The 59127-nt window shown below is 31.8% G+C and overlaps 4 protein-coding genes and 1 pseudogene across 4 annotated transcripts; 3 read left to right on the plus strand and 2 right to left on the minus strand.

Annotated features, from left to right (window-relative positions):
- Window positions 1-9057: 9057 nt before the first annotated feature.
- Window positions 9058-9893, minus strand: LOC132253543 (protein ALP1-like). Its single transcript, XM_059735741.1, has 2 exons — window positions 9771-9893; window positions 9058-9688 (listed from the first exon to the last, which is right to left on the minus strand). Exons 1-2 carry the CDS (start codon window positions 9877-9879, stop codon window positions 9234-9236), a joined length of 564 nt encoding a protein of 187 aa, XP_059591724.1. The 5' UTR covers window positions 9880-9893; the 3' UTR covers window positions 9058-9233.
- A 1236-nt stretch (window positions 9894-11129) lies between these two features.
- LOC109122326 (L10-interacting MYB domain-containing protein-like) lies at window positions 11130-11796 on the minus strand. The gene is made up of 2 exons (XM_019218876.2): window positions 11484-11796; window positions 11130-11402 (listed from the first exon to the last, which is right to left on the minus strand). The coding sequence occupies exons 1-2, from the start codon at window positions 11757-11759 to the stop codon at window positions 11130-11132; spliced, it is 549 nt and encodes a 182-aa protein (XP_019074421.1). The 5' UTR covers window positions 11760-11796.
- A 1647-nt stretch (window positions 11797-13443) lies between these two features.
- On the plus strand, window positions 13444-14769 carry LOC100255382 (putative UDP-glucose flavonoid 3-O-glucosyltransferase 3; annotated as a pseudogene).
- Window positions 14770-34491: 19722 nt separating this feature from the next.
- LOC100246756 (putative UDP-glucose flavonoid 3-O-glucosyltransferase 3) lies at window positions 34492-54436 on the plus strand. Its single transcript, XM_002266008.5, has 3 exons — window positions 34492-34646; window positions 43416-44555; window positions 54277-54436. Exons 1-3 carry the CDS (start codon window positions 34492-34494, stop codon window positions 54434-54436), a joined length of 1455 nt encoding a protein of 484 aa, XP_002266044.2.
- Window positions 54437-57297: 2861 nt separating this feature from the next.
- Window positions 57298-58746, plus strand: LOC100251889 (anthocyanidin 3-O-glucosyltransferase 6). The gene has a single exon (XM_010649909.3). It carries the CDS (start codon window positions 57298-57300, stop codon window positions 58744-58746), a length of 1449 nt encoding a protein of 482 aa, XP_010648211.1.
- Window positions 58747-59127: the final 381 nt, after the last annotated feature.

The following is a 59127-nucleotide window of genomic DNA, read 5'->3' on the forward strand; positions in this document are numbered from 1 at the left end:
AATATTTTTTAATACTTTTTCTTTCCTTGATATCTTTTGAGAACCAAACATAATTTAAAAAATTATTTAATTTACTGGAATGAGTTTTTGTTAGATGCAACTAAAACAAATATTTTACAAGCAAAATCCTATGTTAAAAAATAGATAGAAAAATAAGAATGCTATTTTTTTACGCTATGAATGCCATTTTTTATTTTTTATTTTATAAAATAAGAATGCTAAGAATATTTAGAATTCCCTTAAACTTATTTACATTAAAACTAATTTGAAACCAAGAAGTTTTACAAAAGCAATTATAGTGAGTTGATAATCAGTAATAAAAAGTGAGTGACTAATGATTTATGAAAAAGTTGAAAGAAAGCTGAATAGAAAAGAATTGAAAACAGAGTGAAACAGAAAAGTTTCTTGAACTTCTTGAAACTTTATTCTCAGAGATATCTTCCTCTATGAGAGGTGATTCTACATTTTTACATGTCTTTGAAGTTGGTTACACCTTATAACTAATTAGCTAACAATACCAGAACTAATCATCTAGATACAAGTTACTAACTAATTTGGTTTAGTTACAATTGTACATGGATTAACATCCCCTCTCAAACTCATAGGTCTAGCTAGAATGGTGAGTTTGCTTCGTAGATTGAGAAATTGTTGAACAGGTAAGGCTTTGGTAAGAACATCAACAATCTGGTCACAAGAAGGAATGCGTTGAACCACCAAAGTCTTGTTGAGAACCTTTTCTTGAACAAAATGACAATCTAGTTCCACATGCTTAACTTGAGAATAAAAATAAGGATTGGTAGTAAGAAAGGTAGCTGAAAGATTGTCACAGAGCAGAATAGGAGGAGAAAAAATGAGATAAAGAGCTCCTGAAGAAGGTGTTGAATCCACTAAAGTTTAGAAACAACATTTGCCAAGGCCTTATACTCAGCTTCTATGCTAGAATGACACATAACCTTCTACTTATCGGAGCTCTAGGAGACTAGATTAGAGCAAAAAAATAAAAAATACAATGACCACTTGTACTTCGATGATCATTAGGGCAACCAACCCAATCAACATCAGCATAAACAGTAAGTTGAAGATCGAAAGAAGAATGAAAGGAAAGACCAAAGGAAGTAGCGCCTTGAGATATCGCTACAACCGTTTAACAGCTTGCCAATGAAAATTTGTCGGTGATTACATGAATTGGCAAAGTTTGTTGACAAAAAAAGAGATATCGGGTCTTGTAATGGTACAATATTGTAGGGCTCTAACAATGCTGCGATATTGAGAAGGGTCACCCAAGAGAGAACCATAAGAGATAGATAAAGTGTGAGAGGTAGTCATTGGTGTGGTAATAGGTTTACAATTTGCAAGACTAGCATGAGTTAACAAGTTTTGCATATATTTGGTTTGGGAAAGATGAAGAGAAGATCCTTGCCAACATACTTCAACACCTAATAAGTAATTCAAAATACCAAGGTCCTTGAGAGCAAACTGAGAGTGTAAAGAAGAAACCACTTGGTGTATCAACATGGAATATTAGAACCAGTAACAATAATGTCATCAACATAGATGAGAAGAATGATCATGTCAGTCCCTTTTTGAAAAAGAAACATAAAGGAATCAGATAAAAAAAACAAGAAAAACCCTAAGCAAGTAATGAGTTTTTCAATTTTGTGAATCACATATGAAGAGCTTGCTTAAGACCATACAATGCTTTGTGAAGTTTACAGAAAAAATCAGGTTTGGAATGATTAATGAAACTTGGAAGTTGAACCATGTTAACCTCTTTTTCTAACTCACAATTGAGAAAAAACATTATTAACATTTAATTATTTCACTAACCAACCATGAAAAATAGCAAGAGAAAAAACAAGTCGTATAATAGTTGGTTTAACAAGGCAAAAAGTTTCAATATAATCAATACCATATGTTTGATTAAAGCCCTTTGCAACTAAGTGGGCTTTAAAATGATCAACTGAGCCATTAACTTTGAGTTTCAATTTGTATATCCACTTACAACCAATAATGTGTTTATTAACAGGTTTAGGAACCAATGACCATGTGGAATTGGTGAGAAGAGCAACATACTCAAATCTTCATGGTAGCTTACCATTCATGACGCAACATGGATTTTTTGAAGGAGGAGGGTTCATGAGTAGTAGTTTAGACAACAAGGTTGAATATTTTTTTGGGTTTGAAAATACCATTTTGGCTACGAGTAACAATAGTTAGGGTTGGAAGTAAAAGAGGATTAACATTGGAGGTTAGAGAAGAGGACTGTGGTAAAGTAGGATAAGAAGGTAGATTAGATGGGACAAATGGGAAATCAAAAGGAGTGGAAATAGGAACATAATCAATAAGGATAGTAACTGGAGAACAAAAATCAGGTTGAAGATGATTAAGATTCATTGAAGATTGTGTAGGAATAAAGAGAATACTAGAATCAAGAAGTGTTGAAGAAGAATTGGATGATGATACTAGTTGAGAGGATAAAGAGTTTGTTCAAAATGGAAATTGAGTTTCATCAAACACAACATGGCGGGAAGCATATATCCGAGAGGAAGCCACATCCAAAGAGAGAAATCCCTTGAGCTTAGCACTATAGCCTAGAAAACAACAAACATCATATTTATTTGCCATATTGTGAGAAGCATAAGGACGAAGATAAGGGAAACATAAGCACCCAAAACTTCGAAGATATGTATAGTATGGTAAACGATTATAAAGAACGTCATAAGGAGAATTTTATGAAAGAACAATAGAGGGAAGTCGATTTATGAGAAAAATGGTAGTTTGAAAGGTAAAAAACCAAATATTTGAGAGGCATACCAACTTGTATTAACAAAGAAAGACCAACTTTCACAACATGAAGATTCTTCCTTTCAACTCTTTCATTCTATTGAGGATTATAAGGATAAAAGACTTGATGAAGAAGAGAATTTGTAGCTAAATAATTTTGAAAAGCCTGAAAATCAGATTAAACACATTGAACTTTAGTATCAAATTGTCTTTCAACCATGGCTTGAAAATGTTAAAACATAAGTAAAAACTCCATCTTTAGTTTCCAGAAGATACAACCATGAGAATCTACTAAAATCATCAACTAGGAAGAGGAAATATCGAGCACCATCAACAGAGACTATAGGACCTACACCTTAAAGATGGATCTACACCCCAAAGATCAGCATGGATGAGACCAAATGGTTTTATTGCTCTAGAAGTGGACTTTACAAATGGAAAATAATGGCTTTTAGCCAACTGGAAAGACTCACAAATAGAGTTATTATTATCATGTTTCAAAGGTATTTTACAAAGTGATAAGATTTTGGAAACAACATAAAAAAAGGGATGACCAAGTCTATTATGCTAGAGCCTCAAAGAACCAGCATCTGAAGTGCTACTAGTAGTATAAAAGGCCGATGGGATGACCAACATCTCTTGTTGCAGTAGGAAGTTTATAGAGACCCTTCTCAATTTTTCCTTGAAGAAGAGCAAGTCTCATTTTTTGATTTTTCACCACAAAATGAGAAATATGAAATTCAATAAAGGTGCCATTATCTGAGCAAAATCGCTACACACTAGCCATAATTGAAAACCAAAGAATCGCTTGAAGAGACAAGAAAAAATTTATCAATATTTGCAATAGATAAACCCCTTATCATCTCTAACAATTAGTTTGTGACCACCAGTAAATGAATTATGGATCGTTAAATTGTTAAGATTGGATGTGAGATGATGTGTAGCTCATGTATCAAGAAACCAAGAAGTATCTCCCATTGTTGCAGAAGTTACAGTCATAGCCTGAGGATCATTGGAAGTGGAAGGTTTGGAATCTTTGGCTGATAATCAAAGTTGAAACGGTACCAGCATTGTAAAGCAGTGTGCCCGAACTTAGAACAAATATGACACTAAGGCTTGAAAGTTCCAGGTAAGTTACATTTTTGTTTATAGTCTGTACAATAATTGAATTCTTTGCTTTAAAATTCTAATTGTTAGAATTATGGAAGGTGCGATTAGAAAATTGATCATTTCCTCGACTATTTCTTGAGATCTATCCATTATTTGGATGAAAATTAGAATTGTAGGTTTTCTTCCTATTATTTTATTGCTGAAATAGAGCAACATTTTCTTAGATTAGAGCATGTTCTTCTATAGATCTTTGTCATTCAAAATGATGTTAAAAAACCATTAGGTGACTTTGCAATTCTTCAATAGAGATTGGTTCAGGTCGTGAAATAATGGTCACTACAAAAGGATTGTGTTCATGGCCTAATCCACCTAGAATTTCCATAATATGATCTTGCTCTAACACTATTTCTCGAACAGCAGTTAGATTGTCACAGTTATTACGTATTCGTAGCATATAGTCAAGCATGCTCAAGCCACCTTTGCGTATAGTATGAAGATGAAGACAAAGCTCCATTATACGAGCTCGAGAACCAAAAGTGAAACTACATCGTAAAGATTCCCAGATTTCATGAGTTGTATTAAAACTCATGATCTGAGTCATCATCGGTTCGATAAGTGAGGAATAAATCCAGCTCATGACCAATCGATTTTGATGGTGCCAAGGGATGTATTCTAGACTTACAACCAGAGATTTGATTGTTGTGGTAGAGGTAGAATTTGGATCAAGTAGAAATAGTGGAGGACATGGTCAAGTTCCATCAAGAACATCATCAAACCTGCTTGCAATGACCACATTAAGCATTTGATTACGCCAGATAAGGAAGTTATTACAATCGAGTTTGATTGTAAGAGTTGACCTAGTGATAGAAATGATTGATTCATCATTTGAGAAGTATTTTGTCCAATACTTAGACTAGATCCAGTAGTTGAAATTTCTCCAGAATCTTGTAATGGAGTCACATTGGTTGAGTGATCTTCCATTATTAGAAGCTCCGATACCATGAAAAAGTTGAATAGAAAAGAACTGAAAACAAAGTGAAACAGAGAAGTTTCTTGAACTTCTTGAAACTTTATTCTTCGAGATTTGTTTTCCTGTGAGATGTGATTCATTTTTATATGTATTTAAAGTTGGTTACACCTTATAACTAATTAGCTAACAATACCATAACTAACCATCTAGATACAAATTTCTAACTAATTTGGTTTAGTTACAACTGTACATGGCTTAACAATTTGTTTGGGAAAATCTTTTGTGAAATTAAAACTAAAACTAATATTATAATTATGAAAGGACAAAATGCATATGGAGCAAAAAAATGAAGTTTTCAAATTGTGTGAGGAACTATAAAGTTGAGGCAATTTTTTTTTTTCATACTTAGCACCAAGATCAAAACTCATCAGTTGATTAAATCATGCGTGGGAATATATTGATATACTACAATTCTCAGGTAATTAAATTTTATGAGAATTTTGAAATTCATCATTCAACTCTTACAAATATGGTCAACTCTATGATGGTTATTTCAGATGCCTTCCTAGTCTCTAATTAAAGAAAAAGCATTGTTTGTAGGATGTCCAATCTTGGATTTTCACAAAGAAAGATGATTTACAATATATGGAATTTGCAGAGGAAAGGGAAAACTTGTTTACTTAAAAGGTACCAAGTTACTTGGCACATGAAATTGCCTAATTTTCATTGCTCAAAGGTAGGGGTGACAAAATTTGATATGATTTACCAATACGATACAAAATTAACATGCTTTTGGTAAGTTTGGGTTGAATATAAATGGGTTTGAGTCAAATTCATATTGATTTGCATAACTCGTTTAATAGGTAGATAATTTTTAGGTCAATCTATATAATATGAATTTGACCCAAATTGATCTATTTAGTAATCCCATTATTAACCTAATTTTATTTTTAAACCATTGAATTCATATCTGACTCATTTTAAATTTATTTTTAAATAAATAGGTGAATTGAATCATAAATATATTTTATTTGGTTGAGACATTAATCATACAGACATATAGAAGACCTAACTCAACTTGATTATTAAATAGGATGATTTCATTATTAAATAAGTTAAATAAGTTACATGACATGTTACCTGTTTAATAATTAAGCAATATTTGAGTTAATGTTTTTAATAAGGTTATTATTCGTGGAGTTTAGGTTTAGTTATATAGTAAAATACCTCAACTTCGACATAAGTCGAGCATGACCCACTAATATGAATTGTCACCCCTATGAATAATGGAAAATGGACTATTTTTTTTAAAATTGAAATTAGATCATTTAATTGAAAGGTAGTTTTGTTAATGAGGTTATTTTTCATGTTTAGGCATGCATCGTATGCTACTTTTTTAAGAGGTAGTTCAACTACATAATGGAGTAATCTTAATCACATTAGGAAGTAAATCACATTCGGGAAGTAGCTTTTTTCATGTCATGGAAGTAACTTGATTCATTTATTTAATCTTATTAAATTAGAATGTAACCTCGTCAAAATTGACAAGTAATTTGGTTATATCTAAAAGGTAATATGATCCTATTACTTTTCAATAACAATAATAAACAATATGAATCCCATGATTTTTAGTTTTGGTTTGATTTAATAACTCAAAAATGTTGGAGGTATTATTTCTTCTCAATATGACCAACATGAATTCATGATGACTAGATGAGATTTAACTTTACTTTGATTGAAAAATTGAAAAATGAAGGTACAATATCTATGGAGTACATTTTAGTAGGATTGTTCTATTATATCAATTAGGATGTGAAAAAGCTAAAATTCTTTATGAATAACTGAAATTTTATTCCATCATTTTCTAGATACAAAGAGGGATTTTTGTAATTTGGTAGATGCAGAGTGTAATAGGGATGAGAAGAAGGACCATATTTCTCTCCGCTACCTATGATTTTTAATAGGCATTCTCCTTCCTTTTTCAACTATGTTAAGCCCTTTTTTGTCATTCTTTTAGCCCATTTTGCATATAATGCCAAAGATGATTGACTTTTTTTTTTTCCTTTAATATGAGGACAACGTTTTGTAGTCATTACAATTTTTGCCACAAGTTATCAAAAGTGGTTGAAGATTTCCATTCAACATTAGGGTGGGAAAGGTGGTTGGTTCTGAAGGTCATCTATTGTGAAGGACCTTACTCACAAATGAGGTGATTTTTTGTATCTTGGGCACTTATGAGTAAGGTCCTTCATTAGAGATGACCTCTAGAACCGATCACCTTTTCCACTTGATATTGAAAGGAAATCTTGAAGAAGAAATCTTCAACCATTTTTGACAGCTTGTGATAGAAAGCTGTAATGGCTACAAAAGGCTATCTTGAAGAAGAAAAGTCAATCGTCTTTGATATTATGTGCAAAAGGTGTTGAAATAATGATATATAGAAAAAGGTTGAACATAGTTGAAAAAGGAGGGAGAATGTCTATAAAAAACCCTAGGCAACAAAGGGAAAGGGAAATGGAGTCCTCCTCAATTGTATTACTTTCTCAATCTACCAAACTACAAAAATCCCTCTTTGTATCTAGAAAATGATGAAGTAAAATTTCAATTATTCATAAAGAATTTTAGGTTCTTCAAGATTCTTCTTGCATTTTATAGTTTAATTAATTTTAGTTTTCTAACAAATCATCAATTTCAAACTCATTGTTGTTCTTGGTATATAATATTTTTATTCATTTGATAGAGGCAAAAGTAATACATTTCCTTTTTTTTTTCATGGTATTTTTATTTCAAATATCTTCATTAATTGTAGAATTACTTTCTTGCACATTTGCAAATTTAGCTCCATTTGATTTAGGGGTGGGCAACTTTTAATGCATATATGGGCCTTAGCTCAATGGTCAAGATTTGTTATTGTTAAAAAGGGCATTATCAGTCTTGTGTTTGAATCCTCTTGTTGCAAGAACAAGTGACCACATTTATTGTTTGGGGTGGTAGCCTTTTCGATGTCATTAGTAAACTTTTCATGCAAACACAAGGGTCATATGTTTAATTCCCAAAAATATTTAAGGAAAAAATATTTTAAAAAAGGTACAAAAAATTTATAAATTATTTTATTATATTATCTAACAAAAATTAAGCGAAAAAAATATTGATAAATACACTTGTTCTAAATTTTCCTTTAACTTAAAGAAAATGGTGGAGAAAATCTTTTCATGTGATCTATTTTTTTTACTAGCCTTTTTCACTTTTTCCATAGAAAAAAAAAATCTTTTTGTTTTTTCTTTTCCTTAATATTTTCTACTAACCAAACATGACAAAGAGATTCGATCAACTGATCACATTCCATTGACTAATAGTGTGTACACTATTATATATGTTACAACATGAATGCAACCACCTTGAACCATTCCATATATATTAATAAACACAACCACCATTGCAGTCCATATCATTCATCTAAATTAAAGATATGATGAAATGATAGGTAGAAAAATAGATTTTTCAAACTATAGTGTCTTTGCTTTTCTTAATAGGTTTGCAAAATTAATTTACTTAGCACATGTATGACTTTCCTTGGTAATGACGGTAGTTTCAAAATTTCCATTAGATCTAACAACTTAGAGCCCGTTTGGTAGTGATTCTAGTGGAAGTGTTTTTATTTGAAGTGTTTTCTGCTATAGTGTTTCTGTGAAAAACACTTTTATGATAATCAGAAAAAATGATTCTAAAGTGTTTTTGATAATATATTGTATAAATATAAAAACACTTTTAATATTAATAAATTACCAAAAAGGACATACAATTTTAATTAAAAAAAATGGTATGATAAACAAAAAAACTTTTTATTAATGAAAAAACATCTAAATCACTAAAAAAATAACATTGAATAAAAGATAATTTTAAAATTAAAACAATATATGATTACCTATTAATTTCTAAAAAAAAAAAGACTTTTCTAATTAAAAATAATAATTTTTTTTATCACTATACTAAAATTTTAAAAAATATTTACAAAAAACATCTAAATCAATATAAAAAAAAAAGAACATTGAATAAAAGATAATTTTAAAAGTAAAACAATATATGACCACCTATTAATTTCTAAAAAAAAAAAGATTTTTCTAATTAAAAATAATAATTTTTTATTATCAATATACTAAAATTTTTAAAAATATTTACAAAAAATATCTAAATCAATAAAAAAGAACATTGAATAAAAGATAAATTTCAAAGTAAAACAATATATGATTACATATTAGTTTCCAAAAAAAAAAAAATTATAATTAAAAGTAAATAAGAAGACAAGTGTTTTCATAGCAAAAAAATTGGGGGAAATTATATTCTTACATATTAGAGTCATAATCAAACATCAATGAGATATGAGAAGATTTGCAATTCGATCACGTTGTTCTTCCATCTCTCTTGTATGATGTGAACCATCTTCCTCAACAAGTGAATCCACTCTACTCTCTTCTTCATTAAGTGGAAGCAACCCTTGATCATCATCATAAGGTTTAAATTCCATATCCATTTTAGCATTAATCCTTATGAAGTTGTGAAGAGCCATTGAAGCAATAACGATCTTTACTTGTTTCTCAAGAGGAAAACTATGCATTTCTCGTAGCATTCTCCATCTATTCTTCAAAACGGCAAACGTTCTCTCAATTGTGCACCTCAAGGATGAATGCCTATGATTAAATATTTCCTTTTTACCTTTAGGTGAACTACCTCGTCGAAAATCTGGAAGATGGTAACGCTCGCCTTTATAAGGGCCTAAATATCCACTCATTTGAGGATAACCAGCATCGACCAAATAATATTTACCTATAAAACAAAAACAAAAAAATATATATTAGGTAATAAAAATTTGATCACAAAAACAAGTTTGATATTATCATTCACAAACCTCTAGGTGGATGAGGAAAACCCAATTCTGGCCTTCTTAATGCCTCTAAAAAGACTCGTGCATCATGAGCAGCACCTTCCCATCTGGCCCATGCAAATGTGAAACACATATTGAAATCACATACTGCCATAACATTTTAGGTAGTCACACCTTTTCTACCAATATATGGTATTTTTCTATCTCTAGGAACCACAACAGGTATATGAGTTCCATCAATTACCCCAATACAATTCTTAAAATATGGCCAATACCGATCATCATTTCTTATTTTATCAAGGACTTCCTTAAACTGTGGATCACTTGGTTTTATAATATCTACAACCATAAGACAAACAACATCTAATACAATCTCAAACCATCTAGATACAGATTCACCAGAGTGTTGAAATCTTTCTTGAATCATCCTATTACTTAGTCCATGACCTATTGTAGTGAGAAACATTGCTAAAACCTCTATTAAGGGCATATCAAAACCTTCTTTTAGGCCATACCTTTTAGTAAGTATTTCTAATAAATTCATAAACACATGTTTTTCCATTCTAAATTGCTCAAAACACCTAATTTCATGGCCATTTAAGACATCCATTACAAACTTGTATCCTGTGTGGGAAGAAGTTCTACAAGGTTTTTTTTCTTTGAAACTAGTAAATGTTGCAGCTGCAGCACAACCCGCAAGCACTAACTGATAAAAATCATGTTCATCTTCGCTTTCATCATCAAAATTTTGATCATTATTATTAGAAGGCATCTACACAAATAAAAAAGGAAATATGTTAATAAACAACAATAATGTATATTTTCAATTACTATAGTTATTTTAAAAAACTAGAAAGTACACAATTGAAGTTTAGAATTCCTACCATTACTAGACATTTTGTATTAAAAAAAAATATCTTATAGAAATAATAAACCTAAAAAAAGAAGTTAAATGACTAAGATGAAATATAAAATAACAACTAACATAAAGCAAACCAACATCTCTTTCCTCCCCTCAACCTAACAACTAAACAATATTAGGTAACAAAAATATGTTTCCATATAAAAAACAAGAAACAACTCTAAAACTCAAACATGTTTATGTTTAAGCCATGCAATCTGATCAATTGGGTCTTCTAATGCAACAAACATATCTCTATTTTCCTTGACAACCATGATATCTGTGGCTTTCATATATAACTCAAAGTTATTCTTCACTTCAGGCATCCCACGTATGATTTTCATCACTTCAGCAATGCTACAACCTGGCTTATCTCCTTTAGATGAGATAGAAGACCTACTCTCCACAGCACTACAAATGCGCTCTAACTGGATAGCCACAAGCTCAGATTTGGTTTCATTTCTTTTCCTCTTTCTTCTTCCTTAATTCTTTTTTGCCATAGAAGGTTGAGTAGTAGCTTCAAAACCATTGAAGATAGTATCAAGTGGCGGATTGAAACTAGAGTCATCTTGGTCTTCTATTATATTATCTTCGTGTTCCCCCACCTTAGATGAATCATCAACCTCTTGTCCTACAAAGCCTTGTGATGGTGCCCAGGCTCCTTCACCAGTAGCAATAATATCTTTGAAAAGTATGTCTAATTGCTCAACATTTTTCAAGCCTTTTGTTTTAAACTTTATTGCTTCAGGATTCTCCTACAAGAGTATTTAATTTATCATATTTCATAACCAATATATAAATTAATCAAATAAATTTAATGAATAAACAAAACATACCTTCAATTTCTTATCCCACCATTCATTGCTTGCATTGATGGTTTGTCTCATAGGATCCCACCCAAGGCCAGTCTCTTTCCCAATCAAGGTATTCCAAAGTTGCCAATCCTTTTTAAGATAACTCCATTTATTCTTAAGTTGCCTATATTGATAGTTTCTTCCAGTCAAATTGTTGAAGGCTTTTATCACATTTTTCCATCCCAACTTGTTAAAGTGACTATTTGGTCTATTTCCAGCCAAAGTCTCAGTCACACAAACTTTGATAAAAGCATCCATTGTAATATCATCCCAATAAGCCTTGCTTTGTTTTTCACTTTCTCCACCACTTGGTTGTTGAAATGGTTGAACAATATTGCTAGACATTCTCTATTTAAAAAAATATATATTTTAGAGAAATAATAATTTTCAAACAAAGAATCACACAATTAAAATGAAGAATAAAGAAAGAATTAAGGAACAAAACATCAAGAATATATGTGGTCCATTAATTGATAAACAATCAGTGCAAAGTTTAGAATTTCCATAATTTGCTAGTGTGGACCATGCTTTAATCTAGAATAGGTAATGCAGAATGGATTAATGTTCTGAACATAACCCACTCTTCATATCGAACCAAACATCAATTACTTCATTGGCTAACCCTGCACGATTACTATGCAGATGATGAAGGGACGATTAACTTACATATGGAACACTAGTCTGTACATAAAAAAAATATATTTTAATTATATTACTATAAAATAAAATTTTGAGAAAAGACTGAAAGTGATGTCATAGAATCTCTAATGACATGGTGCCATTCTATGGCTCCGCCAGATCAGTGTAACCACAGTTTCTACCTTTATGTTTATTTGTTAAAGAGTGTCAACCTAAGAAACAGGAACTGTAGACAATCCACAGTCTCCCTATCAGCTATAACAAAGATCTACACGAAAATTGATTTGAAATCAATATTTGAATCTCAATCATGAGACCTCTTCATCCTCCAAGCAGGCCCTTTTCCAACAAGATGAGATTAACTCTTTTTCATCTGATCTACGCTGTTGTCTTCTTTTCTCTTTTCGTTTTTGGAATTGAATCTTCTCTCTTCGCCGATAAGTTTCTCCGTTTCGTTAGTTAAGATCCTGATTTCTATTTTTCATTCTTTTTTTTTAATCATACCTGAGATACGGTGATCGCAGGCAGCATCAAGATTTCGTGTAAAAACATTTGAGGATTTACAGATTTCATTTTTTCATACTTTCCTCCTAACCAAACAATCCTAAATCCCAAAACCCTAACTAACATTTCAAGGCAATCAGACATTAAAAAAAAAATGGAAAAGGAAAACAAAAAAAGAATAGAGGGTTACCTTCGATCCACGATCTCGAATGAAAATAGAGGTTTACTGTGTTGTCTCAGATGAAGAGCGATGGAGGAGGAGAATAAAGGAGAGAGGTATGAATGAAAGAGAATAAAGATATCAGGAATCACTGGGGGGCATTTTTGGAATATTTCAAAAAAATTGAAGTGTTTTTTTTAAAAAAACACCTGTCAAGTGATTCTCTAAAAATCACTTCAAGTGTTTTTCCAGATTTTCAAAAGTGTTTTTTAAAATTTTCCAAACACTTTATTTTCATCCCAAAAACACTTAAAAGTGTTTTTAAGGGTAGAAACACTTTTAAAAATCACTGCCAAACGGGCTTAGTGTCTACATATCCAACCAAGAACACCAATCTATATCAAATATACACCCATGCATATATTATTGAACTGTTCAATACCTGCTCTATGCCAGAGAAATAATTGAAATTGGTTTCCTTCCCACGAAAGAAAAAGGACAAGTGGAATGCTTCTTCCCCAAATGAGATTTATTAAAAGAAAAATTGACATCCAAGGTAATAGACCATGGTGATCAAGAGCTATAAGAACCTTTTAATGGCTTGCTTCAACTGATCAAAATTAATAGCATCTGTTGATAATGAAGAAGGCAGAGCTGGTCTTCATCCCTGCCCCGGCCATAGGCCACCTTGTGTCGGCTGTGGAGTTTGCCAAGCTCCTAGTTGATCGAGATGACCGCTTCTCAGTCACTCTGCTCATCATGAAGCTACCAGCTGAGCTTCCTATGCTCACAGACTACGTACAGTCTCTTTCTGCTTCCATTTCTAGACGTATTTGTATTGTCCACCTCTCTTAACTTGATTTTTCAAAATTAGTATCTAGTTCCAACCCATCATCATCATCATCAGCTGCCTACTTCTTCTATACCTGCATGGAAAACCAGAAACCGCTTGTGAGAGATGCAGTGAAGCAACTCCCTCGGACCGAGTCCATTCAACTTGCAGGGTTTGTGGTTGATATGCTTTGCTTGTCCATGATTGATGTGGGAAATGAATTTGGTTTTCCTTCGTATATCTTCTTCCCCTCTGGTGCAGCCTTTCTTCGTCTCATGCTCCATTTTCAAGCCCTCCATGACCATCAGGCTATGGATATTACTGAGTTCGGTGACTCGGATGCTGACTTGTTGGTACCAAGTTTCGCCAACTCAGTTCCTGCTCGAGTTTTGCCTTTTATGGTGGTTGACAAGGAGGGTGCATCCACTGTATTCCTCAACCGCACGCGAAGGTTTAGAGAAATGAAGGGTATTTTGGCCAATACGTTTATGGAGTTGGAATCACATGCTATTAACACCATTGCTAATGGTACAACTCCTCTTGTATACCCAGTGGGACCTATGTTGAACCTAAAGCTTGGAGACAATCATAATCATATTAGCTTTGATTTGGATCATATGATGAAGTGGCTTCATGATCAACCCCCGTCATCTGTCGTATTCCTATGCTTCGGCAGCATTGGAAGCTTTTGTGTAGAGCAAGTTAAAGAGATAGCACATGGGCTTGAGCACAGTGGGTTTCGCTTTTTGTGGAGCCTTCGTCAGCCTCCGCCAAAAGGTAAGATAGCATTACCTAGCGACTATGCTAATCCCGAGGAAGTTCTTCCTAAAGGGTTCCTAGATTGAACGAATAAGATTGGAAAGGTAATTGGATGGGCTCCACAAGTGGCTATTCTCGCCCATTTAGCCATAGGAGGGTTTGTATCTCACTGCGGGTGGAATTCAATATTAGAGAGTTTATGGCATGGAGTACCTATAGCGACATGGCCAATGTACTCGGAACAACAGCTCAATATACTACAAGGAAAATGGGAAACAATGACACTTTATTTTATGACGCTTTCTAAAAGCGTCATTATTGAAGGGTATATAATGACACTTATAAGAAGTGTCATAGTTGTATATTTACCTTGACACTTATTATAAGTGTCATTATTTGATGTGATCTTTTTCCTTATAATTGTATATATAATGATGCTTATAAGAAGTGTCATAGTTTTATTATTTACCTTGATACTTATTATAAGCATAATTATTTGATGGGCATGTAATGACGCTTCTGAGATGTGTCATAGTTGTATTGACTTTTAAAATTTTTGTTTTTAAGTTAACTTATACAAATTTTGATATTAGAATTTTATTCTCTAAATTAATTATGGTAAGTTGACACTAATATTAATGACATAAAGTTGCTACATTAAGGTTTTTTTTTTTTTTAAAATTGGATATAAATAAAATAAATCCTAATAAATTATTATTTTTATTATTTGATATTAATTTTTTTATAGTTTGTATCAATACGATCTATTTTCATAAACTATTTTTCATTTTTATTAAATTAGAAATTATCTTATATTTCATTTAAAAATAATTTGTTAATTTATGTGTGGGCAACAAAAAAGTGACCTATTTTGAGCACTTGTTCGGGCCTTGGGTCACATTTATTGGGTCTAACCCATTATTTGAGAAGGTTTTATAGTTAATGAATATAAATTTGAAATTATTTAACTAATATGAAATAAATTAATTTAATGATGATTAGACTCACAATAAAACTAAATGCAATAAGAATATTTATAAAAATTTTCTAATATTTATGGGAAATAAGCTCATTCTATTAAATTAGTTTTTTTTTAAATATCAATATTCAAATTAAACCAACATCAACCTAAAATATCAAATAATTAAACAATATAAATTCATTATGAGTTTAATATATAAAAATTATTATTGGAAGATGAAATAAAGAATACTATTTTTAATTTATTGAAAAATGACATGCCTGGTATTTTGGAATTTGTTATAAAGTCCTATAAAAAGAGAAAGAAATGGACGAAAAGACATATTTCATACTTCAACAAGCCTTTACCATTTTCTTTATTGAAAACCCTAAATTTTCACTCTCCATTGAAAACCCTAACTTTTGGAAGACAAGAAAGAAAGGAGAAAGAAGGGAGAGAGCCACCATTTTTAGAGAGAAAGAAGAGAAGAGAAAAATGCAGGTTTTTTTCATCATGCCCAGATTTCATCAAAGGTCTGATCTCACTTCGTTCGTGGTCCGATCGAGCTAAAATTTGGAGGAAAGTTTCATGACTCATTCATCTTCAATCTGAACGGTGAAGATCGGATTTGGAGTTTTGGAAAGTCATTAGAAAGAAAGAGGAGAAGAGAGAAAAACGCAGGTTTTTCTCATCATGCCCAGATTTCATCCAATGCCCGATCCCGCTTCGTCCGTGGTCGGATCGAGTTGAAATTTGGAGGAGAGGTTCGTGGCTCATGTATCTTCAATATGAATGGTGGAGATTGGATTTGGAGTTTCGGACAGGCATTAGAGAGAAAGAGGAGAAGAGAGAAAAACGCAGGTTTTTTACATCATGCCTAGATTTCATCAAAGGTACGATGCTGCTTTGTCCATGGTCTGATCGAGCTGAAATTTGGAGGAGAGGTTCACAACTCATTAATCTTCAATTTGAACGTTGAAGATCGGATTTAGAGTTTTGGAAAGTCATCTTTCGGCCAAAAATAGAACCTTTAGTTTGGTGGGCTTTTCTCTCTGAACTATTTTGATCATTAGCTTTGATCGAGGTCAATTCGTGGTCCGATTGAGTTGCAATTTTAAGAGCACGTTTAGGACGCATTGATCTTCATTCTAACAGTGGAGATTGGATTTGGAGTTTGAAAAAAATGGTATTTCAGTCCGAGAACGGTGGTTATGTTTGGTGAGATCTCTCCATTATTCTAGATTTAATTTTGGATTTATCTAGTGTTTATTTTGTAGTGATTTACTATTTTTGATATAAATAAAATTTGTTTACTTTTCATGTCACCTGCTTTGCTAACTAACAAATTAGAGTAGTTTCTTCTTTTATTTAATAAACCAGATGAAGATCTTAATTGGTTCAAATTATAGATATTCTCAATCAGTTGACAAATTATAGATATATTGCATCCACCAAGTGTTCAATGCTTAGTCTATGAGAAGCCAAGTGCTTAAATCAATTGTTTAGCTTATTATTTTTATTATTAGTTTTATTATTTCTCCCCTTAAAGACTTTCTTAAAGAGCTTGAGAAGTTCATGGGAGGTAATAAAGCCACTGAACTTTTGAGTTAGTTTGAAGTGCTTGATTCAAATCCATCACCATGATGACTTAGATCCTTATTCTACTCTTGTAAAAAAGAAAAAAAAACTTCCTTTTGACACTTTTTTAATCATATATTCTCAATTATATGATAAGTAAAAATAGTGATGGATTTGAATAAATTTAAAATGGGAAACATATAAAATATTAATGGAATTACCTCAAAAGTTCAGTGGCTTTATTACCTCCTATGAACTTCTCAAGCTCTTTAAGAATGCCTTTAAGGGGAGAAATAATAAAACTAATAATAAAAATAATAAGCTAAACAATTGATTTAAGCACTTGGCTTTTCATGGACTGAGCATTGAACACTTGGTGGATGCAATATATCTATAATTTATCAACTAATTGAGAATATCTATAATTTGAACCAATTAAGATCTTCATCTGGTTGATTAAATAAAAGAAGAAACTACTCTAATTTGTTAGTTAGCAAAGCAGGTGACATGAAAAGTAGACAAATTTGATTTATATCAAAAATAGTAAATCACTACAAAATAAACACTAGATAAATCCAAAATTAAATCTAGAATAATGGAGAGATCTCACCAAACATAACCACTGTTCTCGGACTGAAATACCATTTTTCCAAACTCCAAATCCAATCTCCACTGTTAGAATGAAGATCAATGCGTCCTAAACGTGCTCCTAAAATTGCAACTCAATCGGACCATGAATTGACCTCGATCAAAGCTAATGATCAAAACAGTTCGGAGAGAAAAGCCCACCAAACCAAAAGTTCTATTTTTAGCCGAAAGATGACTTTCCAAAACTCTAAATCCGATCTTCACCGTTCAAATTGAAGATTAATGAGTTGTGAACCTCTCCTCCAAATTTCAGCTCGATCAGACCATGGACAAAGTGGCATCGTACCTTTGATGAAATTTGGGCATGATGTAAAAAACCTACGTTTTTCTCTCTTCTCCTCTTTCTCTCTAATGACTGTCCGAAACTCCAAATCCAATCTCCATCGTTCATATTGAATATACATGAGCCACGAACCTCTCCTCCAAATTTCAACTCGATCCGACCACGGACGAAACGGGATCGGGCATTGGATGAAATCTGGGCATGATGAGAAAAACCTGCGTTTTTCTCTCTTCTCCTCTTTCTTTCTAATGACTTTCAAAAACTCCAAATCCGATCTTCACCGTTCAGATTGAAGATGAATGAGTCATGAAAATTTCTTCCAAATTTTAGCTCGATCGGACCACGGACGAAGTGGGATCAGACGTTTGATGAAATCTGGGCATGATGAAAAAAACCTGCATTTTTCTCTTCTTTTCTTTCTCTCTAAAAACGGTGGCTCTCTCCCTTCTTTCTCCTTTCTTTCTTGTCTTCCAAAAGTTAGGGTTTTCAATGGAGAGTGAAAATTTAGGGTTTTCAATAAAGAAAATGGTAAAGGCTTGTTGAAGTATGAAATATGTCTTTCCGTCCATTCCTTTATCTTTTTATAGGACTTTATAACAAATTCCAAAATACCAGGCATGTCATTTTTCAATAAATTAAAAATAATATTCTTTATTTCATCTTCCAATAATAATTTTTATATATTAAACTCATAATGAATTTATATTGTTTAATTATTTGATATTTTAGGTTGATGTTGGTTCAATTTGAATATTGATATTTTAAAAAAAAAACTAATTTAATAGAATGAGCTTATTTCCCATAAATATTAGAAATTTTTTATAAATATCCTTATTGCATTTAGTTTTATTGTGAGTCTAATCATCATTAAATTAATTTATTTCATATTAGTTAAATAATTTCAAATTTATATTCATTAACTATAAAACCTTCTCAAATGATGGGTTAGACCCAATAAATGTGACCCAAGGCCCGAACAAGTGCTCAAAATAGGTTACTTTTTTGTTGCCCACACATAAATTAACAAATTATTTTTAAATGAAATATAAGAAAATTTCTAATTTAATAAAAATGAAAAATAGTTTATGAAAATAGATTGTATTGATACAAACTATAAAAAAATTAATATCAAATAATAAAAATAATAATTTATTAGGATTTATTTTATTTATATCCATTTTTTTAAAAAAAACCTTAATGTAGCAACTTTATGTCATTAATATTAGTGTCAATTTACCATAATTAATTTAGAGAATAAAATTCTAATATCAAAATTTGTATAAGTTAACTTAAAAACAAAAATTTTAAAAGTCAATACAACTATGACACATCTCAGAAGCGTCATTACATACCCATCAAATAATTATGCTTATAATAAGTATCAAGGTAAATAATAAAACTATGACACTTCTTATAAGCATCATTATATACACAGTTATAAGGTAAAAGATCACATCAAATAATGACACTTATAATAAGTGTCAAGGTAAATAATACAACTATGACACTTCTTATAAGTGTCATTATATACCCTTCAATAATGACGCTTTTAGAAAGCGTCATAAAATAAAGTGTCATTGTTTCCCATTTTTCTTGTAGTGTATATTTATTAATTTTAAATTTATTTATTTTTATTATTTTTCATCTCTCTTTCCTTCTTAGTTTTTCTTTCTATTTTTTCCCCGTGTTTCCCTGGAACCAAACATAAGTAAATCTTATGGAAGAGGGAGAATGCTAAATGAAAAAGGAGAAGGGTGAATCAAATACGGAAAGTAATTGGCAGCTTTTGGGAGGGTGACGTGCGTTCTCTTTACTTCAATGATAATTTTTATCCAATTTTGAAAGTAGAGATGGGTGCCCCAGAGGAGAATTTATATTCATTTTGGATCAAAGGAGGATTCTTCCTAACACATACCCTCGTAGATTGATGAAGGAGGTCATTAGTTGAGTGTAGGTTCTTGCATTCTAGTTAAATTATGGCGAGTCCTGCGCGCCCATAACTATCCTGATTTAAGGTTAATTATATTTTCCAATTTTCAAATTCTCTCTTTCATAACAACCCACGATTCAAGCTAGAGTCTCGGTATATTGCTTGATTCGTATTGTAATTGCCAACTAAGGAACATTAATCTCTTGCAATCTTATAGAATTATGGAATCCCTTTAATTTCCTCATTATAGCTGTGAGTGAGCAGATAGTTTTATCAAATTTTATTTTATTTTTTTAAATTTTTATATAGAGAATCAAATGTGATTAACATTTGATTATTTTTAATTTATGAAAATATTGAATGGAACAAATTTTTAGCATTATATGCTTAAATTTGTGCATCTCCTTTGTTATTTCTATTATATATGATGTCATTCTATGTTCTTTTTTATTCTTTTCCTTAATCTGCCTTCTCTTAGGATGAAAATGAATATGAATGTCCAACTTGTCTTAAAACATGTTAAAGACATCATTTTGCAAAGATTTGTAAAATATGAATGTCCTTTTTTGGTTGAGAATTGTAACATATAGGAAGGATGAAGTATTTTTCTTTCAAATTGAAATTTCTTTCTCATCAATCATTTTGATCAAGATTGTATTGTTCAAATAAAAACTTGTGCATATTCTAAGAATGTTTTATCTCATCCTTTTTGGTAATGAATGATTGTTTATGTTTTACTATGAATTGACTAAAAGAAGGGTGAGGTGGTTTACTAAGTGTAGTAAGTAAAAAGAAAATTCATACCTTTATCTTATGTTATGAGTGAATTGAAAAACTTTGTTTCAGTATGAAATTGTCTTTTGATTATAACAAAATTGTTAAATATCTCATATACCTTATTAACATTAAAGATCATACTATAAACATCTTTTTTATGGTTCCAATAATTCATGAAGTGACAAATATGTCATTATCAATTCATAACTAGTATTGTGGGATAAGACTTTGCTTTTCTCATCATCCTTAATTTTTGTAACAGATTTTTCTCCACTTAAGAAATGAAGAACACAAAAAATGAATTGATTTTATTATAAGAAAATTGAATTTTTAAAATTTTAGAAATGTTTTTTAAGTTTTATTAAATAATTCATTTAAAAAAAAAAATTTATATTAAAAATATTTCTTAAAATCATGACCAAATAGAATCGTAGACAATGATTCAGGAGCTAGTATGTTAATATCGTAATGTCATGGCTAATTAGAGAGATGTGAAAATACCATGTGAGAGAAGATTATTGTCTCATCGTTTTCTCCGTACAAATGTTGGATTAGGGAAGGTTAGGGCATCCATTTGAATGGTAGCTTGTGGAAGGTTAGGTCATCCATTTGAATGGTAGCTAGCACCATTATCATATTTACTAAATCATAGCCATAGAGGAGTGTAAAGAATTGTGCACACCAAAATAGTTTGCTGAGTAATTGGAGCTTTGACCCAAAAGACTACATTTAAAAAAAAAAATCCACACAGTACCCCTATTTCAAAAATAATGCCCAATCTAATGTGTCTGCGCCACGTAGATCGCCACGTCATAAAACTATAGTTGGTAACTACGGTTTTATTTTTTAAAAACAGTGTTTAAAACCGTAGTTGGTGACTACGACTTTGATTATTTTTAAAAACAGTCAAAGCCGTAGTCACCAACTACGACTTTAACTTTCCTTTTACCTTTTCCCAATTTCATTTTCCCAATTACCTTTCTTCCTTCCCAGTTACCTTTCTTCCTTTTAGGGTTTCGTCTCTTTAGGGTTTCATCCTTCCTTTGCATCCTTGGCTCAAATTCAAAGTTTGGAAGTCATTGATCAGGTAAGATTTCTGAGCTTTTTTGTTTATCGTAAATTTTAATTTTTTTTGTAAATCCGTTTGGTTTTCAAGTTGTTGTTGTTGTTGTTGTTGTTATAGCTATGTTTGGGTTCTATTTGGTGAAGATATGTTTGATATTTTTTGTTTTTATTTTGACTATGAGCTTATCTGAAAGAAAAAAGGGTTTTTTTTGGTAAGAAAACGGATATGGAATAGGGGCCGCATGGATTTTTTTTTGTTAAAGATCCAAAAATGGAGGGGGCCACTGTAAAAAATTCCAAAAATGAATGAGAGGAGCGGTGGTTTTTGTTATAGGAATAGAAAAAATAGGAGTACTCCACTTTTCAAGGGTTAGATTTATCTTAAGAGATTTCTTATTCCTCACAATTGAGCATCTTCGTGAACCTAGTGATGAAAAGGATTTCTATGAAGGCTTGAATTTTGGAAGAGTCCTTAGAACTTGACACCCCATAGGAGATTTAATCTTACTGTAAATTTTGGATCACTTGAAAATAAAAAAGGAGAATATTTATCCTAAATAACCAAAAATAAAATTAAGAATTAATTTGTATTTTCTCTAAGTTAGGATCTACTGATGAATATTTGGGTTGAATTCAACCTTCCTTAATAGAGAGCTAGACCTTTCCATAATATTAAATACTCAAATTATATATAATATATTTTCCAATTAAAACACTTCCTAAACAAAGCTTCTATTTTTTTTTCTTTTTTAATGAAAACCAATTCCTATTTCCACAATTTTATTCACTAATTTATAATAATTTTGTTCTTAAACATGTCCTAACAATGCTTATGTTAATTAGCAACAACAGTGGATATTCCCAAAATTAAGACTTATTTATTTTATTTATTATACATTTAATTTTGTGCATAGATATATTGTAATGTTACTTAAACATAGTACATGAATAATAGGGGTAAATAACCTTTTTCCCATTCACTTATGAGCTCTTATTAGACTGGGAGAATTTTTTAGGTTTACATTCAACAGGATTTTATGGAACTTCAACATTTAAAATATGGTACTTAAATAACCCTTCTTACCATTAAATAGTTTAGACAATGAGCAGCCTACAAATCTACAACCAGCCTATGCTTTTCTCTCAAGTCCTTTCTTAAGAATTTTATGAACTGCCAACTGCTTTTGTCTTACTCTTGTCCCTTTGATTAAGCTTAGGGGTCACAATCTCTCCAACCTCTCCTTCCATTAAGTTAATTAATTGTTACTTCTTTTTTTATTCATCAAAGGAAGAGTCTTACCTGTTTTCCAGCTATGAAATGATTAAATAAGAACCCAGCAATGTCTTTTTGTTTGTGCTCTTAAGCCCAAAAATTAATAATATATTGCCTGTTTGTGTTGGATTGGGTTTGGATGCCAAGTGACTTGACCGACCAATAAATGAGAGAAATAAGAAAAAAAAATATATAATTTTTTTTGAAAAAAACTCTTATGATATAATAAAAAAATGGTTCTCGTGTTTATAATATCATTAATGATTTAAGATAAAAAAATTGATTTATAAAACAATTAATTGAGATTTCTTTGATATTTAAGAAAGTAATCCAAAAATCTTATTATATATATATATTTTGTAGAGAAATATAGATTTATCTTATATTTTTTAAAAATTATTTTAATTTTTTTTTAAATTTAAGAGAGTATTTTTTTTATATCTTAATTTTTTTCTTAAAATAATATTTATTATGATTTTCTATTTTAAAAACAAAAAGAAGGAAATATGTCCAAATGTGTACCTAAGTAATGCATTTTCAACGACTAAGCTTTGATAAGTTTGACTACACGTGTTGAATTATTTCCATGATAGGGGACTTTTGAGAAATTTCCAAAAACCCATCTGTAACAGGGTCCCATGCAGCTTTAACCTTGTGAAAACTCCAAAAAGTATGCCCAAATAGGTAGAGGGCAAATTCCCCTCCTAGCATTCCAACAAAGGCTTGCTTGGTTAATTATTAAATTGTAACGTTATAACTCAAAAAAAGGGGCAGTTCTTTTTAAGCTTGTTTAAGGTTTTTTCTCAAACTTTTTCCACAATGGCCTAACTAAAACCTTGATTGTGATAATATATATGAAAGGAAAAGGAGGCTTTTGAATTTCTATTATACGTTCTTTATGAATATGATAGACAGATAGTTGTATCTCCATTCTTTTTGGGTGTGCAACCTAATGAAGTTGAGCCTTTCGTAATAGATTATGTTGACTGCCTTAGTAAAAGTGGGAATCTGACTCTTCAGGGTACTTGTAAACAAAGGTATTTATATGGCAATGTTGCCAAGTGCTATGCATTTAGTAATTTGGACATTTCCCTGTTAAGCTATGACATTATGCCTTTTGACGAATTGGGCCTACTTTGAGCATATTATTCTTTATTCATATAATTATTTTTATTCTGCTAATGGACATTTCCCTTATTTTTCTCATTTGTTATTTTCAGTCACCTTATCTCTTATTAAAAAATAAGTATTATTTTTAGTTACCTCTCCTCCTATTTAATGAAATTTCAATCAATGAGGATAAAGTGTATTTAGCCAAATCTTGGGGGGATGTGAGTGAAATTAACCTTAAAAGATAATTATATTAAAATTTTGATTTTGTTGGTAGTGTATTTTTATAAAAATATTTAGGAATAAGAAACAAAGGATAAAGATAATAGCAAAAAAATAAAAATAAAAACAAAGTTCTCATTAAAAATATTTTTGTTTTTTTTAAATGATGTTTAATTAAATATTCTATAGTTTTTCCTTCTATTTTGTTGTATCTAAATGTTCATACCCATTGTTGAGATTTTTTAGTCAAAGCCCCATATCTTAAAATTTGTCGGTATAAAAGATCAAACAAAAATTTGTGTATTTTCATTATAAGATCTATTAGAAGGTAGTTAAAGATAAATTAAGTTTAATTGTTAATAATTGATCAAAGGAATTAAGATTCATAAATTGAGATTTTAATGGATTAAAATTTAAAGTAAAATTAAATATCAGTTTAGATGAAATTTTAAGGTCTTCAACCTAACTTGATAAATTATAGATCTTATTGATTTTTTAATGTCGAAATTGATTTCTAGTGAATTCAAAATCCGAATATTTTTTTCATTAATATATTTTGTTCTATTTTTTATTAATTTCATTTTTTCATTAAGTTTTATATTTTTCCCCCCTAATGCGTAAGAAGGTGTTTTATTATATACTTTTGTATTCACATGTTAAAAGATTATATGTAATTTCTTTTGCTATTATTTTCATTAATTATTAAACCATTTGATATTGTATTTTTTGTAGGTAAATCATGTCTGAATGTATTGTTCCTGTGATTTGCTTTTATAAAGGAAAAATGTTGAGGACAGAAACAGATGTAAAGTATATTGGGGATGAAGCTGTAATTGTGCCTTTGGATGTGCCTGTTAGTGCAACCTACGAACACTTGTTATCTATGATATACTCGAGAACTGGCATTGACAAAAAACAATTTCAAGTAGTCCTCAACTGTCGGTATCCTTTAAAAGGGAAAATAGGTTCCAACCTTGTCCAATATGGGATGATAATAGTTTATCTAAAATGTTGAAATTGGTTAACACATTTGGAATGGACGAAATTGAATTGTATATTGAACAAGTGCCAGTACAACCACGGGTGAGAGGGCAATTATTGGGTAACTTCACACAATTATTACTCGGACAAAATGATAATGTTAAGGAATTTGAGTATGGTTGTGGACCTAGTAGTGCCCCTGTTGCAATGACTTATGAGTGTAGAGCAGATGAAGATGAAGATGAAGAAAAATGTGAATCCCAAGAAGGTGATGATCTAAGTGAGAGAGCAGAAGATATTCAACATGATGACGATAGGGTGTTTGAAGTTATTGATGAGGAAAACAATAATGTTAATGTTGTTTCTTCTTTCTTAGCTCTTCACGAAGCAATGGAAGGTGAAGAAGGGAGATATGTCTCTGTGGATGGGGAAGGTTGTGATATGTCAAATAACCCAGATCCTGAGGACCCAATAGAGTTTTCCCCTGTTCAGTATCACTCGGCACCATCATTGCAGTTTGAAAATGTAGAAAACATTGGTAATGCCGTTTCAAGTGACTGGACGCTATGGGGGAACACTAATATTGGAAACTTGGGTGGAGAGTTCATGGTTGGCCAAGTTTTTAATTCAAAAGCAGATTTAAAACATGCTGCGAAGTTGTACTCTATTAGTGCACATCAAGAGTACATTGTTGTTGAGTCAACTACAAAGTTGTTAGTCTTAAGATGCAAGAAGGCTAAGCAATCTCAATGTCCATGGAAACTCCGTGCTATGGTTGTAAAAGGTACAACTTCATTTGCAATCAATAAATACAATGGTCCACACAAATGTGTAAATCCTTGCTTGAATCTAGACCATCAACAATTAGATTCCAACTTGATTGCTGCTTATATCCAAGGAATGATTAAGGCACAATTCACATTGTCAGTGGCTGCTATTCAAGCAAGTATTGTGGAGAAATTTGGATACCAAATATCATACAAAAAGACATCTAAAGCGAAGCTTAAAGCTCTTACAAACTTATTTAGTGATTTTTATAAGTCATATGCAGAGCAGCCACATTTTTTCATTGCCTTAGAGCAGGCAAATCCAGGATGTGTTGTTATTTCAAAAACTTTTCCTGGTATTATGGAGAATACAGAGATATTTCAGTGAGTTTTTTGGACATTTCATCCATCTATTGAAGAATTCAAGCATTGTCGGCCTGTACTCAGTATTGATGGTACACATTTGTATGGCAAGTATAAAGGCACTTTAATGATTGCTATGGGCTGTGATGGAAATAATCAGTTATTCCCATTGGCTTTTGCCCTAACAGAGGGTGAGAATATTGATAGTTGGGGCTGGTTTTTGACATGTATTAGAACCAAAGTAACTCATAGGAGGGGACTTTGTGTTATATCAGATTGACATCCAGGCATTATGGTTGCAATGAGCGATGTTCATCTTGGTTGGTCTGAGCCATAATCATATCATAGGGTTTGTATGCGTCATCTTGCCAGTAATTTTATGACTCGATTCAAGGATAAAACATTGAAAAATCTGATGTGCAGAGCAGCCTTAGCAACCAAGATTGAAAAATTCAATAAACATATGAACACAATTGAGAGGATTAATGCAACCGCACAACAATGGTTGGAAGAAATCCCTTTTGAGAAATGGGCGCTTTCTCATGACGGAGGTCGAAGGTATGACATCATGACTACAAACATGTTGGAGATGTTCAATAGTGTGCTTAAAGGGGCTCGTAGCTTACCCATAACTGCTTTGGTTCAATTGACATTTTTTCGGCTAAATAGTTACTTTGTTGTGAGAAGGGAACAAGGTGCTAATCGACTTGCTTCAAATGAGGAATACACTCCATATGTTGATGCTAAGATTAAGGCAAATGTGGTTAAGACGGGATCTCATGAGATTGTTTTATATGATCACGTCCGAGGACAATTTCATGTGAAGACTAATAAGGGTACAAGAGTAGCTCAACTCGTGGTCGAACATATCGCGTCAACTTATAGGAGTATGTATGCACATGTGGTAAAACACTCATATATGGATTCCCATGTAGCCATATTCTAGCAGCATGTCATTTTCGTTTAGTTGATTTTAGACCACTTGTTCAACACTACTACAGTACACAATTGTACTATAATTCTTGGGCACCCTTGTTCCATCCTATTTTCAATGTATATGAGTGGCCTCCTTATGATGGTCCAATTATTGTGCCTTCTGAGTCGATGAAACGTGCATCAAGTGGATGACCTAAATCGAGCCGTTTGCATAATGAAATGGATGCTAGAGAGGGCAAGACTTCTATTACATGTGGGTTATGCAAACAAAGTGGCCACAATCGTCGTTCTTGTCAAAACAGTAATAGAATTGATTAGACTATGTGATTTATGTATGTAAGTTTCTTGGATATTGTGATGCAAGCTACTTTGATACTACCTTTATGCAATTATTGGCTTTGGTTTGATTATAAATATTGATGTTATTTATATAATCAGGTTATTTGTATTTGGAATAATGTCCATATTATAGGGGATACTTTGTCAAAATTTTGAAATTTTCTATTAAAAATGTTAACAAAATGTTCAATTGTATTTGTATCTCTATTTTTAATTTAGGCTAGTATGACTTGTTTATTGGTCATAAATAAATTGATGTACTTAAATTTATAAAATTGATATATACTTAATATAGGGAAAACTCCATAAATTTTAAAAAATTTTCCATTAGAAATAATTTTTTTTTTTTAAAGAATAAGTATTGTTCATTTATCTTCACAATTTTGTTACAGATATGGAGTATAGAGGACATAGTTCTGATCCAGATCCATTAGATACGTTTGTTTTGGTTCTACAGGATAGACACAGGTCTCATTTAGTTGACTCTGGCTAAGTATGTATATGCAAACACATAATATCTCATTAAATAATGGAAAAATTTGCAGTTTATTATCTAACTGATATATTTGTATTTTTACAGCTTGATTCAGTCTTGACTTGTCGACAACATATATCTAGGTTTATGCGGGAGTGGGAGATGGATTCTCGTCTTCGACCTTATATTATTCAATCTGGATTTTATGGTGTATACCGTATTGGACACATTACACTAGATTGGGGATTGATCACTAGTCTAGTTGAGAGATGGCGTCCTGAGACACACACATTTCACTTACCTGTTGGGGAGATGACCATTACTTTACAGGATGTTGCTGTCATATTAGGACTTCGTATTCATGGGCTTCCCATCACTGGCACATGTGACATAGATTGGTCACTGCTATGTTATGAACTTTTAGGAGTGACTTCCTCTATATCTGAGATTAGAGGATCAGCGATATCGACACGATGGCTATGTCACCAGTTCTCTCAGCCACTAGTTGATTTAGATGATGCCACATTAGAGCGGTATGCACGAGCTTTCATATTAGGACTCATAGGTTCAGCGCTATTTACAAACAAGAAGGGTACCCACATCCATTTGTGTTACCTCCCACTACTTAGAGACTTGACTCAGACATCTATGTATAGTTGGCGTAGTGCAGTATTAGCACACCTATATAGGGAGTTGTGTCGAGCAAGTTTGGACGGTGCCACCGATATTGCTGGATGTGTCACACTATTACAGGTATAATTGATTATTCACATTAGATTAAAATTTCTAGTTGCTTCAAGTTTATAATTTAAGTAAAATTTTAATGTTACATTTTTTTTCCAATTGTGGTCTTGGGAGAGACTCCACGTGGGTCGCCCTGATTTTGGTCGACCACCAGCCCCTCCAATAGCCCAGCATTTAGAGCATGATGCAGCCGATGATTTACCAGCTGAGTAGTTGGACCACGGATTACAGGATGAGGCATTGTTACACGAGGGTTTACCAGCTGATCCGTTAGGATGTAGGTGGAGAGTACCTTTATCATGGGCTCAAAACCCATCACGTGTGTTGACATTTTATCGAGACCAGTTAGATGCACAGACCCATGACCAGGTACATATAAGATGTAATGTGCTATTGTTAACCATTTAAACCTGTACTCAGTATTAATGTCAAATGTTGATTTTAACAGGTTTTATGGGAGCCTTACATGGGAGACTTAGCTGTCCATCTTCTGACGATATCTCTAGCAAACCAGGAGATTTGGCGGACGATGTCACCTCTTATTTGCTTTGACATTGTCGAGTGGCATCGACCAGAGCAAGTGCTGCGACAGTTTGGCCTTCAACAAGGGATACGTCCATCTTGTTCCATAGAGCTAGACCTTCATTCTGTGGATAGGCGAGGACGACATAAGTATGATTGGGGAGCATTCCATGCACAGTATATTACCTTATGGGGTAGTCGTGAGGAGCGTATTGCGACGGCACCACCTATGGTAGGTGTTATGCAGTTTCATGATCCATATATGGAGTGGTACCGACGTATTACACGACGTTTGATCACACCCCCTCTCCATAGAGATCAGATGAGGTATCATAGTACAGCAGCAACTACTTAGTTATTGGTAAGATTTTTTAATTTATAAATGGTTTATTAAATTATAATTAATTAAAAATCATTTTTGTTTGTTTAACGTTTTTTTTATTATTATTTTAGATCACTGGTATGGTTGAGATTGCTAGTCGATCTGCTGGGCCTACTTCAGGTGCATTAGGCGACATTCATCGGATTGCTATTGATATTTTGCATGTTATTGGAGAGGAGCATCGCATACATTCACTCCGTCAATCGCCTACATCATCATACCCATCCATGAGCCCACCTGTGTCAGCCATTATAGTTAGGATGCAGCCTATTCGAGGCCGAGGGAGAGGTAGTAGACGAGATGATGGGCGAGCTGGTCGACAGCCTCGACGATCTATGCATCCACCTGAGACCATGTTAGCACCATCCACATCATCTGCCCCATTTGCACCTGAGGCTTCCACACTTCCCCCTTCACCCCTACCATCACCTTCACCTAGACCTTCTCCCTTAGGGCACGTCGTATCAGATACCACTCTACCATCACCTATATTTCCTACCACAGAGGCCACTATACCTGATGTCACTATACCAGAGACTACCCCACTATCTACTAGTCGACCATAATCTTTACCTTCTCTCGAAGAGACCACTACACCACATGTCACCTCACCATCATCACTTATATCTCCTTTGCTCGAGTCCACTATACCAGATGTTACTGCACCAGCTACCATTACAGCAGATGTCATTATTCCATCTCCTATATCACCTCTTCTAGATGCTACCATATCAGATATCACTATACCTGAGATCACCCCACCATCTACCACTTTACCATCACCTACACGTCTTCCCATAGAGACTACCATGCATCATACCCTTACACATGTTACACAGCTAGATGTATGTCCACCTAGGAGACGTCGTGGTCCACGTAGACGTCGAGTCTTGCCTCCATCAGCTCCATCTCAACCTATACATACTGAGACATGGCAGATTGCACAGATAGATTCCATAGAGATGTCTCTTTATCATAGGCGTCCGCAAAGAAAGAGGAAGACCCCATCATGTGGCACTCATTGAGGATTGTTTTTTAGTTTTTGTGTTTGTTTTCATTTGCATTATATTGTTAACTTTTTTTTTATTATGAACAAATTATTATATATTTAAATGAAAATATGATAAATTTTAAACTTAAATTGAACTTATATATATATATATCTATATATATCTATATATATATATAGATATATATACCACTTACATATAACAATCTGACAATCTAAAATATTGGTTTTAGGTTTAAATTTAAAGTTATGATCACCAACTACTATTTTGACTATTTAAAAAAAAAAAATCAAAAATCATGATTACCAATTACAGTTTTGTGATGTGAATACCTACATGAATACGACACACATCACATTGAAAATTATTTTGAGAATAAACTTATTTTATGAATTTTATGTTTTAAAGAAATCATTTTTGCCCAAAACTCCCATTAGTACCCAATAAGAAACATTTTTCCTATTATCAATGAATTTACAAAAATATTCCAAAAGCATTTTCATCTATTTACCAAAACAATTAAACTAAATAGTGAATTGATTGGAAAAACAAAAGTATTTTGTTTCTACAATTCTATATTTTAAGAAGTGGAAAAACAAATTCTTTTAGGTTGGCATTTTAAGTATAACATTTTAAGCCTTTCCATTCCATTTTGATCCCATTTTGAAAGGAGAAAAATGGAAAAAAAAAATTATTTTTGTTGTATTTAAGTAATTTTCCAATTATTTACCCACTTGAAGTCATATTATATTTTGTTCAAGTGCATAATTGCCTTTAATTTTTACACAAAGTTACAAAATAATATAATGTTCTTCATTATAAGGGTATAAAATAGTATATTTATAACTAATTATATTTATATTGAGTGTAGTGCCAAATATTTTAATAAAATTATCAAAATATATTTTTATATCAAATTAAAGACCTCAATTATTTAATTTCATATATTACTATTCTTTAAATAATGAGATCAATTAAAGTTAAATATTTTTATTACACCACTTACATATTTTTAATCAATATAATATAATATTTTATTTAAAAAAATTAAAGTTAAATATATATATATATATATATATAAATATATATTTATATGTAAAATTAAAGTTAAAGCCGTAGTTGGTGACTACGGCTTTGATTGTTTTTAAAAATAGTCAAAGCCGTAGTCACCAACTACGGTTTTAAATTTTTTAAAAATAAAACCGTGGTTACCAACTACGGTTTTGTGACGTGGCGATTTACGTGGCGCAGACACATTAGATTGGACATTATTTTTGAAATAGGGGTACTGTGTGGATTTTTTTTTTAAATGTAGTCTTTTGGGTCAAAGCTTGAGTAATTGAGCTTCAATGTGTTAGTTGAGTGACTGGATTGAGAGAAATAAAGGTGAGTTTGAAGTTTCAATGTGGCGGATTTACAGTGGGTTCAGTACTTGGTGCCAAGAGAAGTTGATAATTAATTCATTAAATTCTCCATCCTACACCTTGAATTACAAATAAAAAGAAAGAGGCGAGGAGAGAAGCTTGGAGGAAACTACTTGCCAACAAAGGAAACAATGTGTAATGTTAAAGAAAAGTCAAAGAAAAATGAGATTGTTTAATGTTGGTAGTTAACTATTGGCTATTAAGATTTCAAGAAGGAAAATTTCAAGGTACCTTCCAATTTCCCAATTTCAAGTTTAATTCCTTGAAAATGTATGAATAAAATCCGGATCATTGAACAAAGGTATAAGATAAAAATAAAATAAAAATAAGATACAATTAAATGGACGGGTTTACAAAGTAATGAAATCAAGTTACGCGAATGATATGGTTTAATTAATAATGCTTTTTGGGTAAGAACTAAAATAGTAGTATAGCGAAACCCTTTAGAGAGAGTAGGATGAAATTAATAAAATGATTTACCAGCTTCAATTCATGAACTATGATTTGTTATATCATGAGTCCATTATTCTAAGAAGTGTTTTTAATTTTAAAAAATATATATATTTTTATTTTAACAAAATTTAAAAAATACTTTTGAAAAGTACCTATACTATTGGAAAATTATTTAAAGGATGTTTGGTAGTGATTTTAATATTTCTAATTCTTAAAATTTTTTATCATTTAAGTGTTAGAAATGGTAGAAACACTTTCTAGAATCATTCCCAAACGTACTCTTAGACTTTGTTTAATACTTAATACTTAAAGAATCATTCCCAAATGTTTCTAACATTTTTAATACTTAAAGAATGAAAAATTTCAAGTGTTATAAATGTTGGAAACACTTCTTAGAATTACTACCAAACACATTTTTTGACTCTGTTTGATAGAGATTTTAGGAAACGTTTTTACATTTTTTAATACTTGAAAGATAAAAAATTTATAGTGTTAGAAAAGTTAAAAGCATTTCATAAATCAATACCAAACGGGCTTTTAGAGTGCATTTGAGAATTATTATAGAAAGTATTTCTAGCATTTTTAATACTTGAAGAATGAAAATTTCCAAATGTTATAAATGTTGGAAACACTTCTTAGAATCACTACCAAACACACTTTTAGACTCTATTTGACAGTGATTTTAGGAAACGTTTTTAAATTTTTTTAATACTTGAAAGATAAAAATTTTCTAGTGTTATAAAAGTTAAAAGCGCTTCATAGAATCACTACCAAATAGACTTTTAGAGTGCATTTGACAGTTATTATAGAAAACATTTCTAGTATTTTTAATACTTGAAGAATGAAAATTTTCAAATGTTATAAATGTTGGAAACACTTCTTAGAATCACTACCAAATGCACTTTTAGACTCTATTTGATAGTAATTTTAGGAAACGTTTTTACCCCTTTTTAATACTTGAAAGATGAAAATTTTCTAGTGTTAGATAAGTTTAAAGCACTTCATAGAATTACTACCAGATAGACTTTTATAATGTTTTCTAAAAACACTTTTTGAGAACATTCTTATTAAAAATACTTTGAATAGAAACACTACTAAATACACTCTCAATCAAGACTAACAAAAAATTCTTCACACACACACACACACACACACACACACACACACACACAAACTATAAAAAAGATAAATATTTTTGTTGTTAGTAATTAATATATAGAACCCAACTATCATAAGTAATAATTCTTCAACCTAATTAAATATAAGTGTTATTATTAATATTATCTTATTCCAAATTGATAACCTAGAACACAAGTCCATTATTAAGTTGTTATAACTCATTGCTTGCTTAAGTGAAAAAGAAACGCTTTAAATTGTCTTGTAGAAATAAAAAATAAAATGAAACATTGAATTTATTATGTTTGGTTACCAAAAAGTATTAAAGAAAGAAAGAAAATGTTAAAGAAAAATGGTTTTCTTGTATTTGGATTGGATTATAAAATATATGCAAGAAAATTAAAAACTTATTGTAGACCCTTTATGGACCAAAAGTTTTTTTTTTTACCACCCTAGGAAGAGTTGGCAGCTTGTTGTTGAAGTGAGGGGGATAGTTTCCAGGCGAACTTGCATAGGATGCGTAGCAATGGACGTGACCACCTTGCCATGGTGGTGGTTGAAGCAGTAGAGCTGGTGGAAGTTGAGAAGAGAAGAAAACCAGCTAGGGGAAGGACAAAAGAAGAGGGGTCATTGGCTGAAAAGGGAAGAAAAATAGAGATTTGGAGGGAAAGTTTTCAAGGGTAGCTATGGAGTAGTCCGAGTGAGGGGAGAGTTTTTTAGAGGGTACTAGGAGAGTTATGGGTTGGCTAATTCAAGAGGAGCAAGATTTTTTGACAGAAAAACGGGTAGCAGCAAGAGCAAGGATTGAGCAGGCCGGTGGAGAGTGCTTGACGTCTGACCAGTTGGCTCTCAAGGCTCCTCTCGATCAGAACATGGTTCTGCTAAGAGATTGGTAAAGCTCTTGGTGTGCCACACAACCACATTAAACCATATGTTCGATCAAAGGAAAGGAAGTTTGAGAGAACCAGATGAAGAAGAAACAACAAGGGTTTTAGAGTTTAAATTGTTTGTTGGTTGTTTTATCATTATAGAAAAAAAAATGTTATGTGACACATTACGCATCCTTCTACATCCTGTTGCATTTCAATTTTTTTTTTTTTGGATCAAAAGCATTTTCTCTTTGATTATTCCCTCATGCTCACCACTTCCCCAATCCACCGTATACATCTTCCCATTATCTTTCATGCATATGCAGCCATCATACCCATATTTCTCACTATTTCCACCACTCAAACATCTTTCCATTTTCTCTCATGCATATGCATCCATCATACCCATTTTTCTCACTATTTCCACCACTCAAACATCTTCCCATTCTCTCTCACGCGTATGCAGCCACCAAACCCATTTTTATCACCATTTCCTCCACTTAAAATTCTTCTCATTCTCTCTCATGCATATGGCCTTTCGCTTATTGGGTTGTGGCTCTTTACGGTTTATGGACCATGGGGAAGACCTGATATGGCATATTTTTCTTTTCACAAAGGATATTTTGAAGGGGAAATCGATTCCCACATTTGAGGCTCCAAATCATGGGACAGTTGCCCGGGATTTTACCTACATTGATGATATCGTGAAGGGATGTGTAGTAGTTGTTAGTTTGGAGGGCTACAAAAAATTGTTTACTTGTGGTCATGCCTAACAAAGGCGAATTCGTAAGAACAAGCCTCATTCCTACCAGCAACCTCTTCACCCTGGGTCCATATGTGCATGGGCATACATGGCCGACCACTCCCAGAGTATTACCCCAAAGGGCCAAGTGTTTGGTCCTCTTAATTCTTTATATTTTAATGTTAAAAATTTATTTTTTGTAAAAATTCTATTCTCAAATAATTTTCTAAAATTCCCACTTTTAAATTTAATTTTCAAAACTTCCATTTTCAAATAACTTTTCAAAATTCCAATTCTTAATTTTTTTTTTAAATTCCATTCTCAAATAATTATTCTAAAATTCCAATTTTTAAATTTAATCTTCAAAACTTCAATTTCTTAATTTAATCTTCAAAACATTAATTTTCAAATAATCTTCAAAATTCAAATTTCCAAATTTAATTTCAAAACTTCAATTTTCAAATAATTTTCAACATTCCAATTTTTAACTTAATTTTCAAAACTCCAAATTTTAAGGTTAATTTTCTAAACTTTAATTTTTAAATCTTTAATTTCAAATTTAATTTTCAAAACTTCAATTTTCAAATAATTTTTAAAACTCCATTTTCAAATTTAATTTTCAAAACTTCAAATTTCAAATAATTTCCAAAACTCCAATCTTCTTGAAATAATTTTAAATCCACTCCAGTTTTCAAATAATTTTTAAGTCCTCAATTTTTTGTCTTTCCTTAAGGTTTAGGGTCACCAAAAATCATGTTTTAATAAACTTGTTGTCTTTTTCTTTTAGACAAACACCTTCACAATTTTTTCTTTGATTTTAAAATAATTTTTCCGTTTTTCTTGATTTTTAATAAGCATGAAGGTAATTTTCATAATTCCAAAGCAATGGAATTTGTGGGATTAATTCATGCAAAAATCAATTAGGATTTGGTGAGGGCCCTACATATGAGTTTTTTCTTTTGATTGTCAACTATTATGCTTAATGAATATTGCTTGATCTTTTTCTTGCTTTTTAATATGCATGTGATAATTTTATACTTGAGCTAACCCCGTTTCATGACACTCTTACTCTCATTTTGTTTCTTTATTCATTATCATGACTTGGTTTTGATATATGATCATTTTGGTATTCATTGATTTCCTTATCAATTGCCATATTTGCCACATCTTATTTAGTAGAGATTCGTTTTAGGGACTTAGAGGGGTGCTACGATCTTTTATCTTACATTCCCAATAGGTAACCTGACTCCCGGACCCAGACTCGATTTTTCACAGACTTTTTTTTTTCCTTCAGGAGTCATACTTAGGGTTTTTCTTTCTTATTTTGTTTTTCCCTTTAAAAATTAAACAAAAATAAGTGGCGACTCCAAGTTTCTTTTTTTTTTTGAAAAATTTTTTATCAAATAAATAAAAAACAAGTTGCGCCATCGAGGGGAAATGCATTGAGCAAAATGCAGGGTCCACAAAATGGCGACTCAACCGGGGATATTTTAGAGGGTCAAACTTGAACTTAAGTTGAGACAAATGTGGCATTTGATTGGTTGATCAGTGGGTACCTACCTCTCTTTATGCTTTTGTTTGCTTGACTGTTGATTACACATTGAGTGCTCTTGATATCATTATCCTTGATGCATGTTTGGCTATTGCATTTGTTTGAGGCATGGGCATTCTGATTATATTGATTGATCCTCTTGTTTATCCTCACATATTGACTCTCATTGTTGTATGATTACTCTACTCACCTTGATATGTACATTTTTGTTGTTGCTTATATTGTTCATCTTGACATGATTGATTCTCTTGGTTGTATATTATCATGATTATCATGGAGCATGCTATCCTTGCTAGATATTCATCTTGATTATCATATTTCTTGTTTAGCTTGTGTGTAGATTTGGATGATATATGTGTGCTTTGCATGACTGTTTATTGCATGACTCCTCTCATTCTGTGTGATTGCATGGGTTGCTTCTCTATGTGGGACACACACCTATCCTCTTATCTCCAAGTCCTTAGTCTCGGTCAACCTTGTTTTCCTTAATCTCGTATTTGATATGAGACTTATTGCTTTGTTTACTCAATCTTTGACCGAGTTAGTGATTAGGAGTAGGGTTTAGCGATGGGCTATATCTATGTTTGGGAGCATTTTGGAGGTGGCCAACACATTGATGCTGATTGAAGTTTGATATTTGAAGACCTATATAGCCCAGAGCTAGATTTCAGGCCCACTACAAGAAAATTGACTTTCAGTGATAAAATATTTTGTCACTAAAAGTCTAAATTCCGTCTACAAAAACATTCCCCAACGAAAATTCTTTCGTGCCTTGTTCGTCGCCTTAGACCCGTCACTAAAAGTTTCGTGACAAAAATCTTATTTCGTCCCCCAAAGTTTTCCTTGATAAAATAAAATTGTCACTGAAAGTGTTTTCCAAAGAAATATTTCATCGACAAAAGTAAGAATTTTTGTGATGAAAAAAATAAAATTTGTCCCAAAAGTCGTCAATATTTAATGCTGACGAATTTTATTTTTGTTGCCAAATATTTTTGGTAACAAATGAATTTCGTTGGTGATAGCCTACCGTCTCTGTTAGTTGACTTGGCCACGCCCTAGGCCTTTGTCATTCACCCACAGTGCTAGCTCACTCGTCAAACATGTGACCAGGTTCTGATACCACTTGTTGATCGAGGTGCTCTGTATTTCCCAGTGGGTTCACCATTCACCCATAGTGCTAGCTCACCCGTCAAACATGTGACTAGGCTCTGATACCACTTGTTGATCGAGGTGCTCTGTATTTCCCAGTGGGTCACCCATCCTAAGATTTCTTTGGCTGCAACACGCTTAACCCAAAGTGTTTTATGAAAATGCCACATTTGTTCTGAAAACCAATTGGTGATCAGAATAGGGACCTTATATTATTTAAGTTCACTCTCCATAGTCCATTAGGGTGGTTGTTACCCCCCCATAAGGCTAACATTATTTATTTATTAAATAAGGTATGCGAGTCGACATGAATTTGACTTGAACTCAATTATACTCAATCCAAAATCATGAAAGGGTGTTAGATTCAAGTCATATTGACAAGTTATAACGACAAGTCATATCAAATTTTGTCACCTCTAAACAAACCTAATATTGAATGAGAACATATTAGAGGACTATAGTTTATTAATAGCTAGAATAAATTCAATTCCAGACTTATGGATTAAAGTGATAAATTTGAAATATAAAATAAAAGTACAATTGAAAGACAATGTTAGGAGAATGCCAAAGTGTAATTAATACTCATATTGACATTAATAAAATAATGATCAAAATGAAATTAGGATTCTACATCATTTTTTTTTCTTTCCCTTTCTCATCTATTCCAAACAAAAATATCAAACATAATGAAACACTATAAATATAAATCATATAATAATTTATGATATATTTCAATTATTTTTATAACTATATTTGTTTTAAATATTTGATTAAAAATGCATACAAGTATAAAAACTCTTTTACAAGTTAGTAGCCATAGAAGTTACTATTTTGCGGTATAATTTAATATTTTATTCTTAATACCTAATCAATTTTGATAAATTAGTAATTAATAATTAAAAATAATAAATATATAATTGATCAATAAAAAATAAAATAACCAATTATTAATAAAGATGTGGTTGAAAACTTTTAAAAAAACTTTATATTTACATAGAATTTCACATGTGCACATTTTTTATTTTGTAAATAAGAAAATAGAGCTAGGCATATAGTACTTGCAATATATTATATCATATAATATTTAATTTATACTTATTTATATATTAATAATATAAGATATCTTCGTACACATAAATAATATTTGGAATTTTATATAGGTAGAATGTTTTTATAGACACTAGACAATTTATTTGAGAAATTTAATTCTAACCAATGATTTAAAAACCAAGTAATAATTTTTTAAAAAAATCTATTAATTTAAAGTAGGTAACTAAATGTTAGTATAAATTTACTTCTTGAGTGGATAAGGTATGATTTTGAATGAGAACAAATTAGAGAACTATAACTTATTTATAGCTAACATAGATTTAATACTACATTGGACTTGTATGGATAACTTTTACCTAATATAATAAAAATCATTTAGTAGTATTTATGTATGTGTAGCACCATATAATAATATTGAAATTTAAATAAATTTATATCATAGGATGTAATCTTACATATCTTGGATTATCTATTGTTATTATTTATATATATAAAAATATAAATAACATATTACATTATAAATATGAATTGCTTAAATAATTTACATTTTTGTTATTTCATAACAATACTATTATTACATAATAGAACATTTAAATTTAAATAAATCTACATTCTAGTATTTAATTTTATGGATCCTTAATTTTTATTATTATCTATATAAATAAAATATTATAGTATAAATATTAAGTGTCAACAAATATATATTATATTATTTCATACTATAAAATCATCTACTTATTTATTAATATTTTTTATTAATATCACAATTTAATAACATTATTTGGTGACAAAATTACTTAATTTGTCAGGAAATAATATAATTACCAACGAAACCATTTTGTAAGCCAAAATAGATAAAAAGTTGTAACTTTTAGTGGGGAAATTATTTTCATCACCAAAAATTATAATTAGTGATAAATAATTTCGTAGGGAGATAGTTTATTTTCGTCACAAAAGTGTTTGCGCCAAAAAAAAAAAAAGCGCCAAATTTTCTTGCCACATCTTTCAATGACAAAAATTTCAAATTCGTTAGGAAAAGTTCGTAGAAAATTGACATTATTGACAACATCTAAAATTTCATCAGTAAAAGTTACTTTTAGCAACAAAAGTAGAATTCGCCCCTAAATTTTTGTCACGAAAAGTACATTTTCTTGTAGTGAGGATATTTGTGTGACTAGTGTGTTTTCTCTCTGCTTAGTTTGATAGGATTTTCGGGTGCATCCACACCATTCACTATGCACCTTAGATTACCACTGAATGCTGAGAGTTGTGAGAGCTTTCACCATAGGAAACCCCCTAGGATGTCGAGGTAGTGCATGTGTTGAGGTGATAACTACCTTGCATGGAAGCGCCCCGTCTTTTCAGAGGCATGCAGAGGGTTGCGTACCGCCGGAGGGTACGATCGCTTCTGTTAGGGATCTTTTGAAGTCCACATTTTCCCTTTTTAGAGCCGCATTGACCTTGTAAGTTGAGCCTTAGATATTTTGACTAGGACTTCTTTCCTACACATGGGTGCATTTGAGGGCCTTTAGAGGCTATTTAGTTATAGTTTGGATCCAATACTCCTTCTTTTGGTCTCCAATTGAGCATGCTTAGAGATTGGTGCAAGTTTGTGTATCAGTTTAGATTACCTTCGTTGTGTTGCATTAGATTATTCATTTAGCTTGTTGAGTTTGATGTGCTTTCTCTTTAAGGATTTAGCAAGCATCCCTTTCTTAACTTAGCATATTCCTTTCAGTTTGCTATTACATTCTTTGTTTGATACTTTAGGATATGTTCATTGATCACGATCACATTTTTGCATTGTACACTTGTCATGGGCCCAGTACCCCATTCTTTATTTGATGTTTGATTCTAAAAAAGGCCCACTGTTGACATTTGAGCCTGCAACTCTTTGTTCTCTTTTCTTAGTTGTTCCGTTTGACGGAACAGAGTCTGCATCCGCTGCCCATTTTCTTGTTAGTGTTTCTCCCTGCTTTTGCGCCAAACAAAATAGTCTTCGTCATCCATAGTTGATGATTGGTTATTGGAGGGTGTTGACATCCTTAGTTTGTTAGTATAGACGACACCAATGTTGGTGTTATGCCAACTAGATGCAAGTTCGTCTAGCTTCATTAGAGTCAGACAAACTTCTTCCCTACACAAAAGGATGTCCAGACAGGTGGTTGAGGCATGCCCCTCCGAAACTTAAGTCAAAATCTAACCAGAGTGAACTCAACTTTTTGAATGGCTATGTATGTGTACCTTTCTCATGCTTTTGGAGGGGTTTTTATAGAACATATGGTGCCATCATCATAGTGTTGATTGTGCATTTATGTCTTTCTTGTGTTGATGATCGTCGTCGTGATAGATACTATGCCTTAATAAGGTAGTCAATGTCATCTTCTTAGCGCAGATTAGGTAATCATACCAAACAAGAGCTGTTGATTGGTGCCATTTGTTGGTTGTTGTGCAAAAATCTCGGACCATCGTTGACTGTGCATTTACGTTTGTCAATGTCACTAATTGCGTGTAACAACTAATTGACATTGATTTTTAGGTATAAATGTCGTCTTGATTGTCGCTCAAGTATTAGTGGTGCTTAATCATCTGTCTAATGCTTGGAATTTCCGACTGGATTGGTTTGTCCGTTTGGAAGTCCTAGTTGGCTTGGTCTGTTCATTCCGTCTGACATTTGGGAAGAAGGAAATCTATCTTTCCCCTTAGATCAGACAGAACTTGTCTTGGTTTAGATGGATTGCTCCTAGACGGATTATCTGCTTACCTTGGACGACCAAAGGGTCTTGAGTATGGGAAAGACAGGTGGAGGGAAGCTTCGCACAGGATTGAAAGAAATTCATGACAAGATGCCTTGTACAAATCTTATACAATTAACATAATAGTTTTGTACAATTATTAATACAAATACCTTATATTTTGGGGTCTACTATAAAAATTTTAAGCATTATAATAATTATTATGAATTTTTAGAAATAGTTAATGAAATTCATATTTTCATTTATTAAACTCGGTTATTTTAAATATTAGTTACAAATGTACACAATTTATGAAATCAAAAAATCAAAATACTGAAAGATGGATACACAAATTTTTTTTAGACATTATAATATAAGTTTAACCAAAACATTTAAAGTAATTCTTCAAAAGAATTAGAATGATGGTAAGAAATCTCATCAGATATTTTTCAATATCTTAGTAATTTTTCAATATAAAAAATTAAAAAAATTCAAAGAATTCAGTAAATTTGTAATAAAATTTGAGAATTTTCAAATGACTAATTATAAATTAGTTAAAGTGATCTTTTATTTAAAAATTATCTATCATATGAAAGATGATGAACGACCATACAATCACTAAAATATCAAATCAAATAGATAAGTGATTAATTGTTTTTATTTATAATTTAAAGTATCTTATTAAGGCATGTTATCCCTTATAATTTAAATTACAAATAATTTTTTAATGTAAATAATTAACACTAATCTTAAAAAATTAAATAGTATATAATTTGATATAATTATATAGTTTAATTGTAAATAAGTTATTATAATTAATTTTTTTTAAAAAAATAAAAAATTTCAAAATCAAAACAAATTTATTCATATCTATTTATTGCTGTTATGTTTATAATTTTCTTTCACAAGGGGGCATGAGTGGCGACCTTTGTGGGTTGGAATCCAACTTCTCCACTTTTTGAATCAACTGAAAAAGAAAAAGAAAGAAGAAACCCTTGATCCCCTCTTTATTTTGCTTTTGGGGAAAGGTTAGGTGGCAAACATATTTGGGGTTTTGGGGTATCATTTTTTAGTCAAAGAGTCGGATAGCCTTTGCAACAATATGCTTTATTGTTCTAATTTGTTACATGACTTGTCACACTTGGGTAGCCTTTAGGCTTGTTCCAGTATATATGGGAAGCCTTTATTTTTTTTCCTTTTATTCTTCCTTCAATTTTTCCCACAAATTTCCAAAAACATAGGCAAATTTTCCAAAAACATAGGGTAAAATTTTTATAGGGCAAGTCTTCCTTCCTAAAACATATTAATATAGATAAACTTTCTTGGGAAAGCCCAAGCTTCCTACCTAAAATAATTAATATGATTTAGAAGGAAAGGATCATCTCCAACAAGTCAAAAGATAAGATGATTTTGTCCTGTATGGTAATTACCAGGGCTGCATGACATCCCCTCCGTTTCTTTCTCTTCTTCTTCTCCAACAAATGGTGGAGAACTATAACAAGAACCACTCCAACGTTAATTTCCTTTGAAAATTAAGAAATTAACTTTTCTTTGAATTCCACAGTAGCTTAGTGATGAAGAAAGTAGAGTTCGTTTTTATCCCTCTTCCACTCATAGGCCACCTGGTACCAACTGTGGAGTTGGCAAAGCTTCTTGTTGATAGAGATGACCGCTTCTCAATCACTCTGCTCATCATGAAGCTGCCTATTGGCAATTCTGTGGTAACCAACTTTCTTCATTCAGTTTCTGCTTCCGTTTCTGGTTCTATTCGATTTGTCCATCTTCCTGAACCCGGCTCGGATTCATCCAACTCCGATCCATCATCGTCATCGCGGGGTCCCTTCGTCCATAATCTCATTGAAAACCAGAAGCCTCTCGTGAGGGATGCAGTCCACCAGCTCGTTCAGTCTGGTGAGTCGGGCCGACTCGGTGGGATTGTGGTTGATCTGACTTGCACTTCCATGATAGATGTGGCTAATGAATTGGGCGTTCCTTCGTATGTATTCTTCACCTGCAGTGCGGCCCTTCTTGCTCTCATATTTCATCTTCAAACCCTGAAGGACCATCAGGGCGTGGATGTCACTGAGTTTGGTGACTCGGATATTGAGTTGGTGGTCCCAGGTTTTGTCAACTCGGTTCCTGCTCGAGTCTTGCCTGCTGCCGCGGTGGACAAGGAGGGCGGCGGATCCACCGTGTTCCTTGACCGGCCAAGGAGGTTTAGAGAAACCAAAGGTATTTTGGTAAACACGTTCATAGAGTTAGAATCCCATGCAATAAACTCGTTTGGGAATGGTACAACTCCTCCGGTGTACCCGGTGGGACCCCTCTTGAACTTAAAGCATGACCAAAATCGTGAGTTGGATGTCATCCACTGGCTTGATGATCAACCTCCATCTTCTGTGGTGTTTTTATGCTTTGGTAGCCTTGGAGCATTTAACAAAGGTCAAATAATGGAGATAGCAAATGGGCTTGAAAATAGTGGATTTCGTTTTGTATGGACCCTTCGTGGACCTCCACCAAAAGATGATATTGCGTCTAGTGATTATACAGATTTTGATGAAGTTCTGCCTAAAGGATTCTTAAATCGGACGTTTGGGGTTGGAAAGATAATTGGATGGGCACCACAAACGGATATCTTATCCCACCATGCCATAGGAGGGTTTATATCTCATTGTGGATGGAATTCCATATTAGAGAGCATATGGTATGGTGTACCAATAGCTACATGGCCAATGGATGCAGAACAACAACTTAATGCATTTCAAATGGTTAGAGAATTGGGAATAGCAATAGAAATCAAATTGGATAACAAAAAAAATGTTAGTGATCTTGTAAATGCTCAAGAAGTGGAGAGTAAAATAAAAAGTTTGATGGATAATAGTAGTGACGTCAAAAGAAAGGGAAAAGAGATGAGAGAAAAGTGTGTGCAGGCCCTTATGAAGGGTGGATCTTCACACAATTACTTGCAATGTCTAATAGAAGACATGACTAGTAACATGTAATGAAATCAATAATCAAATAGTCTCGACTTATGGATGTAAATAGGGAAAGGTGGGATTTGGTATGTCTTCCCCGCTCTAGCCCTCCTATATCTACTTATAATTTTATTTCTCGTCTCAAATCCATTTCCCATCTTAAATTAAATGGATCGGAGACAAGGAATATCTGTCATGTGGAATCCTTGTCTTTATCCCCATATATATCATTTTAATAAGCATTTTCATGAGTATTTTTATTAAATATGTCTAACAATACATGTACATAGATGTATTACCATGAATATTGAATTTTATTAAGAAATAATATTTACAAATGATAGAAAACTATCCAAATATGTTCTCATCAAACCCTTTGATTAGGAGGTCCTCAAAACTTTCAAGAGAACAAAAAATGAGTTAGAATATAGTTAAAAAAAAAAAAAAACCAATTTAAAAGATAAGAGTGTGAGAGAAGCTCTTAAAGAGATTCAAAGCTTCTTTAAATTTTCGAAAGAAACTCCAATGGATCTTCAATTTCTTGAAAGTGTTTTTGAATATCAAAATCTTGGAAATCTTAATTTTCAAGTTTTAAAATTGAAATTTAGAAAAAAAAAAAAAAAAAAAACCCTCTTTGATTTGACATCAAGTTACTCAATTTTTTGATTGGCATTATTTAAGTTAAATCAAAGCTCAAATCTAATTCCCACTGAGGCCCAAGTCATACTAAGACCAAAGTCGAAGTCATCGAGACACGAGTCACACTTACAAAGATACAAGTCACATCAGCTTATATGCTCAAATTGTGTTGAAACCCAAGTTAAGCCAAGATCCAAATCAAGTTAAGATTCAAAATAAAATAAAATCAAAGTCCAAATAATATCAAATCTTTAATAAATTCTTCATTGAAGATTAGATTTCTTTATCCCTCAATTAGCAATTAGGAAAAGAATAATTAAAGGATAAAATAGATGTGTACTCACATCATTATTACAATAATAAAAATTAAATTTGACCACATGATTTTTCTTCAAGAGAAATTAGTGTATAAAACATGCATATAAAAATTTATAATTTTTATTTATTTAATATTTAGATTAGATTAATAATTAATATTTGTATGACTCTCTTGACTATTAAAAAAAAACATATTTAAGATCAAGAAAATAATTAATTTAATTCGAAACTAGTTAGATGTTTATTTTTACTAAATTATTCTTTTCAATGGATAAGAATTTATTTATGAAAATCCAACTATATATAGATAGCCATTTAAAAAAATATTTATTTTCAAAATTATTTTTTAAAATACTCTTAACAAATAACTTTTGAGAACAATTTTTAAAAACTATTTTTAAGAACAGTTTTTTAAAATTGTTTAAGATGTTTTGTAAAACGAAAGTCTCTTTAAAAATCTAAAAGGTTCTTAACATGTTTTTTTTTTAATGTTTTTTTATATGTTTTAAAAAGAACTTTTATATGTAATGTTTTATTTTAAATCATTTCCATATTTATATAATTAACTTTTTAAAAAGTAATATAATTATTTTTTTTAAAAACAAGTGAAAACAAATGAAAATATATTATCTAGAAATACCCTTTTTATTTTTAAAAACAAAAAAATTATTTTTTATTATTTGATTGTGAAATATGTTTCCAGAACAAAAGAAAACTATTTTAATAAATAGTTACCACACATGGCAAAACTTCTCTTCTCAAGAATTAAGATAAAAATTGCATTATTTCCACCAAATTAAATTGATTACTGTTTTGCACGTTTTTCTCGATTTGAGTTATTTGAAAAAACTAATATAAAAAATAAACGGATTGAAACAAGATTTTCAAACTATTTTAAATTATATTTTTTAATAAAAAAATTTATAAGTGGAAAAAAAAAAACCTAAAAAGAACATTCTATAGCATAAAGCATCAATTCTCTTATTTTTCATAACTCAATTCCGAGTGTTGTTTGCATTTTCTTTGGTACAAAACTTAATTAAACTCTTTGCTGTTATTTCTTTTTTTTTTTTAATAATATTTTTCAAACTTAATACTAAAATTACTTAATGAAACTATTGAATCTTTCCTACTTGATATCCAGTAATCTATGGATCAATCCACTATATGTATATAGAGAGAATATAAATAACAAAATTATTTAAATATAAAATCTTATTCGCAATAATGGCAAGGGTTTGGCTATGGTGTCCGCTAATTAATGCCTTTTTGGGACCAATTAATGAGTGTCACGTGTCCAATTTGATTTCATTACTTTGTGCTTAATGTCTCGTTACTTTGCATCATATCATCCTTGAGTCAAATTGGGCGCGCATCATTTCCCTCTTGTATATCAAAAAGACAAAAAGATGAAAAGGAATGGGTTGGTTAGACCAACCTCTCTCGAACAATTATGTTGGTCATAGAGTGAAGTGGAAAAGACAATAGATAAAAGATGAAATTATTTTCATACCTTGTTCTAGGGTTGAGGCCACATTTTATAGTAGTATTTTAGTGTATTAACTATGAGAAGATAATAAATGGAGGCATTGGTTTTGTAATATTTTAAATAATTTTTTTACCTGTATTTTAAAGGCTTTGATTGTTATGTAATGATTGTGAAATAACCTCTAAAGTTTTGATCATTATATGATTAATGTAAGGATTGCAATCATTGTGCAATTAATAAGTAGGTGTCCTTTTTGTAGAGTTGTGGTCTTCAAACAATGATTGTATTCTACAAACAGTGTTCATCACACATTAATGTGGTTGATTGTTTATGTGATGTGATGATGATAATAGTAGTCTTATTTATTACGGTGGAATGGGGTGAGTCTTATAGTAGTAATAAAGAAAATAAATAATTTAAATATTTATCATTAATTTAACTATTAATATTTATCTATTTATTATGAGTTTGAATTAGAGTAGAAATTTACTATTAGTTTGAATTATAATAAAAGATATAGTCTGAATTCTAGTAAAATTCAAATGATTTATATATAAATATTCACTATCATCAATGAGAATATTATGTCATAATTTCAAAAACTCCTCTTTACCACATTATGGTATCAGAGTAGTATCTTTCCAAGACAACCTCTCTCTATTTCTCTTGTTCATAAGCCAATTGGTCCCACACAGTCAAGCTCCAATGGCTGCAATAAACACTAGCAATCTGAAAAGCCTACAACCCAATTTTAAAAATCCTCGTAACGGATCTTGGCATCCTCTACCACTAGCAAACTCCTCATTCCCCCTATTCTACAATAGCGGGCCACAATCATCCGCCCCATATAGTGATTAGTCACCTCTTAAGCCCTATCTTGGTTATTATCAAGCTTGCGGTGTACAAGGTCACAACGTCAAACTTTGTCCCACCTATTTGATGATGCCAATGACATCAACTCCTACTTCGACCACACAACTGTCAGCACAATGACAACCTTGTATCAACTTTGCTTTTGTAAACAACTTCAACACTCCAAATTGGCTTCTTGATAGTGGAGCATCACACCATGTCACCTTTGACTTGAGCGATATTTCCATTCATACTCCTTTTGACAACTCTAATGACATTGTGATCAGTGATGGCACAAGTTTTTGCACCACCCATTCTAGTTCCCATCTCTCTTTACACCCTCTCATATCTTTTATTTAAATAATGTCCGTTGTGTTCCTACCATGGAAAATAATATTATTTTATCTCTCAATTCTATAAATCTTATAATGCATCAATTACGTTCTCAACTTTTACTTTTTATGTGAAGGATCTACGCATGGGGAAATCATTTTGCAAGGTCGGACTAAAAATGGTGTGTATGAGTGGTTGGTTTTTTCTGTTAGGTCTTCTCCTTTAATTGCTTTCTCAAGTATATATTAAGACCACTTTGTCCAAGTGGTATCATAGATTAGGACATCCATCATCTTCTATTCTTAGGCACATTGTTTCTAGCTTTAATTTAGACTTGTCAAGTCCTTTATCTTTATCCTTTAATTGCAATGCTTGTCAATGCAATAAAATCCATAAATTACCATTCTCTATTTCTTTAATTGTTTCTTCTCAACCTCTTGAAATAACATTTTTTGACGTGTAGACCTCTCCTATTCATTCGTTTGATGATTTCAAATACTATATTGTTGATCACTTTATAAAATACATTTGGTTTTATCCTCTCAAGCGAAAATCCTATGTCTAAAATATTTTTATTCTATTCAAAGCACTTGTTGAAATTTTTTTAATAAAAAATCATCACTCTACTCTGATAATAGTGAGAAATATCAAGCCCTTGCCACATTCTTGGCATCTAATGGTATTTCTCATCTCACCATTCCTCCACACGCACTAGAACAGAATGGGTATTCTGAATGACATCATCATCATATTGTCGAAACGGGTCTATCTCTTTTCTCTCATGCTTCCATGCCTCTCTCATATTAGTCATATGCATTTGTCATTGCTATTTATCTCATTAATCACATGTCAACTCCCATTCTTCACTTTTTTTCTCCATATGCAAAACTCTTTGGAATTTAGCCAAACTACTCTAAACTTCATATCTTTGGTTGTCTATATTATCCTTGGCTTTGTCCATACTCTCCACACAAATTAGCATCTCGCTCCACACCATGCATCTTTCTCGATATTCTCTTACCTAAAGTGCCTACTTTTACTTAAATTCTTCTACTTCCAAAATTTACTCCTCTCATCATGTAAAATTTGTTAATAATATCTCTTATTTAAATTCTCTTTAGAGTTGTTTTAGTCGTTTGCAATCAGACACCTTATTTGATTGGCTCCCTCCCATGTTTAGGGTTCCAATCTTACCTTTCTCAATGCTTGACATTTCATCTCCACCCACCGATCCCTCAACTCCTCTCCAAGTGCAGATCCAATCCTTACTGAGCCATTTATGTCCCCATTATTTGTTCTCAACACTAGTGGTATCATGATCTATCTTGTTTATGTTGATGACAATATCATAACCGGTGACAATGATGGTGTTGTGCAGAAGTTCATCCTTAATCTTACCCAATGATTGTCCCTCAAGAATCTTGAGCTCCTTTCTTATTTTCTTAGTGTTGAAGTCACACACCATTGTCATGGGATATTTCTCTTTCAACGTCGATATATTGGTGATCTTTTAGCTCGCACTCGCATGTTAGATGCCAAACCAATCACCACACCATTTGCTACATCTCAAACTCTTGAACTCCATACTAGTATCATCTTCTGTAATCCTATAGAGTATCAAACTATTATTGGCAGTCTTCATTATCTTTCTCTTACTCAACTTGGTATTGCTTTTAAGGTGAATAAACTTTCATAGTTTATGCATCGCCTTACTAGTGATCATTGGACTGCTATCAAGTGTCTTTTTCAATATCTTTGTGGTACATCTAATCATGGTTTGGTTCTTTATCACAACTATTCCTTCTCTCTTCATGCCTTTTCTAATGTCGATTGGGCTAGTAATAGAGATGAAATACAAGTGCTCACATCTTCTACCTTAGTCGCAATCCTATCTCATAAAGTTTGAAGAAGCTAAGAACTGTTGCACACTCTTCAATTAAAGTGGAATATTGTTTTGTAGCTTGTACATCTGTTGAATTGTTTTAGGTATATCCACTTCTTACTGAACTTGGTGTTTATGTTCCACAAATACCTATGATATACTACGATAATGTTGGTACTACTCATTTCTACTCTAATTTGGTATTTCATTCCTGCATGAAACAAATCCATTGATGCGTACGACAAATCAAGCCTAATAGAATAGCAAGGCTTAAAACAAAAATGGGTTTAAAAATTATAAATGTAGCCCAACCAAGAATCATATATCAAAGCTTGAAAGCTCAAATAAAAGTCCGAATAGTCTAAGCTCAACCCAATAGCAAACTAGAACACTCAAATCAACAAATTGGATACCCAAAACTCTACAAACAACTATTGTACGAATCCAGATTTACATTGTGTTAAAAACCAAGCGGAGCCAAGATCCAAATCAAGTTAAGACCGAAAATAAAACCAAATCAAAGTCCAAGTAATATCAAATCTTCAACAAACTTTTCACTCCAGACCAAGCTTCTACATACCCTTGATGAACAACTAGGAAAGGAAGAATTAAAGGATAAATTAGATATTGTACTCACATCATTATTTAAATCAATAAAAATTAAATTTGACCACATAGAATTTTTCTTCAAAAGAAATTTATGTGTACAACATGCATTTTAAAAAATGTAATTTTTATTTATTTAATATTTTAATTAGATTAATAATTAATATTTATATGAGTCTTTAATATTACAAAAATTAACATATTTAAGATCAAGAAAATAATGAATTGAATTTGTTACTAGTTAGATGTTTATTTTTACTAAATTATTCTTTTCAATGAATAAGAATTTGTTTATGAAAAGCCAACTATATATAAAATATTCATTTGAAAATAGTTATTTTTTATTTAACATTTTAGTCAGATTAATAATTGATGTTTGTAAAACTTGTTATAGTAAAATAATTGAAAACATATTCAAGATTTAGAGAATATATAATATTAAATTAATTGATTTATCATTTATTTTTTAAAATAAAAAAATAATATATTTAAGAAAGTTATCATTCCTGCTTAAATGATTGCATCATCTTTCAAAATTAAGGGAAAATCTTATATCTAATTGATAGTTAAGTTTATTAGATGGACGATACTTCTCTTCATATTGGGATAAATTATAATTTTAATTAGATTAAAATAAAACATTATCCAGTAAAATACCTTTAAAAAAAAAATAAAAATTAATGAGTCATTCTTTGAGCCTAATTAGTACTGCACTTAAACTAATAAGTCATTCTTATTATTATTATTATTATTATTACAAAGAGGACATAACACAGATAATTAACTAAATTATTTAAATATAGAATATTATTCGCAATAATGGTAAGAGTTTTAACTAAGGTAGTGAATAATGCCTTTTTCGCAACAGTGGCTATCAGATGCTCACCTTGATTTCATTGCTTTGAAAATTGTTTCAATAGAAAGGGTTTGACTATGATGCTGACGTACTGATGCCTTCTTTGTACCAATTAGCTGGTGATATGTACATTGATTGCATTGCATTGTACTTCATTACTTTGTATTGTGTCCTCCTTGGATCAAACTAGCTATCATTTTCAACTTATTGATTAAAGATATGAAAATGACAATAGATAAAAGGGAGGAGCCGATTAGGCTCACCCGTCGTCTCCAACAGTCAAGTTAACAATGGGGTGAAATGAAAACAACTTGTTGATCAAAGAGATGAAAATGACAATAGATAAAAAGGGATGAGCCGATTAGGCTCACCCATATCCAATAGTCAAGTTAACAATGGGGTGAAATGAAAAGGACAACAGATAAACAATGACTTGTTTTCGTATCATTTTTTGGGATTGAAACCACCTTTTATTGTAGTATTTTGGTGTATTTACTATGGGAAGGCAATAAGTGGAGACATCGATTATGCACTACTTTGAATGATTTTTGTTTTATGTATCTTGAAGACTCTAGTAGTTATGTAATGATTATAGATTTAACATTAAAATTTTGGACATTAAGTGATTAATGTGGGGTTGCGAACATTATGTAATTAATGTGTGGATCATCCTTTATGCAAAGTCATATTTTGCAAGTGATGATTGTATTTTACAAATAGTAATTGTATTTTGAAATGGTGTTCGTCCCCTAAATGTGGTTGGTCCTCTCTATGATGTATTAATGATAGAGGTCTAAATTTATTTGACAAGAGGGATCTTATAATAATTTCATAATAGGTGATGTATGGAGGTAGAACGTCACTCTTTTGACTCGGCCATGGTGAAGGATTTCCATGTCCCTACTCTTTGTACCTTATTTGTAATCTTATTTTTGTATCTTAGTTTCATTGCTTTGTAGTTTAGTTTTATTGCATTGTATTTTCATTTTGTGCTTTTTTATGGTAGTTCCATGTATTTATACCATGGGTCATTATACTTTGATTAAAAGGTTTAAATTTCACTGTATGCTTAAATAAGTGTTATAATAATAGGGTGTTTATTAAATCAATTTAATGACTTAATAACTTATTTTAAATGATTAAGTAAATTAAGTATGTTTAGTAAAATAACTTAATATTATAATTTAAAGTTAATTTTAATTTTAACTATTAAATCAAAATAGTTAATATATTTTTAATCTCAAATAATTTATTAACTTATTTACCCATATTAGTGAAAGTATATTTTAAAATTATGATTCTAAATCTATACTCATTTTTTATAATGAATATTTTATGATTATCTTACCTAAATACAATATTTTAAATAAAGATGTTTTATAGATAAATTTATTGCTTTCAATAAATAAAAATAAAAATGATTTTAAATCAATAAAATAAATATTAATTAAAATTAATGGGGGTGTTTTATAAAAAAAATTATTACCTAAAATTAATAAAAATAATATGAGTTAAAATCAATAAGATAAATATTTGTTAAAATTAATGGGGATGAATGTGTTAATTTGATAATTTAAAATAAATTTTAAGTTAATTTTATTAAATAATTTTATTAATTATAGTAAAAATTAAGTAATAAATTTTAAGTTAATAAATATTAAGTTTTGTCAAATGTGGATTAAATCTCTACCATAGATTTTTTTTAAAAATAATAAATTTATTGAAGAAGTATAACAAAATGGAGGTCATGGCTCCCGTGTACTACTCTAGAAAATTATGCTAGGAGAGGATTTTAGTGTCCCGAAAATTGGGGAGAATTTTTTAAATATAAAATTTTATTGGTAATAATATTAAAGCTTGGAATATGGTATGAAATTTTTTTTTTCTTTTTTAATCATATGAAAAAGGAATCACCAACCAAGGCCGGGCTTTTTTTAACTTGTACAATTATTTTAAAAATTAATTATTTAAACAATGGTACTTTGAAAAATAATTCTTAAAATATGGTAGTTACAAAAATATTTCCAAATCTATGACACTTTTTGACATTTTAAAAGTTGTTTCTTGAAGAGATACCTTTCATATTTTTCATATCAATTATACATGTTAAAAAAATTTGAATTTACACTAAAGGTGTCTCTTGAAAAGACATCTTCCATAATTCCATAAAATTGAATTTATACTAAAAATGTCTCTTCAAAAGATGTTTTTCTATAATTTTTTTATTAGTTATTGTTGAATATAATGTATGTATAGTATACTATCTTTCCTTGTTAATATAGGTCACATGTATGGTAGTTAGGACTCCTAGCCTTGTATATAAATATCTCTCAATTGTAAGTAGAGATTAGATGAATGAAAATAAGGTTTTTCTCCTTTTTCTCTCTCTCTCTCTCAACATGGTATCAGAGCCAAAGGAGAAAACCTAATTTTTTTTCGGTTTAGCCGTGTACTCAATTCTGGCGAACCGTCCAGTGACCGTGTTTCACTCCGGTCCCCTCATTCCCTTCCCGAACCACCCCGGACAACCTCATCGCCGTCGGATCTCTACCACGCCGGCAACCCTTTCCGGCGAATTTTTCCGGCGACCTCTTTTCTGGGCACCGACCACATATTCCGAACCGCCGGAGGCTGATCTACACGCCAGTGGAAACCCCACCGGCAACCGGAGTCTCACGCGCCCCCACGCGCCGATCTTCCCCGTCGGACTGTCACCCACGCGCCGGCGCGTGACGGCGCGTGGTTTAGTGTGCAGGTTACGCCGTTCTCTATATGGCTTGAAACAATCTCCTTGAGCATGGTTTAGCCGTTTTAGTTCTGTTGTTCAAGAGTTTGGCATGCTTCGCAGTACAGCAGACCATTCAGTTTTTTATCATCATAACTCCTTGGGGCAGTGTATTTATCTGGTTGTTTATGTGGACGACATCGTCATTACAGGCAGTGATCAGGATGGTATACAAAAACTAAAGCAACATCTTTTTACCCACTTTCAGACCAAAGACTTGGGGAAACTCAAGTATTTCTTGGGAATTGAGATAATTCAATCCAGTTCTGGTGTGGTCCTTTCTCAAAGGAAGTATGCTTTAGACATCCTGGAAGAAACTAGTATGTTAGACTGTAAACCGGTAGACACACCTATGGATCCGAATGTCAAACTTGTACCAGGACAGGGGGAGCCTTTAGAAGACCCTGGGAGATATCGACGGCTCGTAGGTAAATTGAACTATCTCACCATTACTCGTCCAGACATTTTTTTTTATGTGAGTGTTGTTAGTCAATTCCTACAGTCACCATGTGATAGCCATTGGGATGTTGTAATCCGTATTCTTCGATATATCAAAAGTACACCAGGCCAAGGTGTATTGTACGAGAACAGAGGTCATACTCAAGTTGTTGGTTACACAGATGCAGATTGGGCTGGCTCACCCACAGATAAACGTTCTACTTCAGGGTACTGTGTTTTTATTGGAGGTAATCTAATATCTTGGAAGAGTAAGAAACAAGATGTAGTGGCCAGATCTAGCGCTGAAGCCGAGTATCGAGCTATGGCTTTGGCAACATGTGAACTCATATGGTTGAGACATCTTCTTCAGGAGTTGCGATTTGGAAAGGATGAACAGATGAAACTCATCTGTGATAACCAGGCCGCATTACATATTGCATCCAATCCAGTCTTTCATGAAAGGACCAAGCATATTGAAGTTGACTGTCATTTCATTAGAGAGAAGATCGCATCAGGATGTGTTGCTACAAGTTTTGTCAATTCAAATGATCAACTAGCAGACATCTTCACTAAATCTCTCAGAGGTCCTAGGATTAAATATATTTTTAACAAGCTTGGTGCATATGACGTATATGCTCCAGCTTGAGGGGGAGTGTTGAATATAATGTATGTATAGTATACTATCTTTCCTTGTTAATATAGGTCACATGTATGGTAGTTAGGACTCCTAGCCTTGTATATATATATCTCTCAATTGTAAGTAGAGATTAGATGAATGAAAATAAGGTTTTTCTCCTTTCTCTCTCTCTCTCTCTCAACAGTTATACATATTAAATAAAATTGAATTTATATTAAAAAAATATCATTTCCATAATACCATAAAATTAAATTTATTCTAAATGTGTCTCTTGAAGAGATATCTTCCATAATTTTCATATCAGTCACATGGTGAAAAAAAAATTGAATTTACATTAAAGACGTCTCTACAATTTCACAAAATTGAATTTATGCTAAATGTGTCTTTTAAAGAAAACACTTTCCACAATTTTTATATTAGTCACCTATCGAAAAAATTAAATTTATACTAAAAGTGTCTCTTAAAAGAAAACATTTCAATATAAATTTAATTTTATGAAATTATGAAAGATGTTTTTTGAAAATACACTTTTAATATAAATTCAATTATTTCAATAGATGATTAATACAAGGATTGTTGGTGGTGTTTATTTAAAAGACACCTTTAACATAAGTTTAATTTTTAAAAATTGTAAAAAGTGTCTTATGAAAACATCTTTAGTATAAATTCAATTTTTTTACTATATAATTGAAATGAAAATTGTGCAAAATGTATCTTTAAAAGACACTTTTAATATAAATTTGATTTTATAGAATCGTAAAATATGTCTCTTGAAGAGACATTTTTAATGTAAACTCAATTTTTTTTAACATGTGTTATTGATATGAAAATTGTAGAAGGTGTCTCTTGAAGAGACACCTTCAATGTAAATTTAATTTTTTTGAATAGTGTATCACTGATATAAAAATGATGGAAGATATTTTTTCAAAAGATACCTTTTAAAGTGACAAAAAAAAAATAGAAATATTTTTCATGTTCTAAAAAGTTAATTTTAAATTCACCGTAAAATTATAAAAAGTCCAACCAAAGCGGGCAAAGCGGGGGGTGGGCATCATGGCTTCCCATGTGATGCTTAAAAAATCATGCACGCGGAAGATTTAAATTATTAGAATCTGGTCAAAAGTTGTGGGCTGAAATTTGGTATTGAGACAAAAATTTTGAAATTGGAGGATTAATCAATGTTAAATTAATGAAGCTGCGATGAAATCAAGTTGAATTAGTTTAGTTCTAAAAATAATTCATTAAATCTTGGAGTGAGAAAAATGATATAATAAAAATTTAATTTAAATATTATTTAAATAAGAATAAATCTTCATCTTACAAAAGTAAATTATAGTGTTTATTAAAGAGAATTGACGAGATCCAATAATCCCAAAAGGAAAAAACAAAAAATTGGTTGGTAAGATGAAGATTATTAGATATTCTAATATTCTTCTAGAAAGATGAGATAAGATCGTCTATATTCTTTGGTAGCCAGCACAGCCATGATGTCACCTCCTTTAACTCTTCTCCTCCAACCCAAGACCATATATGGTCAACAAACTATAGATCTGAATCATCCGTTGGTTAACTCCGCTGAAATTACCGAAGCAATATTTCTTTGAATTCTCTCTATTATCCTTAGTACTAGCCGGTGATGATGAAGAAATTAGAGCTTGTTTTTGTGCCTCTTCCGGCCATCGGACACCTTGTATCAACTGTGGAGTTTGCTAAGCTTCTTGTTGGCAGAGATGACCGCTTCTCAGTCACTGTGCTCGTCATGAAGGGACCTATTCTGCAGACTGCGGTAACCAACTATATCCATTCAGTTTCTGCTTCCTTATCCGGGTCCATTCGATTTGTCCATCTTCCTCACCTCGACTCAGACTCATCCAACTCACACCCGTCATCGCCATCTCCTGTCTACTTCCATAATGTCATGGAAAGACAGAAGTCTCTTATTAGGGATGCAGTCCACCAGCTCATCCTGTCTGAGCCGGGTCGACTCGCTGGGATTGTGGTTGATTTGCTTTGCACTTCCATGATGGATGTAGCTGATGAATTGGGTGTTCCTTCCTATGTGTTCTCCACGTCCAGTGCGGCCTGCCTTGCTCTCATGTTTCATCTCCAAACCCTGCAGGACCACCAGGGCGTGGATCTCACTGAGTTTGCTGACTCGGATGCTGAGTTGGTGGTCCCCGGTTTTGTCAACTCGGTTCCTGCTCGAGTCTTGCCTGCTTTATGGGTGGACAAGGAGGGTGTGGGATCCACGGCAATCCGCAGGGAGGCAAGGAGGGCAAGAGAAGCTAAGGGTATTTTGGTAAACACATTTATGGAGTTAGAATCTCATGTGATCAACTCCTTTGCGAACGGTACAACTCCCCCAGTGTACACAGTGGGACCCTTATTGAACTTAAATCATGGGGACCACCACAAACAAGATAGTGCCTCAGATGTCATTAGATGGCTTGATGATCAGCCTCAATCATCAGTGGTGTTCTTATGTTTTGGTAGTGTTGGAGCATTCAACGATGATCAAATAAAAAATATTGCAAGTGGGCTTGAAAATAGTGGATATCGTTTCCTGTGGTCTCTTCGTCGATCTCCACCAAAAGGTATGATCCCAGACTCTAGTGATAACACAAATTTTGAGGAAGTTTTATCAAAAGAGTTCTTAAATCGTACATCTGAGATCGGAAAGATAATTGGATGGGCACCACAAATGGAAGTTCTAGCCCACTCTGCAATAGGAGGGTTTATTTCTCACTGTGGATGGAATTCTACGCTAGAGAGCATATGGCATGGTGTACCAATAGCTACCTGGCCAATATATGCGGAACAACAATTGAATGCCTTTCAAATAATAACAGAGTTAGAAATGGGGGTGGAGATCAAAATAGATTATAATAAGGATAGGAATAATATTGATCTTATAAATTCTCAAGAGATTGAGAGTAGAATAAGAAGTTTGATGGATGATAGTAACCCCATTAGAAAGAAGCTGGCATCTATGAAAGAAAATTGCAGGAAGGCCTTGATGGAAGGTGGATCTTCGAACTCTAGCATACAACGTCTAATTGGAGACATGATAACCAATTTCTCATGAAACAAATGTTAAAATAATCTATTACCGAAGAAAAAGTTATAAGTTCATACAAATATTTATTTCAATTGCTTTTTAATGTATTGTATTAGTTGAGTGTTGTTGAAAGGCTTGTGTTGAAGAAAGTTTATTATTTTGCACAACAACTTTATTTCAATATTAGATTATGTATTAAATTTAAACCGTAAGCTTGATCATTCATTATTTAAATTTTGTTTAAAAAAAATGGTAAGTGTGTTATAATAATAATAAAAAAAAAAAGAAATTCATGGGTCTTGTTTTTGTAGGCCCTCATAATTAAATTATTATATCCATTTTCAATCAATTTGATATTTAATTTTAATTTCATTAAACTATAAAAGGTTAGTTTAACAAATCTTCCTC

This window comes from Vitis vinifera, chromosome 3, assembly GCF_030704535.1.
Source record: "Vitis vinifera cultivar Pinot Noir 40024 chromosome 3, ASM3070453v1".
Classification (NCBI taxonomy): domain Eukaryota; kingdom Viridiplantae; phylum Streptophyta; class Magnoliopsida; order Vitales; family Vitaceae; genus Vitis; species Vitis vinifera.

Coding starts and splice junctions, on each gene's coding strand:
- LOC100246756 (XM_002266008.5), top strand. CDS start 34,492: ATGGGTTGGCTAATTCAAGAGGAGCAAGATTTTTTGACAGAAAAACGG. Junction 34,647..43,415: donor ATGGTTCTGCTAAGAGATTG/GTAAAGCTCTTG, acceptor TGAATTCCACAG/TAGCTTAGTGATGAAGAAAG. Junction 44,556..54,276: donor TCCATATTAGAGAGCATATG/GTATGGTGTACC, acceptor CGAACCGTCCAG/TGACCGTGTTTCACTCCGGT.
- LOC109122326 (XM_019218876.2), bottom strand. CDS start 11,759: ATGGATGCTTTTATCAAAGTTTGTGTGACTGAGACTTTGGCTGGAAAT. Junction 11,403..11,483: donor GGTGGGATAAGAAATTGAAG/GTATGTTTTGTT, acceptor ATACTCTTGTAG/GAGAATCCTGAAGCAATAAA.
- LOC132253543 (XM_059735741.1), bottom strand. CDS start 9,879: ATGTGTTTCACATTTGCATGGGCCAGATGGGAAGGTGCTGCTCATGAT. Junction 9,689..9,770: donor TTTTCCTCATCCACCTAGAG/GTTTGTGAATGA, acceptor TTTGTTTTATAG/GTAAATATTATTTGGTCGAT.
- LOC100251889 (XM_010649909.3), top strand. CDS start 57,298: ATGATGAAGAAATTAGAGCTTGTTTTTGTGCCTCTTCCGGCCATCGGA.